General features: G+C 38.7%; 2 protein-coding genes across 4 annotated transcripts; both read left to right on the forward strand.

Moving 5' to 3' along the window:
- The first annotated feature begins 3,354 nt into the window (after positions 1–3,354).
- LOC135628404 (uncharacterized) lies at positions 3,355–8,794 on the forward strand. Its single transcript, XM_065135035.1, has 4 exons — positions 3,355–4,334; positions 4,416–4,559; positions 6,479–6,664; positions 8,465–8,794. The coding sequence occupies exons 1-4, from the start codon at positions 3,396–3,398 to the stop codon at positions 8,543–8,545; spliced, it is 1,350 nt and encodes a 449-aa protein (XP_064991107.1). The 5' UTR covers positions 3,355–3,395; the 3' UTR covers positions 8,546–8,794.
- A 790-nt stretch (positions 8,795–9,584) lies between these two features.
- LOC135580819 (protein PLASTID TRANSCRIPTIONALLY ACTIVE 14-like) lies at positions 9,585–47,297 on the forward strand. Of its 3 annotated transcripts, none has more exons than XM_065135415.1 (13): positions 9,585–9,719; positions 9,822–9,995; positions 10,074–10,211; positions 13,682–13,807; positions 15,062–15,190; positions 20,282–20,371; positions 20,441–20,591; positions 20,965–21,074; positions 44,007–44,078; positions 45,969–46,074; positions 46,186–46,386; positions 46,499–46,541; positions 46,634–47,297. In XM_065135415.1, the coding sequence occupies exons 1-13, from the start codon at positions 9,654–9,656 to the stop codon at positions 46,710–46,712; spliced, it is 1,485 nt and encodes a 494-aa protein (XP_064991487.1). In that variant the 5' UTR covers positions 9,585–9,653; the 3' UTR covers positions 46,713–47,297. The 3 variants fall into 3 exon arrangements, with proteins under 3 accessions (XP_064991487.1, XP_064991489.1, XP_064991488.1); XM_065135416.1 differs by having other exon boundaries at positions 9,623–9,719; positions 9,825–9,995; XM_065135417.1 differs by lacking the exon at positions 44,007–44,078.
- Positions 47,298–72,089: the final 24,792 nt, after the last annotated feature.

A 72,089-nucleotide genomic window follows, 5' to 3' on the forward strand; every position in this document is an offset into this window, starting at 1 on the left:
CACTCTTCCATCTTCTATGTGGTGTTTTGGGGTTTTGATTGATGATGCCATCTATTACTTGGTGTAGTTAACATAAATGTTAGTATAATCAACGTTTTCCGGTTCTTTATTGTTGTTTCATTATCCATGATATCAATATTACATTAATATATCTTATTATTGTCATCTAAACATAAATTGAATAGGTATCTTTTGAGCGACTTTTAATTTTATTTATTATTAAATATTATTTTTTAATTTCTAAATAAACCTAATCACGATTCCAAAATCATCGATTCTGATTTCACAATACTTGGAATTGGAACCAAACCTTCAAGGGTTAGTTCTCGTTCGATTGATTTTAGTTTTGGTTTGAATCATTAATTTTAAATATTTTTTTAAAATAAATATATAAAAAAATATATTATATTTTTAATTTTTAATTTTTTTTAAATAATGAACTCCTATAATGACTCAACGAGTATAAACATATAATGTCATAACTTAAAAAATTGACATAATATTAAGTAAAATAATTATCGGACGTTACGATGGTCCTTTCAGTAGACATATCAATGAATAGGATATTGTTGTCTTCTATACTTAAACTTCAACTAATTCAAGGGGCATGCTTGATTTGGTTTTATCTAGGATTTATCCTCTCACACAGAAGACTCGATACTAGAGTTATTAGTATCTGTCTCGTGATCTTTACTGACATTGAAAATATTGTTGTACATCATATCTACTATTCTAAAATAGAAAACTCTACACCTATAATGTTGTCCGCAAACTGAAAATAAGTTCGAGCTTAATAATCTCCTTGATATTTTTTATCTTTGTATTAATAGTTTTTCTCCCTTAAAAATTTTACTATTCCCACTAACTTGATCAAAGTTTTGAAGGTACCATGTTCTCGAACAAAGTTAGCACTATAATGATCAAACAAGTTATTGATCAATTTTTCAATATATATAATTTTATCATCAAGATCAACATCTACTCCTAAACTTTCAAAATAAATGGGTAAATAATCATCTAGGTCATCTTATGTAATGCGAGGATAAAAAATACATGCAACTAACTAAACGGATGAAATTTCAAGAAAATAATTTATTCAATTTTATTTTATAGCCATTATTATCATATTTAAATCATTATCATTTTGATATTCTTCTAATGCACCAACAATATTAATGCAAATAACAAAAAAATTATGTGCAGGATAATAAACATCATATAAGGTATATGTTGTATTATTAAAAACTTTTAAAAGTCTTTCATACACGTTTTAATGCTGTGAATATAAACAAAATTTGCCTAACATTATTTTTAATAAAAGTGTATAATAATTCTTTATATTCAAATGATTCTTTAAGCAATTTATATGTAGAATTCTATCAGGTAGAAATATCCCTATAAAATATTTTGGGCCTTTTATCATTTAACTTATAAAATCTTATCCATTCTTTTATTACTTGTGGATGACCCCAATGAAATAGTTTGCTTAATAGGAGAACAAAAAATTTAAGAGATCTAAGTCGTACATATAAATTCAAAACATGATAACAAATTGATAAATTGATATAATTTTGGAATAGAAGTAGTATTTATCGATGCGTTATCAAAATCAATAAAAAATTTTAAAAATAAAAATAACATTTTTATAATTATTTGTATCATTCTATAAATATTATTGGTTGTATGTAGTTCATTGAAAACTCTAAAAACAATAATACATTTTTGTATTTTCCATCCACTGTATGGCAGGTGGATTGTAGGAATATATTTGCTAGTGATCATTTCAAATATCAGCACAAATAGAAACATGATCGTCCAAAGCTTTAAAATTTTTTATATTCTTTTATTTTTTATAAAGATTATGTAAAGAATGAGTAAGAGTCGTACGAGAACTCGTTGTGCGATAAGATTTAAAATCTCTTGATAATAATCAATAAATGTAACTTTTTATCAAAACTAAAAGATAAATATTTAATGATAATTAATTTGACTAATGACTTATGAGTTTTTTAAAAAGAAAATTGATTCCTATCCATACGGACGTATTAGAAAGTTTCTTCTAATATTTCATATTCTCTTTTATATTTAAAAATTTAGCTATAGTAATTATATAAAATATAGAAAGAGCAATCGACATTACAAACTTTCTTGAAGTATAATTTGAAGATATCTAACTTTAGTTTGGCTGTCATATCAATATCCTCTGAAGTGTTGATATACTACTTTCTTAAATTATCATAATTAGATAGAGCTTAAGAACGAGAGATTTGAAGGGTATTTATAGGGTTTTCATATTGTTTTTCCTAAAAAATAACTATTATGTGATAGACAGAAGGGACAAATATTTTTTTAATTATATTTTTAATTTAAAAATAATTAAAAATAATTAAAAATATCCCTAAATGTAATTATTTATATAATTGTTGAGAGGGGCAAATGAGTCATTTACTCATCCATCGATCGTTTAAGCTCAACGATCTTCAACACCTTATTGATAGGGGATGCCTTTTTCTTTTTTCTTTAAACTGTCATATTGATATCGATGATTTCAATTATCAAAATTTATGAATCATAATCCAACAGTCACTCCGTGGTTCCAATTTGGTTCAATTCCGATTCGAACTATTTCTAACATCTAACATGTTTTAATTTTAATTAGAGTTAAGTTTGTATTATTCATACAACTAAACTCTAAATCATAACAAGCAAAGGCATAAAAAAATTATAAATAAAAGGGGAGAGGATTTGCACTAATAATTCTTCGAGCTCTCTAATTAAGCTACTATGTTCCATTGTAATGACGGAGATGAATGAACTAAGTGCCCTTTTAACTCTGGACTTGGCTGTAACATATGTATATCTAAGATATTACGTATACATGTCTCATTAATTATACTTTAAAAGTATAAAAGTGAGCAACTATTAACTCACTATTACTCCAGACTAAATTGTTTCATCCAAACCCTAAATTTTCTAAGCCTAAACCAATAAATTTGAGATTTTGGCTAATCGGATTTGACCGGATGAAAAAAATTTCTTAACTAAATTTCAAGATATGGGATATATATATATATATATATATAAACTTGGAATTAACCTATGTTTAGAGAATTAGGCTGAATTTGACACACACACATACACATACACATACACACATATATATATATATATATATATATATATATATATATATATATATATATATATATATATATATATAAAATTAATTAATGAGGCTTGGAATCGGTCCATATACCTACAAAGCCCATAAACTATTTAGAGAATTAGGTGAGGATTAGGCCCAATTCTACTACAGCCCACGTAGCCCTGTCAACCAAAAGCCTCTCTCTCTCTCTCTCTCGTGCTATCTCACCATCGACAATCCATCGAACACCATGCGGGGCTTCGGCAAGCTAGCCGCAGTCTCCGGCCGGCCCATGACCGTCCCCGCCTCCGCCGCGGCGGTCTCCTACTCCACCTTGACTGGTGGAGGCGGTGGAAGAGGAAGAGGCCGGGGTTCTGGGACCCCGTCCCGTATCCCGGACCAACCCGATTCCAACGCCGGTGATGACGACCTTTTCGCCCCTCCAGGCGTCGGCCGCGGGAGGGGACAACCCGTGCTTCCTTCGTCTCCCGTCCTTCCCTCCTTCTCGTCTTGGTTGTCTTCCGAGAAACCCGCCGTCGGGCGTGGCCGCGGTCGCTTAGCGCCGCCTCCGCCGGATTCCTCCGAAACCTCTTCTGATATGCTACCTAAAAAGCCCATATTTTTCAAGCGGGAGGATGTCGCCGTATCTCCGGTAGAGAAGCCTGAGTTTGCCGATGCGGATGAAGTCGAACCGCTTCCTCTCAGCCTGTCCTCTGGACTCGCTGGTGCCGGAAGGGGCAAGCCCACCCGATCGGCTGAACCCGACTCCAGGGCGCGCGAGGAGAACCGGCATCTCCGGCCAAGAGCGGCTCCAAGGTCGACACTGGGAACATCTGATCAGACGTCGAACCAGCCTAGAATGGGACGGGAGGAGGCCGTGAGGAAGGCGGTGGAGGTCCTGTCTCGCGGCGGCCCCGGCGGTGGGAGGGGTCCTGGTAGGGGAAGAGGAGGGAGAGCAATGATGCGAGGAAGAGGGAGAGGTGGGAGATTTAGGGGACGAGGAGCGGGGGAAGCTGATGAAGATATTGGCATTTACCTCGGAGACAATGCTGACGGGGAGAAGCTGAAGAAGAGGCTTGGAGAAGAGAAGATGAAACAGTTGTCTGAAGCGTTCGAGGAGATGAGCTGGACAGCTCTGCCTTCTCCATTAGAGGACGCATATTTGGATGCTGTACATACTAACAACATGGTTTGTCAGGCCACCTTTGTTGTATTGTGCAAGTTGTCTTCTCTGTTATCTTGCTCTAGCTTGATCTTTTTGTTTGTGCAGATCGAATATGAACCGGAATACTTGGTTGATTTTGATAATCCGGATATTGATGAGAAGCCTCCAATGTCCCTTCTTGAAGCACTGGAGAAAGCTAAGCCATTCTTGATGGCATATGAAGGGATACAGAGCCAAGAAGAATGGGAGGTGATTTGTTGTGCTGTTGGCTTGTTTTAGATAGAGAAGTCTATTCTTGTTAATAAGTTCTCGACCTTCTACATTATGAAAAGTAGTTGATGGTCCTCCACCGAAGGTGGTCATTCCCAATATATAACTTACGGGCTGGAATTGTTCCATGCAACTTTTATTTTTGTACATCTTTACACACAACAAAATTTGAAGTTCATAGAGCCAAATCTGACCATTATCTGCCTGCTAGAAGACTTAGATGCCAGCTGCACCTGTTGAGTGGTTGTTCCATTTTCAGATAGTTTTGATCCAGACATTATGGTAGCTTTTTGGGTTTTTTTTATCTCCAAGGTGTTATCTGTTATGCATACATGTGTAGATACAACTTGGAATCTGATTGGAATATAATAGGCTTCACTGATCTGACAAAAAATATTGGTACATTCTTCTATATAAGCTGCTTTAAGCATTAAGCTCTATACTGTTTTGTCTTTGCTTTACAATTTGCTCCTAGGATAAGAAATTAAAGATGTCAACAAGACCCGTATTGTTACATTGTTCATCAAAATGCTGTGCAAACCAATTTATCTTCAGATAATAACTGTCGAGATCAATATTTGTAGAAAAAAAAAAAACGTAGACTCAGAATCTCAAGAATCTAATGCATCATAGGACAATGGGTGAACTGGACTGATATAAAGTGATGATTGCTGGCTAAGATCACACAGAGTGCCAAAAGTTCAAAGGAGTAGTGACAAACTGATCTAACTTCAATGGTGAGCCTTGAGCAGATCTATAAAATTGGAAGTGAATGCATAAATTTGTGATTAATTCAAATTATTATTGAAAAAAGTTCTCTAAAGTTGACTTCAAGTAGTTGTTAAAAGAGTTTGAATTTTGTAGTTATGGTTTTACGTAATTCCTCTTCCAATTTCTGCTTTGCACCATAATAATTTGGTATCTATTTATCATATCAAGGCAATGAGTTCCGACATGGTATATCCTAAACTGTTTTGGAACCAATATGCAAGTGGAATTCTCAAATGGTTGTTGAAGTGCTTGTTCTTTTGTTTCAACTTCTATTACAAAAGAAAATTGTTTTTATTTAATCCCTGTACGAATTATTGTAGAGTTGAAGAGTGTAAACCGCTCCCAAGGCATGATTCGATAGCAGGTTTGATGCCTTTTTGGATTTTGTTAGCTTTTCAGATATTGCAGAAGCTACACTCTTTTCCAATTGACTATTAGTGGTGAAGACTATAGATGCTTGACTGTCTTTTGTAGTTTATAGCATTGCCTGCACCTTGGTACAAATGACTTGTTGATGACTTGTGACTTATAATTACTGCACCTTTATCATTTGGCTTTTTGCAAGTTCATTTATCTCTACTTTGTGCTGCATGTTAAATTGTCTCGGTAAGAGGAAAATATGATGTTGTTTTTATCTTAGTCCTTTTTTAGTTTAAAACTTGAGAAATCTATTTGGATGCTCTTTATTCAAGCAACTGTTAAACACACCACATCTTGATTATCATCACCTGTCTTGAAATATTGTGTGCACCTTGTTGGTAGCATCTTGTTTCTGTTGCAAGCTTTTTTTAATGGTTTTGGGACTTATATCCATGTGAAGATAGATATCATATTCTTCCTCTTTCTAGATTCTCTTGGAGCTGTGAATTTTTTCCCCTTAGCTGCACTGTATTTTTGTTGTTCAAACAGTGTATCATCATTCTAGTTCCTTCATTATTTCAAATATGACTGTTTCAATCACAAAATCAGTTTCTGTGGTAATATTGGGTCAAAACTATATCCTTTCTTTTGCGTTTTGTCTTTACATGAACTTAAAATTGTAAGTATTGATGTCTTAGTTGTGGCTACCAGTTAGAAATTTCATGTATTATTTCGTGAATTTTCTGATGTCCAATTTCCTAAACTAGGAAGCTGTGAAAGAAATTATGGAAAAGCTACCTTATATGAAAGAGCTTATGGATGTTTACTGTGGACCTGATAGAGTTACTGCTAAGCAACAACAGCAAGAGTTGGAAAGAGTGGCAAAAACTCTTCCAGAGAATGCAGCTTCTTCCGTGAAGAGGTTTACTGAGCGAGCACTTCTGTCTCTGCAGGTTGTCTTCATATTCATAAGTCTTTATGTTTCAATCTGGACCATGATTTTTACACGTATAAAGCCTTTTTTTTCAATAGAACAAGCAGTCAATGCATATATTTGCTTTAGATGTTTCAATACACTACATTTTGTTTCACTCTCTACTATTTAAAATTCTTGACTTTCATGTAGAACTATTTTTGTTTTCTTTTTAGGAAAATCCATGCAAAATTCTAATAATCAGTATTTTGATTCTGTAAAAGACTTAAGTAGCAACTCTGATGAAGACATCACATTAGTTTCTGACGAATTGAAGGACTCAGATGTTTTTTCTGATATTGTTAAGGAAAAAACCCATGTAAAAATGTTGCAATTCTTGGGATCAACTATCTTTCTTTGGCATGCACAACCCGTCTATACATCCAGCAAGACTCTGTAGTATCATTTACGGACACTTAATTGGATATTGTTGACTGTCAGAATGCAAATGGTCCAAGGGATGGGCCTATTATCTTAATTTAGAGGTTGCTTGGATCCTTATAGCTTGCATACCAGAATAATAGATTATTTATGGATCTAGTTATTTGACATCCATAAATTAAATCGTGGTTGTTTGGATCTTTGTTATCTTGTTTGGTTGTCTGCATTAGATACAAGTTAGTGCATTGGCAAATGCCTCATATGGAGTTAATGCAGGAACTGTACAGCCAGAACCTGCATCCATATAGCTGCATGCCTGTATGCAGGATCCAAAGAGCCCTAGTATATAAGACAGGGTGTCACTGCTTCTACTAAAAAGAAAAAGCAAGCAGATGCAAACAAGTTGAAAGTCATATTCTTTTTCTGAAGAGTGAATTCATCTATTTTATTGTCTAGAATATATCAGATTGACGCCTTGAGGAATAGATACTAACCCTTACCGCTGTTAAATTTGATGCTAGTCCCTTTCGGAAGGATTTTTATAGTTTATAGTTTATACTAAATACAATTAATCTTTTAACTCTCTACATTCCTCTTTAACAATGTGTCACAAATATACTTAATCATAGGTTGGTTTATTGAAATGTGTGCAGTTGTAGAATGTTTCTACTACACTGCATCTTAGTTATGCTTTAGGGTTTAAAAAAATCAAAACCCCAATTTCCCGGAACCTTAGCAATAGGCGAGGCTCTGGAGCGATGGTTCTCAATCCCATTAACAATAGCGAGAGGCAAGACTGGTGTCACAGACTGGAGTGGTCTGTCTCTGGTCTCTTTCTGCTGGTGAGAGATCATGTTAGCTGATGCTTGCCTAATCTCCCTCCATGCAGCCTTTTCCCCAAATTTGTCTTTTTTGGGAGTAAGGCTTAGAGTCGCTTCATGTTGCTTCGCTTGTGCAGCTCACAGATATTATTTAGTGTATTTTTTGACATTTAAAGCTGCTGGAGTTGAATCTATTTCTTGTTCATTGCTAGCTTGATTAGGCACCTTAAATTTCTGCTTGCTTGTTACCTAAGAAAAAAAATATGCTTGTACAATTTCATCTTTATCAAATTTAAATATCAGAATAGCCAATAAAGTCATTTTCAATGGGTTACTTACTTTTCTTGATTTATAATTTTATTCTGGGTTTGATATAGACAATGGAGAAGTAAAAATTCTTTGGTTTGGCGATTCATAATTTTCTAGGTTTGGTGATTGGACATTCATTGTTGGTTCCATTATGCAGTTCAATTAAAAACAGTTCAATTCCTTTTATTGCTTCATTAAATATCTTGATTTCAGTTGTAACTGGTGTGAGAGTCATTCCTGATTATTGATCTCTTGGCCATCTTTTGCAGAGCAACCCGGGCTGGGGTTTCAACAAGAAATACCAGTTCATGGACAAGCTTGTCTGGGAGGTATCACAGTATTACAAGTAGTGACTGGATACCTATGAGACATGGTCTCTGCTGAAGTGTCCTCTTTTTCTTTAGTAAATCAAAGAAGCTTATGTAGAAGCTGAGAGGAGTTGAGATTTCTGATCAACATACATGATGCATCTGATATGCCATGCTATTTAGCACCTTTTCTTTCAATCTTTTGAATAAATGTCTTCCTACTAGCTTGTGTGGACTAAAAAGTTCTGTTTAATTATCTGAAGACGACAAATAGGAGGTTTGCCGTTTTCCTGTGCTGATCTGACATTTTTAGTTTAAACAGGAGTTCATGCAATCACTGATGAGGGTGTTGTGGGTTTTTTTGTTGCATGATTAAAATGGTACGTGTGTGCTAGCTGGATGCAGAAGATTTCTTCACAATAGACCCATTCTAATTTTGTGAAGCAATTGCTACTCACTTTGAAGGAATCTGTGCAACATTTGCAGCATTACTTGTTGATGTTCTTGACAGCCTCACTTATCTGTGTCAAATCCTTATCACAATTGAGGACAGTCCTAATTATTTAGTGCCATTTATTGATTTTAATTACGTACACAGAGAAGGAAATAGGAGGGTCAATTTATTAGTTCTGCTAAGATCAAGTTAGGCTGTGAGCTCCCCCCCCCCCCCCCCCCCTTTTTTTTTGAGACTTCAATTTATGTTAACGTCTTTTTCAAAACTACTGGAAATCACTGAGGATCAAATAATTCATTAAAAATAATACATTTTATATTGTCCAAAATTCCAATAAAATTTTTAGTTCAAATGTGACCATGATTAGTAGTTAAAAATAATGAATTTTATATTTTTTTAAAGTTTCATTTATGAAGATATCTAGAGGGAAATTAAAAGAAAATCAAGGAATATATATGCATTATTAAATTAAGAAGGGGCAAGAATGATATTTTCAAGCTCTGTATTGATGGAAATGTAAAAGCATTTTTCTTTTTCATTTTAAGGGGGCTGGTCCACAAAGAAGCGATTCGGTTTAAATCGGCATCCGGTTTACCTCGACCGATTCGGCCGCAAGATAACGTTCTTTGAAACCCCCTCTCGGTTATCTGCTTCCCGTCTTCCTCACTCGAACATTTCCACACTCCCCGCTCCTCAATGTTTTCTTCCCCCATTCTCCCCCTTCCTCCCCTTCCCTCTCCTTCCTTCCTCTCCCATCGCTCTGTAAGTATCTTGCCTTTCTCCCTCTCTCACTCATCTCTCATCTTCTCCTTTTCTTGTGGGGTTTCCTGAAACCTCTTTCTCTTCTTATCTCATCAATCTCAGCAGCTTAAGAACGGAGACAATGCCTTCTTTGTCCCCCTTGGCAACAACAGCAGCACCAGCAGCAGAAAGGGAAGGAGGAGGGTTGTCACCGTCAGCAGAGCTTCCACCGCTCCCGTTCCCCCATTCAAGTTCTTCGAGCCGCCTAAGGCCGAGGAGAGTTCCCTGCTCTCTGAGGTGTGACTCCTCGTGCTGTCTCAAATTTTCTGGAGGTTTTGTTTGTTGTGGTTCAGTTTTGGTGCCTGGATCGTGCAGTTGGAGCCCGCCGACCCTGACTTCTATAAGATCGGGTATGTGAGGAGCATGCGTGCTTATGGCGTTGAGTTCTTGGAAGGACCTAATGGGTTCGGAGTGTACGCGTCCAAGGACGTCGAGCCGCTGCGACGAGCTAGGGTGAGTTGCGTTAGCCTCCTGAAAAGGTTTCCCTTTTCAGTGTTTGAGTGTCATTTTCTTGGTTTTTCATCTAATTGGTGGACATTGTCTGATAGATTGTTGTAAACACTGTTTGTTTCTTGATCTTTTTCTAACGCGTCAAGATTTCTTGATGCAATTTTTTGTTTATAATCTTTGTTTGTTCCTTGATTTATTTCTAATGCGTAAAGATTTTTTGATACAATTTTTTTGATTGTTGACAATTGTTTATATATTGTACAGAATCTGACAAATCAAGTGAAGGATTTACCAATTGATTAAGACAATATTCCTCTTAGGCTCTTACCAACTATTACAGATTTCTTAAATAGTGAGAAAATAATGTGAATACATCTTGTATACATTAGACAACACATTATCTAGAAATTATGCATGTGCCTGTTTATACTCATTGAAGAATCAATGAGAATGAACTATTCTTCCAACTCATCTCCACATAGTATTAGAGCATCCAAAGCAGTGCACAGTATACTCTTTTCTGCGTACTATTGCTATGCCACCTTCTTGGGCATTGTTCTTAAAGGATGTGACATGTGTTGAAGATACCTCATCCTCCCAGTCCTTGTCGTCTTAATGTGGATAGTCTTCACACTCCAATTATATTTGTGGACACTATCTGTCCATGCATTCCATGAAGCACCTTGCAGAACCAGTTCCTAAAATTTTGGATTGTTTCAATAAAGTTTGTGATGTTTATCCTTTGACCAAACAAATTAGACTTCTTTTGGATTAAGTTCAAATTCTACTACTGAACTGTTTGACATGGTTCATTATGATAGTTGGGGAGCTTTTCGATATTCTTTTTATTTAAATGCTCATTATTTTTGACCATCGTGGAAGATCTTTCTAGTAATGCATGGATATATCTCATGCATTTTTATTACAACTCCAAACCTTATTAGAATTTAAACTCAATTTGATCGAAAGGTTAGATAAACTCAAGTAGATAATAGAATTGAGTCTTATTTTATGGGAGATTTCTTCAGTGAACATGGAATTATTTATAAGCATAGTTGAGTTTTCACTCCCTAACAAATAGGGAGGCCTTAGAATGTAGATACTGTCTTGCTGTAGCCCAGGCCTTGAGATTTCAGTCAAAACTTCCATTACCTTTTGGAAAGTGAGTCTGCTCACTATATCTTACCTCATGAGCTCTTGTCGGCATTTCTTCTCCATAGAAAAATACCATATGAAGTTCTTCATAAACAGTCACCTACTTATAATCATTTGTGAGTGTTTGTTTATGTTTTGAAAGTGTACTTTTGTTGGATATCATTTGGATCAAATGGCTTATAAAGCCTATGATTTTGAGGCTAAATATATTTTCACAAGCCGAGATGCTATTTTCCATGAACATATTTCCTTTTTTGATGGTGAAATGAAACAATAACACTAGATTGTAAGTTTTGCCATTATCATTGTCTGACCAAGTTATCATTTGTGACTTACAAGCCTTTAAGGGGCATACCTATTCAAACATTTTAACTTGCATAAAGAATGATGGCAATTTTGTTGAGGAATCCATTCTATCTATCTCATCTCAGCTAAGTTCAAATCAGCCAACCTATGCTAAGATGATCAGGTTGCATTGGTCTACCATCAGTTTGGCTATGAGATTCCCATTGTTCCCATACCATGTTGTTATTCCCAAGCTCAACATCATCTTCAATGCTGACGTCTGGTAAGGGTACTTTTGATCCTTTAAATGTTTTATTTCTTATAAAAATCTTTCCCTTTCACCATTCCTTTGTTGTCAGCATCTCTATTTCTATTCAACCCAACACAATTTGCTTAGGCCGAGAAAATAAATCCAAGTGGCAATATTCCATGACTTAAAAACTTCAAGCATCGGAAGAAAAGGATGTTACTTGTTTGCCTGAAGGAAAAATGCTCATTGGTTGCAAATAGTCTATAAGATCAAGTATACATCTGATTGTTTCATTGAACGTTATAAGGTCATATGGATTGCCATGGTCTACACATAAGTTGAAGGATTGGATTACAATGGGACATTTGCACTAGCTGCCAAACTAGTTACCATTAATGCTTGTTTGCTATAGCTTCTGTAAGATGCTGGTCTCTTTATTAACTTAATGTTCAAAATGCTTTTCTTTATGGTGAAATCTCCGTTGCAATAAAGAAGACTTGCAGACTTGTTGGCCGACTTATTCATCTTACAATCACAAGGCCAAATATAACTTCTTCGATGCACCTCTTAGTAAATTTATGCACTGGATTCTTACACCACATTTTGTCATAGCTATTCGATTTTTGTGAACATTTTTGATGCACCTTCTTACTAAATTTATTCACCAACTTCGTATACCACATTTTATTCATCTTACAATCACAACCATATATAACTTCTTCGCTGCACCTTGTTAGTAAATTTATGTACTAGCTTCGCATACCACATTTTGTCATAGCGATTCGATTTTTGTGATATTTAAGTGTCTATTGTTTCCAACAAAGAATGACATAAATTTAACTGGGTATGATGATGCTGAGTGGGGAGGTTGCTTTGTTACAAGATCACTTTTCGGGTATTGTGTTTTCCTGGGACTTCATCATTTGGAAGATAAAGAAACAATTAAAAATTGTTTTGTTCTTTGACAGAAGTAGAATACATAACTATGCCAACGATTACTTATGAATTTATTTGGTTGGTACATCTTTTACAAGATTTATAAGTTAACATTTTGGGTCTTGCCAAGTTACACTGTCATGATCAGGTGGCATTACCTCTTGTAGCAAACCCTGTCTTTCATGTACACATGAAACATATTGAAACGTTGGCTTGAGAAAAAAACACAAAACTATCAGATTATACTACTTTTGTTGCTTTTAGTCCATCACACACTTAAATTGCAGATATTTTACTAAAGTACTCCGAAAGAGACTCTTTCATTCTTATATAATGTGAATATAATGTGAACACCATGTGAATTGGTACATGTGCTTATTTATACTCATTGAAAAAATTAATGAAAATGATCATACTCCCAAGTCATCTCTTTTTCCACAGTTTATTTATCTGAGTTGTTCTAATATTGGAGAATTCTTGTTGGTTTCTTGAATCTATGGGTAGGGACGTTTTCCTTCTCATGTGCTGTAAAATTTTGGAGATTTCTTCTAGCCAGTTTTTCCAGGTTCATGTTTCCTTTTCAATTTTGTAAATTAAAACAGGTGGGATTTCCACTTTTTCCTTCAAAAGGAAAATAAAAGTGTCACTAAGATTTTTGTTCAAGGAGGCAACCTATTCTGACAGAAAATAATTGGTAGATGAAATCATAATTCCAGTGCCCTTGGTTGCTGTAAATGGTGCTTGATATTAAGCATATTTGTTAGCTTTCCCTTCTTTATGTTTCCTAGAATTTTTTGGTAATAACAAATTGTTCCTTAATGATGTTAGATTCTATATTTATTTCCAGGTTATAATGGAAATACCGTTGGAACTGATGTTGACTATAAGCCAGAAGCTTCCATGGATGTTTTTCCCTGACATAATACCTGTTGGTCATCCAATATTTGATATTATCAACTCCACAAAACCTGAGGTAACTGAAATGACTTGACAGGTTCATGTATGTTCGCTCCAAAGAATGACTTCTAACTCTGTCTATATATTTAGTGTTGTATATCTCCAGTAAATATATAGCTATTGTGAAACAATGATGTCTTTCATCACTGGTAAAATAGTACCTTGCACCATTAACTTTTAAAATTTTAAAACATTATGCATTAAGTATATACAATGATTCTTTCAAAAAAAGAAGTATATACAATGATGATAAGCTCTACTTTCTGTCATGTTAGAGGCCAAACTTATATATTAGAAGTAAGGATTACAATTTCGAATAATACCATCCATACCAAGCGGTACGTACCGGTCCGTCAGCAGACCGATACACGGACCGCCTAGTACCAAGCGGTATATATATATATATATATATACCGAACGGTATACTGTTCGGTATATAGTTACCGAGTGAATGTCAAAATTCCGGTACGGTATGATATTTCAATCCTTGATTAGAAGTATTGCATAAGTATTTCAAAAATTTGATAGAGAGGCTAAAGATGTATTATGAACTATAGAAAAAGATAGGCTCTACTTTCTGTTGTTAAACTATGGAGATTAATCACAATAGTGGAATAGTTATTTTAAACAGTGCAATTAACCAAGACTATTTTCTCTTGTTACAACAGATTTGTAAGACATTTGAAGTCAGTTTCAGAGATTTCTACATGAACACTGCTATTCTCTTATTGTGAACATTTGCTGGTCTCCTAAAAGAAAATTCTCCATATATTCTAGAGTCCTAGACGACGAACAAAATTGAATAAGAATCATAATTTATCTATAAAAGCGATTGTGGGGTATATGAAAGACTGACAATTTTTTTTGGAGGTCTTTTGTCATGCTGGCTTATAATTTTACATGCTATATCTATTGCATTGTAATTAAATTTTGACACCAGTCAGAAGTGAGCAAAAATTAAATAAACCTAATTTTCTGATTGTTGATTCATCTCTCATCACTTAAGTGAGATTTTTAACCTAGTCCTGTAGATTAAAATTTCTGCAAGGAAAATTCACAATGATTCTCTTCATTTTGTTTTCAGAATCTGCTTTCCTTTAACTCCACATATTTAGTATTTTAGTTTATCGTATCTATTCCTTATTTTTGTTGATTCTCCAAAAATGTACTAATGATGAACACAATGTTCTTGTTTACTGTCGGTGATTTTGACATTAATGTTAGATTAGTATAAGATTTTTTTTCTTACTCTACTGTGCTTGATTTGCAGACAGATTGGGACCTAAGATTGGCCTGTCTTCTTCTATATTCATTTGATGTGGAGGGTAACTTTTGGCAGCTCTATGGTGACTTTTTACCAAGTCCAGAAGAATGTACAAGCTTGCTTTTGGCACATAAGGTATGTGTCACTGCAACTGATGGATTCTGGTATCAATGGATCATATATTCTGTACATTAGATTATTCTTCTTAAATTACTTTGTGTACATCCCTCAATATCTTGATTTTATATACATATCCTTGCAAATTTAAAAATTATAAATATGCTTCTGAGTTTAGTTACTGTCATTTGAAATTTTGATTGCTAGAAAACTTCTTTTAGTGATTAAATGAGAAAAAATAACCTTTCTCCAAAGTGCCTTTTGTGTGAAATGGTGTACACAATCAAATCAAGGAAAAATTCAGAGATTAAGGTGGGCTAGAGATTCGAGAGTGTTAGTGGTTATGGTGGATTCGAGTTAAGTTGGATCTGTCCTATTTTAAAAATGTCCTTGAGTCATGCCCTTAGGTCTGTCCTATTTCAAAAATATCCTTGCACTGTCAGTGATAGCCTAAGTAGAGGATTGGTGGTGGTAAAGGAGAAGATGGATGAATAAGAGTTAGGTTTACTTTGACGTAGGGATTATTTTCTTGTTCTCCTTTCTTTTCTTTGGGTTTTGAGAGATGTTGAGGTTTGGGGGGGTGTGAACAAGGATGAGATGAATGAAAGGGAGAGGGTAAGTAAAAGGTTATCTTAGATCCTTTGGTAGTTTGAAGATGGTGAAGGAGGATTCTGTGTAGGGCTTATGATGAAGGAGAAGGGTCACAGAAGAGGGGAGAAGGAAGAAGATTAGGGGTCCTTTGATGATCCTATAATTTTTTTGGATATGCATGTAAAAGTCAACTTTTCACGGGGTATGACTAATTGACTATCACTCCCTTGTAGATGGATATATATGAAAATATCCCCTTTGCTCCCAGATACAAATACAAAGAAAATGGCTGCTTGTTGTTCTTGTCATTGTTACTGTCATCTTGTAGATCCATATAACATGATCTGTATAGCTATCCACCCTTAACTTGAATTCGATATGCTTATTGGTGGTGGGAAGAGAGATAGAGTAAGACCCAAGAAGACTTCACTCAAAACGATAAAAAGAGATTTGAATGCTCTTGATTTTACTAGAAATATTACATTGTGCAGATTTCAATGGTGCAAAAAGATCCATGTGACCCCAAATAGTTGGGACATTACATTTTTGTTGTCATTGTTGTATCAGTTTTGATTTTGGATCTAGACGGCCATCTGAACTAGATCTAATGATTTGCTTGTGCATATGAAGAGGCTTACTGGCAGCCCAGTCAGATATGACTGAAGGCCTATTTTAGATGCTGAATCATAACCTTTGGCTGCAGCATATTTCAACTTGATCATACACAAAATGCAGGCTGGTGGTTAATTTGGTTTCACAAGATTTCACATATACTTATGAACTCCAGTAAATTGCTTGATTGTGGCTTTCCATCACATATCTTGATGACATTTATATAATTTTTTTTTTTGAGAAAAATTAGAAGCTTTCATTTATTGAAGATATATGCTAAGGGGATTAGGCGAAGAGCCTCTCTCCTCAGTCATACAAAAAGAAGAGAATCTGGTTGTTCTAGCAAAATTAGTTAGATCATGATATTTACAATTAGAGCTCCTAGACATGTGACTATGATGAACAACATTAAGCTTTTCAATCAAGAACTTAATATTTGCAATGATGGTATTGATATGCCAACGAACAGCAGCAGTAGAAGTGATGAAATTGATAGTATGTAAGGCATTCATGCGAATAAAAATATTTCTCCACTGATGGGATTCTGCTTGTTTGAGCGCTTTAAGAAGAGTTAGCGCTTCAGACATAACAAGATATGAAGCTTGGTAGGGATCAGCCGATAGCAACAAGTTTGTCTTGAGCATTGAAGAAGACATATCCCAAGCCTGCAGTGAGATTAGAAGAACAAAAAGAACCATCACATTCCAAAACATAATCAAAAGTAACCATAGTTATAGAAGATGACACAGGAGCAACAACATTAGTTCCTTCAGAAGTAGGATATATATAAAATAATAATTCATGAGTGCAAGTGCCTTGTTGATTAAGGAAATAGGTTTGGATTGATGATTACGAAATTTGACATTATTCTTATTTAAACAAAGACACCAAAGATAGTAAGAAATGAGACTTAGGATCCATTTAGAAGTGATTTTGTCGGTATCCTTACCCTTTTCTAACCAAGACCCAAGGTACCAATTGTCAAAATACTTAAAATTAAGGTTGGCTTTCTCTTGAAGAATAGAGCAAAAATATTAGAGAATGAACACTCAAAAGAAAATATGTTTAGGAGAATCAATGTAAAGATTACAATCAGGACAACATTCAACTTGGCTGTGCAAGATATGAGAAATTAGATTAGAAGTGGGGAGTATATTCCAACAAAGTTTCCACAAAAGAGTTTAATTTTAGGAGTTATAACAAGCTGCCAAATTTCCTTTCAATCGGGCCAAACTTCAACCTTAACTTCTAAGCCAAATTTCAAACTTTGGTAAGCACTACTCACAGAAGTACCCAATGGATTGTATGTCATAAGTGGGGACTCTAGGGATTTGAATCTTCTTAATACTTTCAACTAGTGAAGGATGAAAAAGGAAATAGAGTTTACAATCATCCCAACGATTACAGAGGATAAGATCAGAGACCATCTGAAAGTCATTCAGTGCAAACACATTAATCAAAGCGGGTCATCTATTTATGGTAATATTCCAATCCATAGATCAGACCAGATATCTGTAGATGTACCATCACCAATCAATTTCATAAATCCTTATTTAATTAAGTCAATAAGAGTGCAAATATTTCTTCTAGATCTAGAAATAGGAGGGATCATCCCAAGGATGTGACTGTATTTGGCATTTTGAATGCTAACCCAAAGCGAATTGGAATTATTCAAAAGAGGTAAAATTCGTTCAACACATATAGATTTTTTTGGTAGTGAGAAGATCTCTCAGTCCCAAGGCCCCATATTTCTTAGGTCTTGAGATGGTGTCCCGACTATGAGCTTCTTCTTCTTTTTGGCAAGATCTAAATTGCAAAAGAAATAACTGGAAAGCTTGGTCATATGATTCGGGATAGAATCATAAATAAAACAATTAAGAAGGAGATGAGTGGGCATAGAATTAAGAACAAAATTTGTTAGAACCATCGTCCTGGCTTGGGAGATAAGCCCTTTATACCAACATTGAATTCTAGATAGAGCCTTATCCACTAGGATGTTTTGGAAATTTTGAGGGAGGCGACCTTACGATAAGTAGGCACCGAGGTACTTTATAGGGCATGACCCCTCCTTAATACCTAGAGTACAACAAATAGAATGTCTGGTGGAGGGTGGACAATGTCTTGAAAAGTAGACGTTTGATTTGGAGAGATTGACTTTTAAATTAGTAAGTTGTTCATAAAGGTTAAGGACGTTGAAGATAATGTTGCAAGACTTGTTAGCACAAAAGGCCAAAAGCAGGTCGTCAACAAACATTAAGTGTGAAATCATAATGCCTTTTAGATTGAATGGGATAATATCCTTTTGGTTAACATGTTTGTTAAATAAAGAGGATAAAATCTGTTGATCTAGTATGAAGATATGTGGAGATAAGAGGGTCTCCTCGTCTAATGCTGGCTTCACATCTTTAAGAGAGACAACCACTAATGAGGCAGCCATTATAATTAGTTTTTAGATGAGTGTAAAGCTCTCAAAATATATGAAGGTTCATCCTTGTTAACTAAAAAAACTATGGTTTATACTTTATATTGTATACCATGATGCCATCATTACTGTGGGAACTTGTTGATCAAAGATGAACATTCTTCTTTTCTAAGTAAAAGCAAACAGCCAACTTCCCATATTAATATATCTTGAATGATCAAGGATCGTATAATAGTTTAAGTTGAAAGTGTTGAAGCTTCGAAGTTACTAATTTCAAGTTTCTTATTTGTCCCTTCCATTGGAAAGTTGTTTTTGTTGTTTCACCCCAAGGTTCGCAATTTCGGTCCATATCGGCATAACAAGCCTCGCTCGGTACAGTATGTACCGAGGTGTATCAATGGTACGTCAGGGCGTACTGAGCGGTATACCTAAAATAGCATAAAATCCTTCGAAAATACTTGAAAAATAGTAGTTTAGGATAGGGTATTTAAATTAGAAATAAATATACATTTAGTATAGTTTTAAAAAAACTAATGTAAATTAGGTAAGAATAGTATCATATATCTTTTTTCGGGCTTTGAGGAGTAGCCTTGTGTAAGGTTCGCAATTTCAGTCTGTTTCGGAATGTCTTTCCGTCGATATTGAATTAACATATGATCCAACCCTTAATATGCATGAAATATAAACATTTGACCTATTAAGTTTTTAATTTCAAATAAATAAATATTAAACACACTAATCATAACATTAAAGACTTTAATTACTCCCTAATTAATTCTATTCCACCATCAAAAGCATATCAAACAACATATTAGACATTAAGTCATATATCACATAGAATAGGCTTAATTATCTCATAAATCAATAAAAATATAAAAAGAGAATACATACCTCTTGATTAAAAAGTTTTTCCTCTTAATCCTCCCAAATTAACCTCCAAATTAGCTTCCTAAATTTGATTTAATCCACAAATCGTTATTTTGTTGAGTTTAGGAGAGTGAAAATATGAGAATAAGAGAGAGATTGTGAGTGAAAATGAGTTTGAGAGAGTGTGAGAGTAAAATGAATTGAAAGAGGGGAGAGGAAAGGGTATAAAAATCCTTTAGGTTGCCTCCAAGAGTAAATTGACCGTTTGAAACCTGATATAAGTTGGTAATGGTCGGTTTCAACCGTTACTGCTTGATACAGCCCTATATCACCTAATACAGGGTCAAAATTTTGGTACTGTTCGGTAGCAGGTGGTTCGTGTGCCGAGAGGCTTTCGGATCGACATGTACCACCCATACTGGGCGGTACACATCGAAATTAAAAACCTTGCTTCACCCTATAAGAGAACAGACTCTGACAGTCGTAGAATTGCAATTCAAGATTGTTATATTAGTTCTAGTGCAATCAAATTCTCATAAACTAGCTCTAACCCTGATCTGCTTGGGTAGCTTTTTTTTCCAGGTTGTAATAATTTCTTTTTAACATATTGCTTTTAGGATGACCTTTTGGAGCTGCAAGACACAGATCTGGCTTCTAAAATGGAAGAACAACAAAAACGAGCTATAGAATTTTGGGAAAAACACTGGGTAAGGTTTTATTCAGTTTTTTGTGAACCTTAGCTTCACCTAACGTCAGTCATGGTTGACATAAATTAGCACTCAGCGGCCCCTTTAAAGATAAAACGCCTTGCTTGTGATGCTGAAAGATTTCTTTGGGCATTGAGTATTGTTCAGTCACGTGCTGTTAACATGCAAATCAGGGTTGGAGCTCTTGTACAAGATGCAAACATGCTTGTTCCTTATGCTGGTAAGTGTAAAGCACCAAACCAGTAGTTCAGAGTTTCTGCAATCATGTAATATATTCGTGATATTTACATGTCATATTATTAGTATGTGGAGACTGCAGTCAGTAGGTCAGAAACTGTCAGTCCAGTCCCATTTTATTTGCCAATAAATCCAACAGGGTCAACAGCTCAGTTAGATTTGGTTGACAACTTAAAATCACAATCTCTTGCGTTGTTCACAAATATCATCCTTTTCACTTGAACATTCAATAAACCTCCAGTTCTGGAACTCTACTTTTTATCTATTGATTTCATTTCGGCCACAGTTTTCAGCTTTTGTTGATAGAAGTATTTCATTGGATGTCTAGGAGCATGTTAAGCATATTTATTATGCAGATATGTTGAACCATTCCTTTCAGCCCAACTGTTTTCTGCATTGGCGTTTCAAGGATCGCATGCTTGAAGTGATGATTAATGCTGGACAGCGCATTAAGAAGGGAGAGGAGGTAGGCTTAGCATTTGTAACATTTAGTAACTACTTGTAACTGTTAGCACAATGCTTATTTATCTGTGGTGAAATGCTTGAGTCTTTTCAAGGTAGCTATGTCCTTGAATAGTTGAATTATGTCAAATCCATGCATTAAAGGGCATTTTGTGTCTACCATGCAAGTATGTCCATTAGATATTTTCACACTTTCTTTAGCAACAAAACCAATGACCTTGTTACTTTAGTCACCTAATTGGTTTCTAAATAGGAGTGTTGGATGGATGCAAATTTTTCACAATGATAAGGTTGATCTTGGAGACAAGGTTTAGAGTCCTGAGGTGTCTCAAGCAAGGATTAAAATCTCAATTTGGTATTGATATCAGTATGCATCTGTATATCGATACTCGTTGAATAGATCGGTTCCGGTTGGACCAATTTTGGTCCAATTATTTGTCTACAAAAACTTTGTTTTTTCTTGAGTTTGAGTTAATAAGAGATCAAAATATGTCTGTACTATCTATTGCAAACCATATATGAAGAAGCATGCACAAAATTTTTTCAAGATATGATAGGCATTTAAATGTTCTACCTTATGAATGACCTACTATTACCAAAAGGATCACTTTGATTCAATGGAAAATTTCTGGTCCTCAATATTACTCATTTGCGATTAAGATTATAATTTTGAAGAACCGATGCGTGAAACTGCTTCCATCACATCTGATATCGATATTGTTTGTGCCACTAATAAAGCAATAGCAATAATAGTTGTAGCCTTATTGTCATTAATTATAACTGCGGAAGTAGGCAGCTGGGGCAAGTATGGCTATGGCAAATATGACTATATTGGCCATTGAGTTGTAAGACTGCAAGTGCCATTATTATAATGGCATTGTGAGCCATATGAAGTACACGCTTTGAGGAAAATGATTAATTATTGTTATATAATATTGGCCATGAGATTTGTGCTGTAAGAAAGATTGTGGCTGTAAGAATCTTTTATCTGATTTGTCGTAATATAAGTAGTCTCTCATCTTAAAATATCAATTGCTTTTCCTTTGTTCTTGTCTTTTTTGCTATATATAAATTGGGTGGATTGGCACACATCATGATTGTTATTTTAGCCTTTTAGGTGGCATGAGTGAGATATTGTTCCTTGCTTTACAAGCACTTCTTTGTATTTGCATAGTTGACATAGGTCTCCTAGCCCTGTTCGCCAGCGGTAGATGTAAAACTATCCACCTCATTATCATCTTCACGAACCTTACAAGAACATAAATTTGATGAAGATGTCTCATTATTTGAATCAATTTATTGCTCATTTATGGCATCCAATGGATCAACCGATTGCAATAGAGGATCTTTCTTCTTGACTTGCTGACTGGATGATTGAGACTGATGCCTTGTGCCACAACCCATGGGCAATAGATAACTAAGCAAACCAATTGATCTAGGATACATGAATATCAATGGCAAAGTTGGGATCCTGATTAACAGTCCTGATCCTTATCATGGATGGACAACTCAAATCCTTGCCCAGTGAAGTCTTTTCTCTGGGCTTTCTGCTGCAACTTTAGGGTCTTTGAGCATACAATTTGGCTGTCAAAGCTTGCTTGGTTTCTTGAATTACCTTAGTGCATTTGACTATGTTGGAAAGCCCACCTTATTAAATGCTACTTCAGTCAGATTATTGCTTCAACCCAATCAGTTTAGTCACAATACATGCATTGTTTCAGTCCAGATGGGTATGCTGCCACACTGGATGTATATTTTGCTACTTTGGTGTTATTTTCTTGCAAATATTAACAGATTGATTTAGATGCACAATTATCAAATTTATGCTTGATGTTGAAATACGGTCTGTTAGTTCTATGCATAAGCAATATTATTTCAATAAGTAGATTTGCCCTTCATTTGCATAAATCATGGTCAAATTCGTACAAATCTAGCTTAGATCAGTGGATATAGCCTAGATCATCTCAGTCGGGTTTGAATGGATCTCAGCTGGATACATCTTGGTCAAATTCATGCAAATCTTGATTGGACATGGCATATATTTACATAGACCCAGCTAGATTTGCATAGACCCAGTATCATTACAGCAAGAAATTAGGAGAGGGAAATGCATACATTTAAAAGTAAAGCAACAATCTAATCATGAAATCATGACATGAATATGGACATTTTGAGGTTGACCTTGGTTTGGAGATAATGTGGATGCTTTCTTAAGTTTAATTCTTGTTTTGCTAGAAAACAAACTCAGATATTAGGAAGATAGAGATTTGAAAGTGAGTTTGAGAAGAATTGATAGAGTGATAGTTTAGAGCGAAAAAGAGGAGTGATAGAGAGTTGGGATGGTGATGAAAAAGGGTGGTATCGGTCTGGTAACAGGGCAACATGCTTACTGCCTGATGAGCTTGTCTGTGCTGATTACTTATAGCCTGGTATGCATGGCATGGTAAGGGTTCTGGAAGTACAACCCATCAAGGATTGAAATATCGTACCGTACCGGAGTTTCGACCTTCTCTCGGTACAGTATGGTACTGTATACCGAACGATATACTATTCGGTATATATATATATATATATGTATATACATATATATATATATATACATATACCGCTCATACCTGACCGGTATACCACCCATACCGGACGATATCATTCGAAACTGTATACCTTGCAACCCATATCAAACTGGACTGAGCTATTTGTATCTACCTATTGATTGTCGGATTAGTAAATATTTGTATCAATAGGAATTGATATTTGAATCCTTATTCCAGGCATACTGCCTGAAACATCTCAAGCTGAGGTTGTTCTGTGTCGTGGTTAAAGGGCCTTAAACAGGTTGCAAGATAAACTTTAGTAAGCATATTAAGCCTAAATCAATGGATAGACCAGTTCGGGTACAGTTCTTTTAATCAGATCTAGTTCTACTATCATGATTAATAAAAATAAATTAAAACTAAAATAACACATCAAACTTGCATTCATTTAAAGTACCAAACTACATTGTCTATATCCAATAGCAAAAATGACAAAGTAAAACAAAATTAACATCAAAGATCATTAAAATCCAGTTCATCATTTTCAATCTTGTTACCATCTTCCTCTTCTTCCTCTGTAGATGATTTATATTCCTCTTCTTCCTCTTTTCCACCTCTTCTATAATAATCGACATTTTACTGATTCACTACAACAAAGAAGGCAGCTGCTGTTCTTGTAAAACCAAATGCTATTTCCTCTAAAAGCTTTCCACCTAATCAACAATAAGTAACAGACACTCATTGCATGCACTGTAGGTTCTTGTAAAACCAAATTCCAAACTGATTACCCCAAAACTCAAGCATAAAAACATCCAAAGAAACAATTCCAAAAATCTGCAAATTTGACACAGAGGGAAGAGCAAGGAACGTAGGATGGTAGGGGAGCAGCGGTGAACGGGGAAGCGGGGAAGAGGGGGAAGAGTGAAGAGGGAAGAGAGAGGAACGATTGGAGAAGAGGGGGGGAGACGGGGGGTTGCGGTGACACCATGCGAGGGCTGCAGGAAGGGGTGAAAAGGGAACATAGGAGGGCTAAAGAGGGAAGAGGGAAGAGGGAAGAGAGAGGATCAATTGGAGAAGAGGGGGGGAGACAGGTGGTTGCGGTGACACCATATTAGGGTTGCGACGGAGGGGAGAGGGGAGAGGGAAGAGGGAAGAGAAGGCTGCGGACTGTTGTCACAGACAACTGGAAGCAGGGTGTTCGATTCAGTTTTGTTCATGCTTTGCACAACACGTAGAGGGCTTGCGGTAGGTTTGGCAACCCCATTTTGGTTGGCTTTTGCGACTGGTTTAATCTTGTAAACGTAGGTTGTGTACAGTTGTTGCGCAGAGGTAAAACTGCTCGGAAACAAGCCATCCACGCAGCCATTTTGGTGTTTCTTTAACTCCGCAGAGTGGTGTTGAGTGTCAAGTAGTACAACACTCAGGAGCTACCCAGGTGGTACATGGTTGGATGGGCCTTTAAGATAGTGTTTTGGGTTGATTCGTTGTCTTGTTCAGTAGCAATGTCATGTGAGCACTTGTGGGGACTTTTGGTTGTAACCAAGGTTCGCCGTACCGATGCGTACTGCCCGGTACGGGCGGTACGTACCGGTCCGAGAGGCGACCGGTACGCGGACCGCCCTCTACCAGGCGGTACACCAAAAAAAGTCTGTATCGGGCGGTAACGGTCGATTTCGACCATTACCGCCCGATACCACTCGGTAACGGTCGAAATCGACCGTTACCACACTGTAGCAGTGCTACAGTGCTCCAAGCCTCCAACGGTCAAATTGACCGTTGGAGTCATTTCTCCTCCTATTTAAACTAATCCTCTCTCCCCTATTTCATTATACTCTCTTAAACTCTTTTTCAAACATTTCTTTTCTCTCATAAACTCTATAAAACAACGATTTGTGAATTCAATCGAGGTAAATTTGGGAAGATTAAGAGGAAGAACTTTCTAATCAAGAGGTATGTATTCGTTTTCTTTAATTAGAGAGTAATTAAGATATTTAAGATTATGATTAGTGTCTTTTATACATAGTAAGTATTGAATAATATTTATCATAGTAAAATAAGTTTAATTAAATTTTATTAAAGTTATTTAATGCTGCGATTAGTTATTTTAATGATGATTTAATCGAAATTTGTTTGATTTTATATCAATTTAATGTCTTTAATACCTATTAGGGTATTTGTCATGTTTATAGTGGTGAAAGAGATGTAATTAGTAACATGGACAGCAACACGGACACGACGAGACACCTTCACAATCACATTCTCTTTCTCGCTCGGTCCTGAGACATGACAGCAACACGGACAGCAGTGCCTCAACAGATGATGGCGGTGATACCGGACAGTCGTTGGTCTCGTCTGCACAACTTGAGGGTGGTGAATGGACTGAGGAGCAATATTTTACACATGCCACTCAAGATTCAGATCATGGAACTCGACAAGGTACTGGTCAAGTTTATGCGCGGAAGGGGAAGGAGAAGAGGAAGGGGAAGGCAGTGGATGAATATGAACAAATGCGACAGAGCATACATGATATAGACATAGAAAGAGACTCATCGTATTCACAGCCATCGTATAATGAAGAATCATATGGGCAACAACAGTATGGTGATAGTTGGTCATCCTTCTCTGAGCAACAGCATGATACATAACAACACCAATATATGCCTCAAGAGCTGCCTCGGACAAATATGATTTATGACGATCAATCTACGATCAGCACCACATTGATGCATCAATGGCATACGGTGTATCAATACACTATGTCATGGGATCAATTTCATGATTGGGTCCAACAAACGTATCATATTGATATGTATCGGATCGAGGACCCCGATCCACCACCCGTGGAGGCCCGTCGTTCGTTTTGGTGGTAGAATTAACAATCAGGTATATCTAGATATATGATTATTTAATTCATTTGAATTTTAGAGTTTATATTGTAACAAAATAGTCTAACAATTCAATTGATTTTTCTATAGATATTTCAATCTATAACGAGTTGAAATACGAACCTCAAACAAGACTACCTCAAAGCCCGAAAAAGATATGTGATGCTATTTTTACCTAATTTACATTGATTTTGCTAAACTTATACTATTACTATATTTATTTGTAACTTGAAAACTCTATCCTAACTTTTTTTTTAATTTTCAGGTATTTTCGGAGGGATAAATCGATGAAATCAGGTGTACCGAGCGGTACACCTCGGTATACCGCTCGGTACGCCGTACCGTACCGTACCGAGCCAGCGTCGAAACGCCGGTACGGTACGGTACGGCGAACCTTGGTTGTAACAGACCACCTTAGACCCTTTGTTGTACGATCGTTCAGAGCTTGTAAAGTCTATGTTTGTAATTTGTATTGTCTATTTAGTGTTTGTTGAAATGACTGCTTATGGGATCCTGAGTTAAACGCTTCCTCTAACTCGTCTTCTTTTTTGCAGGCCCTTAAGGGACCATAAGAGGTTTTGAGGAGGCTAACCCTTTGCAGATGGACATGCAAGCGTGTCGCACGACATACGTAAAACTAGCTAAGTCTGTGACAAATGATATCCATGTAGGACAAGCACACTTAGAAACACTTGATATGCAATCGTGGGAGACCTAGCAAGGCTGCATTGGGGGCAGCCAACACCAACGATCGTTTGAGGGAAACGAGCGTTGAGACATAGGGAAAGGAGTCACTCAGAAGAGTGGGCATCCGAGATTGACATTCAAAGTAATGATCGACTCTTTACGCGAGAGGCACCATGAGGACAAGCGAGTTGGGAAGAATGTGTAATACACAAAGGTTGGGATGGCTGAGTTCGAATTACAGCTCAACGTTGGCAACCAAACTTGATGGTGCTCAGGGTAAGCGGGGCGCTTGGTAAAGGATGAGACTGTGCAAGGAGGGATGGGTTGCTCGGCGACCGAAAGAGTTGTGCAAAGCTCATAGTGGTGAGAGGAATTATTAACTCGAAGGATTCGATACTCATGCAAGGGCTTGTATGTGGATGATGAACTGTTTATGGCTATCCCAAGGTGATCGAAACGCGGTGCCATGGAGCATTAAAACTTTTTCTTCGATAAGGGAAGGATACGTTTGTATGAAGCTGAAGTGTGCAACAAGTTCAGCATGTTGTTAGGTTTTGAGGGGTGCAAGGGGGATTATATTAGCGAAGAGTTGCAATTTAGTAAGTGCGTTGTTAGGACTCTAGCTAGGAGAGTCCTAATTAAGAGGGACATTCATGTAAAACCTACCTAAGCTGACGCCTATTAAAGAGGTGAAGAGGCCGGCTAAGGTTAGGAGGTTGTTTTCTTAGAGAAGAATTAGGAGTTGTAAAGAAATATGAGTCTTGAGTAGGAGTCATATTTGGAGTTGGTTAAAAGTAGGAGTCTTATTAGGAGTTAGGGTTTAGAAGCCCTATAAATAACCATGTATTCCTCCTCTTTTCATAAGCAATAGATGAATCTTTTCTGCAGCCTTTGAGCAGCAACTTGGAGGGAGGAACCCCTATAGAGTTCCAATGAGGCTGATCTCCTAAAGAGATCAACCCCAGGTTTAGAATCTACAAGGGTTCTAACACTTGGTATCAGAGCAGCGTTCTTGGCGTCTCGCTGCCCTTCCACAGCCATCATCTCCACCCACCGCAGATCATCCTACAATTCCCACAATTGCTTAAAAGATCGTTGCCAAATTCCACTGTCATCTCCACCACCGTAGATCATCCTTTGATCTCCCCGTGAATTGCAACAAGTTTTGGATTCTTACCTTACTGCTACTGCAATTTAGTTATCATTATTCGAAAATCCAAAAAAAAATAATTGTTCCAATATTGCTGCATAAACTTTTCGTCGCAAAATTTTCATCTCTACGACGAAAGATACATTGCAGAATTCCAGCCGCATAGCACAGTTTGTTTGATCTTGCTACTGTGTTTTTTCTATCCAAATCTCTACGAAATTTTTATGATAGCTTTGACACTTCCTAACAACAGATTTCCCTTTGGTTTTGTCAAAAAATTCTCAATATAAACCATTGATCTTTTACGTCTAAACTGCTATACTTGAAAATCTGCACTGTAAAATTCCAACCGCATAGCACAGATTGTTTGATCTTGCTACTACGTTTTTTCTATCCAAACCTCTACCAAATTTTTATGACAACTTTGACATTTCCTAACAGTAGATTTTCTTTTGGTTTTGTCAAAAAATTCTCAATATAAACCATTAATCTTTTACGTCTAATCTGCTATACTTAAAAATTTGCACTGTAAAATTCCAGCCGCATAGCACAGTTTATTTGATCTTGTTACTATGTTTTTTCTGTCCAAATCCCTATGAAATTTTTATGATAGCTTTAACACTTCGTAACAGTGGATTTTCCTTTGGTTTCGTTGAAAAATTCTTAATATAAACCATTGATCTTTTATGTCTAATCTACTACACTTGAAAATCTGTGATGCAGAAAATTTCAACCGCATATTGTTGCCTTAACCTATCTATTTGCAATCTTTTTGAATGAAATTTATTATACACTTCATAGATCATCTTGGTTTCCATTTAAGATTGATCTATTGAGGAATTCACCTTTAAAAACGATTTTGTGTTGTTGCAAATTTTCGTCGCAAACTGCTGAAATTTTTCGACGAGAATTTTGCTATCGCAACTTGCACCAATTTCCTTGTTGTTATACTACCGAAATTTTCTTGATTAAATTGGACATCCTTGCTGTCATATAAACTAAGATTTTGCTGTCAATTCCCTCCTTAAATTTCTTAAGTTTTTGGTAGAAATTTCATCGAGAAATCGTTGTTTCTTCGACGACAATTCTGCTCTTCCAAGACAGCACATACCTGCAGCAACTTCCATTGATTTCTATCAAACCTTTGTTGCCATCTACCACAAATCTAAAACTTTTATCCACAGTCCTAAAACTCCACCAAACCACACCCTCAAATTGCACCCAAAACAGCCACAAAACAAGCCTAAACCTAGCCTACATCCACCGATCCACCAACCCTTTCGACCATCACTTCTCTTAACCTATACATGCCTTTAACCCGACAACAAAAGAGAGATCTTAACATCATATATTTGGAGGCATATACTATGGCATTTGAGGAGGCAATCAATGCTAAATTCGAAGCCTTCGAAGTGCGAATGGAGGATAAGATCCAGACGCTCTTTACCGAACTCAGATTGAGCCGACCACTAAGCCCGAAGAAATCACATCAAGGAGAGAGCTTTGCCCAATCGCACTAAGCCCGAAGAGATGACTTCTAAGGGAGGGGAGGCTCTATGACCGACCCGAACTATCCACGCATGAGGGTGGACTTCCCTAGATGGGAAGAAGGAGACCCGATTGGTTGGATCTCGCACGCGAAGCTATATTTTCGGTACCACAAAACCGCGGAAGCATCTATGGTGAAAATTACGGCTATACATCTTGCAGGGGATGCCATACAATGATTTGACTGGTTTGAACACACTCATGGAATCCTCTCATGGCGACAATTCAAAGAAGGACTACTGCTCCGCTTCGGACCAACCGATTACGAGAACATTGACGGACAACTAGCAAAGATCCGATAAACCTCCACCATTCAGGAGTACCAAACCAAGTTTGAAAGGTTATTTAATCAAACTCGTAATTGGTCTAAAAAACAGTTATTGGGGACCTTCATTGAGGGCTTGAAGCCGGAGATCCGGGGAGAAGTTAAAGCGCGACAATCGTACACGCTTATGGCAGCCATCTCTTTCGCACGACATCAAGAGGAGCGATTGAACCATGAATCTCGGAGGACTAGGGTCGCTCCTCGACCAGCAATACTGAAGCCCTCAGCTCCCCTACTGTCGATCGAGTCCCTGCACCTAAGAGGTTGACAAGAGAAGAGCTTCGGGAATGATATGCGAAGGGGTTATGTTGGCATTGCGACGAGCCGTGGAGTCGTGAGCATTGCTGTAGTAAAGGGAGACTTCTTATTATTGAACCAATAGAAGAAGCGGTCATTGAACATCCAAAAGAGAGCCTTAAACATGAAGAAGAAGATGCAGAAGAAGAGCCACAACCGACCGAAGTTACGGTACATACACTAGCCGGCTACTCAAACCTACAAACGATGAAAGTTGGAGGCCTTATCAAACAACAACCGATCACTATTCTCATCGACACAGGCAACACTAATAACTTCCTAAACAGTAAGGTTTCTATCCGGATGGCCTTACCTATCGAGAATTACAGCAGGTTTGATGTTAAGGACACTGACGGACGGATTTTGTAGTGTGATCATAGGTGCCCGCAAGTGAAACTGTTGCTGCAGAACCAAGAGATAATTGCATATTTCTTCCTCCCTCTTGATGATCATGAGGCCATACTTAGAATTGAATGATTGACGACATTAGGTGATGTTTCTTGGAATTTTATGAAACTAATTATGAAATTTTATAGTAAGGGGAAACAAGTGATACTGAACGGGAAATGTGGGGGCGACGTAACGACGATTTGCACACAACAAATGAATAAGGTTTTGCATAAAGCATGCAACGACTTTTTGGTACAACTTGAGCAGCAAACTAAGGGAGAGCTAATATAATTTAAAGATCCAAACCTACTTCCTTTGCTTGCTGAATTTTCAGATATGGACGAAACATGACAATTGTGCGTTGATTACCGAGCTCTCAACGGCATAACCGTCAAGGACAAATACCCTATTCCAATAGTAGATGAATTGCTGGATGAAAGGGAACACAAATCTTCACAAAGCTGGACTTTTGATCCGGGTATCATCAAATATGAGTGTGCGAAGAAGACATACCGAAAATCACCTTTTGAACACATAATGACCACTACAAAATTTTGCTTTCTTCAACAGAAGGTGGAATATCTTGGGCATATCATATCAGAGGAAGGTGTGGCAATGGACCCCTCCAAAATTGAAACAATGCAGAACTGGCCGACCCCAAGGAACATAAAATTGCTACGTGGCTTTCTCGATTTAATAGGCTACTACCGTAAGTTTGTGAAAAACTATGGAAAGATCGGTGCACCCCTTGCTACCTTGCTGAAAAAAGATGTTTTCCAATAGTCGGACAAAGCCACCACCGCCTTCGACGAACTTAAGGCCGCAATGACGACAACGCTCGTACTAACGCTTCCCGACTTCGACAAGACTTTTGTTATTGAAGCCGATACCTCCGAAGTTGGAATCGGTGCTGTACTAATGCAAGATGGCCGCCCCCTCGCTTATATCAATAAGGCATTATCTCCTTCCCATCTTAAGATGACTATTTACGATAAGGAGATGCTCGCGATTGTGCATGCGATGGCCAAATGGAGATCGTACTTGATCGGGCGACACTTTCAAATCAAGATCGACCATAAAAGCCTAAAATATTTCTTGGAGCAGAAGATATCTTCCCTCGAGCAGCAAAAATAGGTAACAAAGCTTCTTGGATATGATTATGAAATAACTTATAAAAAGGGGAAAGAGAATGTTGTTGCAGATGCGCTTTCACGGCTACCCAAGCAAGCTGAATTTTCGGCCATTGCATTTTCGACTAGCAACTTCCCTGAGGATATTAAGAGGGAATGGCAGGAAGATTCGAAGACCAATAAGATCATAAAAAAATTGGAGGTAGCACCAAGCTCCATAGCTTATTACAATTGGGACTCAAAAGAATTACACTATAAGGGACGCATTGTGCTTGTGACAAATTCTACTTGCATCTTCACGAGCAGATTTTGGACAAAGTTATTCCATATTCAAGGTACTAAATTGAAAAGGAGTACGACATATCACCCATAAAGCAACGGCCAGACGAAAGTTGTAAATAGGTGCTTGGAGACAGCCCAAAGCTGCCCACCAAATATGACTACCCAAGGAGAACTCCAGACCCAGGCAAGTGCCATTATTGATCGACGGATCATAACTCGATGACGACGACCCACTACTGAAGTGCTAATATAGTGGGTGGACTTACCAACAGAAGATGCCACTTGGGAGAACTATGACGACTTGAAGATCAAATTCCCAGAATTCATGAATCGTCAGCCTCGAGGACAAGGCTGATTTGAAGAGGGCGGGTCTGTTAGGACTCTAGCTAGGAGAGTCCTAATTGAGAGGGACATTCATGTAAAACCTACCTGAGCCGACCCCTATTAAAGAGGTGAAGAGGCCGACTAGGGTTAGGAGGTTGTTTTTTAGAGAAAAATTAAAAGTTTTTAAGGAATAAGAGTTTTGAGTAGAAATCCTATTAGGAGTTGGTTAGAAGTAGGAATCTTGAGTAGGAGTCCTATTAGAAGTTATGGTTTAGAAGTCTTATAAATAACCATGTATTCCTCCTTTTTTCATAAGCAATAGATGAATCTTTTCTGTAGCCTTTGAGTAGCAACTTGGAGGGAGGAACTCCTATAGAGTTCCAAGGAGGCCGATCCCCAAAAGAGATCAACCCAAAGTTTAGAATCTGCAAGGGTTCTAACATGCGCTCGCGGGGGTGGAACAATGCACAGTTTGTTCAGCAAGATGGAGTAGTCCAGAGGGGTGGTGGTCTCCGAAACTTCCAGAGGGAAGATGCGAAGATGAAAGTTGCTCCAACTGAACAAATATCAAGGAGGGATAAGTCTCGGTTCTTTAGAGGGAGAATCATGTGCAACAAACCGTACATGTTAAGAAGGGTTACCTCGAGACAATAGCTCCACAAAGCTTAATGGACCAAGCGAGCGACGAGGAGTCATTGCATGATCTCACACGAGGTAATGTGTTGGTGGATGCATTACGAGATCAAGTGGGGAAGCGACCCAAGGCAACACTAAACAAAGGCAAACTTAGAGTTGATGTGAAGATTGGACTCGACGGAGGGTTGACTCGTGGAATGATAGGCGTGAGGGCTACCATCAACCCAACGCAAACCGAGGGCGAAGCAACTTGGGTGGAACTTAATGAAGTGCCCAAGCCACATGAAGGGAGTCGACATAGAAGACAGAACATGGAGCGGAGGCACAAAGCTTTCCTTGGATATAGGTCAAGGACACGAACTCTTGCAGAGGCAAGAGCGAGATCATGTCGTTCCATAGGTCCCTTATTCTAGAGCGGACATATCGTACATAGTGTCAAAGTCGAATAGAGCTTCGAGGCACATGCACCTTATCTTGGTGAAACATTTGATAGAAGAACTAAGGCGACTTAACTTGCAGGGGTGAAGTTGGGGTCAAAGGCCTTGACACGGGACAAGAGGATGTAGAGGCAGGTACTTTTGAAGAATATGTCGTAGTATTGTCATTCGAGTTGTTGCAAAGGAAGCTATGCACAACGGAGATTATGTTGGGGCAAGGGCCCAAGATCCAGACAATGGTACCTTAATTTCATTAAGGTCAGTGGATTTTGAGAGCTGTTAGGCGACGAATTGTCTTGGAGCTACGCTTCGTCTAGGTATGACCCGAGAATGGGTGGATGAAGGCCGATTGCCAAAGGAGCGAACATAATCGAAGGTGGTGAAGGCCTTGTGATGTGTTGGTAGATGCCACACATGGAGAGATCATAGTTTGAGTTTATTCCACAAAGATTAGAATGGAATGGAGATGCCATCAAGAGGTGACATGATGTAGCGGATCGTGGTAGAACAGTTCTAGGCAATGTAACACACACAAGATAAGTGCTGCGAGGAACTTAATTATACGAAGATATGATTGGGAGCTACTAGGAGCTCCACTTCAGTGAACAACATGATGGGAAAAAGGGCTATGGATTCAAGGAGTGAATGCCATGGTACCGTAGAGGTGTTTCTTCCGTGTGTGCATCGAATTTTGTTGGATGAAGGCTTTGGTTATCAACATGGCTATGCATCATCGAGAGGGAACCTCATCATATAAATGTATGATTGGAGCGGTTGGAGAGTTGGACTGCTCCAGAGTTCATTTTCACTTAAGGGGGCCCGACAAGTCAGAGGACAAGACTGAGTAAGCGAACGTTGCTACCAAGGACGCAAAGGAGAACAAAATCGGTGCGAGCCCTACAACATGATAACGGAGACTATGCATGGGAGTTGTAGTCTGTCTTTCCATCAACCAAGGGGAATTACTCAAAGAACATAGAGGTGTTAAAACAAGTAGTCGAAAGGGGGTAGGAAGCGATGACAAGTCTAGAGGGACTTAGCTACCCAAAACCAAGTGTTAATTAGAATAAAGGTGGACTCGGAGGAGTGCCACAGTGTTGCAGAGTTGTATCTACCGATCGTGGAGAAAGGGATGCAGATGCGATACGACGGATAGTAGAGCCATTGTTATGGCAACACCATGGTACTGTAGATGTGGGACTTTCGTGGAGCCATCGATCCCTTACTCTCATGGAGGAAGAGTGCTTGATCGTGAAAGGGGTCGAGAAGGTTGAGAATGTAGAGGTAAACTCCAAGTACCAAGACAAGGTTGAAGGGTAGAGGCTCAGGGAATTTCGTAAGACCAGAATCAACGAACTTCTCATCAAAATAGTCGAAAGTGGGGGACTTCGGGTCGATGCAGGAGTGTTCGACCAAGGAACGAAGTAGACAGTACGTGATGTTGTACCTTTTCTACTTAGAGGAGTGAGCAACAGAAATGATGGAGAAGACAGTACAATCCTAGAGGTGACCAAAACTATTGAAGACTTGCTCAAGTCGGGACGAAATTTTGCTCTTTACAGACAAAACTTCTTGTATTCTAGAAGTTCGATGGCAATGAGAAGGCGAATCATAGTGGCTAACTCAATGCAAATTATGCAAACACTTTGGGTGCTTCAGAAGTATGAGCAAAGAACAAACGAAGGCTAGCAACCAGCTTGATGCGTAGAGTACAACCCTCGAGGAGGCGAGCGAAGTTGAGTAACACATTTTCCTTCTTAACTCCTAAGAGAATGGGTGAAATCGAGTACCCCAGTTCTTTTATTTATCTAGTAAAGGAGTTTTGCACATGTTTAAAGACCATTCGAAGAAACTTAGTGGAAAACTTGGTTGGCTTTTGTGGTCATTTCAGGCTTATAAACGTAGGTTGTGTGCAGCCATCATGTGGAGGCAAAACTGCCCAAAAATAGGCCATCCAAGTAGCCAATTTGGGGACTTTCTAGCTCTGTAGAGTGGTGCGGAGTGTTAACTAGAACAGTACCCAACAGCTACCCGGGTGGCACATGGCTTGATGGGCCTTTAGGATAGTGTCTAAGGCTGGTTTGCTGTCTTGTTCACAACAATGTCATGTGGGCACTTGTGGGGACTTTTGGCCATGACGGATCATCTTGGACCCTTTGTCACGTGATCGTTCAGAGCTTGTGAAGTCTATGTTTATAATTTGTATTGCCTATAAAGTGTTTGTTAAAATGATTACTTGTGAGATCCCGAGTTAAACGCTTCCTCTAATTCGTTTTCTCTTTTGTAGGTCCTTAGGGGACCATATGACGTTTCAGGATGGTTGACCATTTGCGGATGGACACGTAAAGGTTGTCGCACGATTTAGGCAAAACCAGCTACGTTCATGACATTGTGGCGGGGGGCTATGGTGAACATAGGAGGGCTAAAGAGGGAAGAGAGAAGTGCAATTAAGGAAGAGGGGGACGAGGGGTTGCGGTGACACCATACGAGGGTTGCGGAGTGCTGTAGTGAATATGGAGGGTTGTGGTGAACCTAGGAGGGTTCCAACGAACGGGGTAGAGGTAGGAGGGAGGAGGGAGGAGAAAGAGAGATATCCTTAAGAGGGAGGGGAAGAAGCCACCGCCATTGCTGTTGGAGGAAGACCTGCTAGTGTTGCTGTTGCTGGAGGAAGACATCGTCGTTGCTGCCCGTTATTTGTTGATGGGAGGAACTCTATCGCTGTGAGAAACATAGTGGGGAAAGGACTTCTGCGTTAGGGCTCTCGTGGGTGGGTTTCTACAATAAATACGTGGTTCGCTTGAACCATATGAGTATTTTGGTTCGACTCAGGCCTAGGCCAGGCGAGCGCCTGGGTCGTGCCTGAGTCAAGTCACCTGCCTAGCCCAATAGGCAGGTGCTCGAGCCTTGCCTCTCTTGGGCTCCTAGGTGTGCGCTTGAACACCTAGTGATCGCTGAGTCTATTAGTAAAATAGGTAACTATATAATTATTAATTTCCTTGTTCATGCTATGTCATGCCCTAATTCTCTAACGTTAGCTGCATCACCATGTCCATTTCTTGTTGCAGCCATGTTCCATGTTCGTGTCTGTCTCCATATCTGGCTGCTAGCTAGGTCATCTTAGTTATGCACAAAGTTCGCAATTTCAATCCGTACCGACGGTATGCCAGGGCATATCGAGTGGTACGCCTGAAATAGCTGAAAACATGTGTTTTCAACTATTTTAGCTAAAATAGCTAAAAGGTCGGTAACGGTCGATTCCGACCGTTACCGCTTGGTACAAGTCGATAATGGTCGAAATCGATCAGTACTGCCCAGTACAAGTTGATAATGGTCGAAATTTCAACTGTTACCGCTTGATACAGCCCCGTATTGCCCGTTACGGGGCCAAAAATTTGGTACTGCCCGGTGGCAGGTGGTCCACGTGCTGAGAGGCTCTCGGACTGGTACATGCCACCCGTATCGGGCGGTACACATCGAAATTAAAAACCATGGTTATGCATTTGACACTCAAATCATTAGATTGCTTTTAACTGCTCTAGATGTTGATATATTTAAGTATAATGAGGCTGAGAAGAATGAAGGGTGAAATAATGACAACTGTTAGTACCAAACAAAGTTCAAGGTGATGGTAGTATCTAGGTGATTCTGTTCTTTTAAGAAAAAGCTATTTCTGAGGTTTCCGTTGTGTGTCTGGTTGCTTATGGGTTCAGCAGATCCATGTGGCAAATCCTTATCAAACCTGTTTTATCAGGTACATTCTGGTTGCAAAATGTCAAAATTGATCCCTAAACCATCTCACCACCCGTACCGGGCAGTACATATCGAAATTAAAAACCATGATTATGCATTTGACACTCAAATCATTAGATTACTTTTAACTGCTCCAGATGTTGATATATTTAAGTATAATGAGGCTGAGAAGAATGAAGGGTGAAATAATGACAACTGTTAGTACCAAAGTTCAAGGTGATGGTAGTATCTAGGTGATTCTGTTCTTGAAAAAGCTATTTCTGAGGTTTCCATTATGTGTTTGGTTGCTTATGGGTCCAGTAGATCCATGTGGCAAATCCTTATCAAACCTGTTTAATCAGGTACATTCTGGTTGCAAAATGTCAAAATTGATCCCTAAACCATTTCACCACCCGTACCGGGCGGTACACGTCGAAATTAAAAACCATGGTTATGCATTTGACACTCAAATCATTAGATTGTTTTTAACTGCTCCAGATGTTGATATATTTAAGTATAATGAGGCTGAGAAGAATGAAGGGTGAAATAATGACAACTGTTAGTACCAAAGTTCAAGGTGATGGTAGTATCTAGGTGATTCTGTTCTTTTAAGAAAAAGCTATTTCTGAGGTTTCCATTGTGTGTGTCTGGTTGCTTATGGGTCCAGCAGATCCATGTGGCAAATCCTTATCAAACCTGTTTAATCAGGTACATTCTGGTTGCAAAAAGTCAAAATTGATCTCTAAATCATCTCACCACTCGTACCAGGCAGTACACATCGAAATTAAAAACCATGATTATGCATTTGACACTCAAATCATTAGATTGCTTTTAACTGCTCCAGATGCTGATATATTCAAGTATAATGAGGTTGAGAAGAATGAAGGGTGAAATAATGACAACTGTTAGTACCAAAGTTCAAGGTGATGGTAGTATCTAGGTGATTCTGTTCTTTTAAGAAAAAGCTATTTTTGAGGTTTCCATTGTGTGTGTCTGGTTGCTTATGGGTTCAGCAGATCCATGTTGTCACGAACTTAGCTAGTTTTGCCTAAGTCGTGTGGCAATCTTACGTGTCCGTCCGTAAGGGTCAACCTCTCCGAAGCCTCCCATAGTCCCTTAGGACCTACAAACGAGAAAACAGGTTAGAGAAAATGCCTCACTCGGGATCTACAAGCAAACATTTCCGAAAACACTTCATAGATAATGCAAATTACAAACAGACTTTACAAGCTCTGAACAGTTGCACAACAAATGGTTAAAATGGTCCATTACAGATCGAAAATCTCTCACAAGTGTTCACATGACACAACCTTTATTTACAAACCTAAAGTGGCCATCAAACCCAACTAAAATGAGACTATTAAACCTTCGGTCGTCCCTCTACATGCTGTGCAAAGCATGAACAAACAGAAAGACACGGACATACACAAGTATTACATCAAACATCCTGTTTAGAACTTTGTCCGTGACATTCTCCCCCACTTGTTCCTTCGACGTCCTCGTCAAAGCCTTTGCTGACACTGCAATTGCTTGCCTTTGTCGAGTCTTCAATTTTCTGCTCCAGCTGTAATGCGCCTCTTGGCTCCCAACTGCTCTCCGCTGTTGTTTTTGAGTAGTCGAACTTTTGATCCGCTATACTGCTTCAACTCGCCAATGACTCCAACTCTAGTGTGGGGTTGGTTGAGTTGTGTTGATCCTTGTTGGTTCTTGCGGATCCTCCAGATGAACGAAAAGACCATACTTACTATGCGCCAGCCTTTTAAATGCCTCATGCTGCTTGAACTGGGGGGATGCTTGTTGGAGCTTTAACGAGCATCGCCTCATAAACTTTTGAAGTTTTGGGTCCTTCCTCCACAAAATTTGCCCATTGACTCTTCTTTCACTTAGTTGTCACTTCCAAGTAGGTTCGCATCACTTCCGCTTTCGATTGACATTTCGTTGGGAAATGAAGCGGACAATCCACTCTCAGTAGCACTGATCATCGTTGGTGAGGATTTGACAACTATTGTCTTCTATTATCTTCAAAGGGTCTTTGAACCTGTGTAGAGCTCTTCTACTAGATAGATAAGAGAATTGGGGTACTCGGTTTTGCCCTTTCTCTTAAGAGTTAGAAGGCAAAGGTTATGTGATTTCGTCCGTCTCCTCGAGGTTGTACTCCATGCATCGAGCTGGTTACTGGCCTTCGCCTGCTCTTTGCTCACACTTCTGAAGTACTTGAAGTGTTTGCACTCCTTGCGTTGAGTTAGTTACTGTGATTCACCTTCTCAATGCCATCGAACTTTTGGAATGCAGGAAGTTTTCACCCTAATTTGGAGTAAGTCTCTCTAGTAGTTTTGGTCGCCTTTGGGATTGTATCGTCTTCTCCATCAACCCGACCGCCTACGCCATTGAGTAGCAAAGGTACAACACCGCGTACTGCTTGCTTCGTTCCTTGGTCGTGAACTCTTGCATGACCCGAAGTCCTTCACTTTCGGCTATCTTGATGAGAAGCTCGTTGACACTGGTCTTACGAAGTTCCTTGGCCTCTGCCCTTCTGCCTTATCTCGGTACTTGGAGTTTGCCTCTGCATGCTCCACCTCCTCAGCCCCTTTCACAACCAAGCGCTCTCCCTCCATGAGAGCAATGGATTAATGACTTTCACGGAAGTCCCGCCTTTGCGGTACCATGGCGCTGCCATACCCATGACCCTACTATTCGTCGCCTTGCAACTGCATCCCGTTTCTTCATGATCAGTGGATATGTCTCTGTGGCACTCCTCCGAGTCCACCTCCATTCTAACTGATGCTTGATTTTGGGTAGCTAAGTCCCTCTGGACTCGTTATCGCTTCCTCGCCCCTTTCGACCCCCTGCTTCAACACCTCTGTGTTCTCCAAGCAGCTCCCTTTGGTCGATGGAAAGACAGAAATGCAACTCCCATGTATGGCCTCTGCCATCACATTGTAGGATTTGCACCGATTCTGTTCTCCTTAGCTTCCTTGGTAGCTACGTTCGCTTGCTCGACCTTGTCCTCTAACTTGTTGGGCTCCCTTAAGCGAATATGGGCTCTGGAGCAGTCCAACTCTCCAATTGCTTCGATCATACCTCTACATGATCAAGTCCCTCCCATGGGACTCACTGGTACTTGCATTCGAACTTTTCCCTTAATGGAATACGACCCCCATATGCTGATGACCAAGGCTTTCATCCGATGCAAAATTCGATGCACGCACGGAAGACTCACCTCTGCGGTACCATGTCCTTCACTCTTTGAATCCATAGCCCTTTCTTGTCGTCATGTTGTTCACCGAAGTGGAGCTTCCAGTAGCTCCCGATCATACCTCCGTATGATATAGTCCCTCACGGGATTATGTCGTGTGTATCGCATTGCCACAAACTGTTCCACCACGATCCGCTGCACCATGTCGCCTCCTGGTGACATCTCCATTGCATTCTGATTCTAGTGGGATAAACTCGAATTGTGATCTCTTTAACGGCCTCTGCCAATACATCGCAGGGTCTCTTCCACCTTCGATTTTGTTCGCTCCTTTGGCAATCGATCTTCATCCACCTACTCTTGGGTCACACCTAGATGAAGCACCGCTCTAGGACAGTCCGTTGCCTAGTAGCTCCCGAAGTCTATTGACTTCGCTGCAATTAGTACACCATTGTCTGGATCCTGGGCCTCTGCCCCTACCAGCACAATCTCCACTGCGCACCGCTACCTGCCTGGCAACTTGACTGGCAACACTGTGACATATTCTTCAAGAGTACCCGCCTTCGCATCCTCTTGCCCCGTGCCAAGGTCTTTTGAACCCAACTTCGCCTCCGCAAGTTGAGTCGCCTTAGTTCCTCCGTCAAATGCTTCTCCGAGATAAGGTGCATGTGCCCAGAAGCTCCCTTCGTCTTTGGCATCATGTAAGATGAGTCCATTCCGTCAGAATAAAGGATCCATGGAACAACATGATCCTGCTCTTGCCTCTGCAAGAGTTCATGTCCTTGACCTATGTCCAAGGAAAGCACTGTGCCTCTGCTCCAGGTTCCATCTTCTATGCTGGCTCCCTTCATACGACTTGGGTACTTCGCCAAGTTACACCCAAGTTGCTCCGCTCCTCGTTTTTGCATTGAGTTGATGGTGACTCTCGCGCCCACCATTCCACGGGTCAACCCTTGCTTGAGTCTGATCTCCATATAGACTCCAAGTGTGCCTTCATTTGTGTTGCTTTGGGTCGCTCCCCCACTTGATCTCGCAATGCATCCACCAATGCATTCTCTCAAGTGAGATCATGCGACGACTCCTCGTCGCTCGCTCGGTCCATTGAGCTTCATGGAGTTGTTGTTTTTGAGGTACTCCTCAACATGTGCGATATGTTGAACATGATTTTCCCTCTAGAGACCACCATCCTCTTGGACTACTCCGATTTGTTGAACAAACTGCGCATTGTTATGCTTTCTGCAAACGCACTTGCTAGATTGCGACTCCACGTCAATACAGCCCCCACTACACCACTCAAGTCCAAGCAACATGCTGAACTCGCTACACACTTCAGCCTCCTACGGACGTATCCTTCACGTGTTGAAGAGAAAGTTTCAATGCTCCATGGCGCCGAGTTTCGGTCGCATTAGGATGGACGCGAACATTCCATCGTCCGCATACAAGCCCATGCATGAGTACTGAATTCTTCGAGTTAGCAATTTCCCTCACCTCTGTGAACTTTGCGCAACTCTTTCGATCGCTGAGCAACTCATTCCACCTTGCATGGTCTTATCTTTTACCAAGCGCCTCGCTTGCCTTGACCACCATCAAGTATAGTTGTCAACGTTGAGCCGTAGCTCAAACTCAGCCATCTCAACCTTTGTGCGCTTCGCATTCTTCCAAGCTTGCTTGTTCTCGTGGTGCCTCTTGCGCGAAGGGTTAGCCATTCCTCTGAATGCCAATCTCAGATGCTCGCTCTTCCGAGCGACTCCTTTTCCCTACATCTCCATGCCCGTTTTCCCCCAAACGGCCGCGCGTGTGCTAACTGGCCTCAACGCAGCCCCGCTAGGTCCCCCCACATTTGCATGCCAAGTGTTTCTATGAGTGCTTGTCCCGCTCTGATACTATGTTGTTACGAACTTAGCTGGTTTTGCCTAAGTCGTACGGCAACCTTGCGTGTCCGTCCGCAAGGATCAGCCTCCCCGAAGCCTCCCATGGTCCCTTAGGACCTACAAACGAGAAAACGGGTTTGAGAAAACGCCTCACTCGGGATCTACAAACAAACATTTCCGAAAACACTTCATAGATAATGCAAATTACAAACAGACTTTACAAGCTCTGAACAGTTACACAACAAAGGGTCAAAATGATCCATTACAGACCGAAAATCTCTCACAAGTGCCCACATGACACAACCTTTATTTACAAGCCTAAAGCGGCCACCAAACCCAACTAAAATGAGACTATTAAACCTTCGGCTATCCCTCTACATGCTGTGCAAAGCATGAACAAACAGGAAGACACGGACATACACAAGTATTACATCAAACATCATGTTTAGAACTTTGTCCGTGACAATGTGGCAAATCTTTATCAAACCTGTTTAATCATATACATTCTGGTTGTAAAATGTCAAAATTGATCCCTAAACCATCTCACCAAAATTAAACCACTTGAGAAGCCCCTCATCCATAATCCTTTAACTTGTGAGGTTTGGGTAGATTAAAGGTCTAGGTTTGGTGTACACATCCTAGTGGTTTATGTGTATTTCTATTACATGAATATGTCTTCTTTTAATTTATTAGTTATTTTATTTTGAGAGAATGATGTGGTTATTATCCCATCAATTTATCGAGACTTCAAGAGTTACAAAGAATAAGGCTGGTTAAAAGTGAAAGACAGGTGATAAAGAGCAGGCTGATATCCTGTTTTTCCACCATTTTAGATTTGCATAAGCCTCATCCTGTTTTAAGATAAAAGCCTATATTTAAAAAATTGCCAGATTATAAGCCTCATCTATGAATTTGCTTGTAGTAATCCATCTAGAAATAAACTGGAGGTGCCTTGCAGATTTGCAAAATAGTTCCAGTCTTCCCTTCAAATGCTTTCCTGTTATGTTCCTTCCAATTTGTTAAACATTCTGAATGTTGAAGCCTGGGTTTTTCAATCTACCAATTATAATTATATAATAACATCTTAGTTTTAGGGAGTTTTATATTTCCTTAGACCCATTTAAAAACACAAAGAAATTACTTATTGAGGTCATATTGTAGTATATTAGTCTACAGAACATGAGAGTTCACGAAGTAACTATAAACAGTTTTAGGAAATAATTTAAGTAACGGTGTCCACTCCTATGATGCTTTTGTTATAATCTATCTAGAAAATTGATGAGATGATGATATCAATTAAATCTGCATCCTCATGTTTCTGCATAGATAAATTTGATGCTGGATTCTATGGGTGTGTATTCATTTGTCAGTTCATGACAGGAAAAAATTAGCTTTTCTTGTTTCCTATCATATAGAGACATTTAATTGGTTATGACATTTAATGGAATACCAAAACTGTATACTTCTGTTGTAATTCGGATTGCTGATTACTTCGTTAATTATCTCATGTATCGACAGATGACTATCAATTATATGAGTGGACAGAAGAATAACATCTACATGGAAAGATATGGCTTTTCATCACCAACGGTACTAGTTATATTATTTTACATTGACTATTGCTATTTGAGCTTAGTGGTGTTAGGCAATGTTGAAGTGCTTTTAGCTGATTGATGTTAGGTAGATGCTAAACAGGATCTAATCTTCAACAAATTAAGAGATGTTCTGTTGGAAAGAGTTAGATCAAGGCTTATAAACACTTTTATTTGCATTATTTGTTCATCAAGAAAGTAAGAAAATATGGAACCTGCAGTTAGCAAGCTAGCCAAAAATTCTATAGTACACATATGTACAGTTGCAATCATGGTTTTAATATTTTTACTGGACTGTCTACTAGTCGCTGTTCAGACTGGTATCAACCTAGTATATACTAGCATACCAGCGTATGATACACCAATTGCAATGAGGAGGGAGGAGGAAGAGAAGGAAAGGAAGAGGAATGAGGAGGAAAGAGAGGAGAAATACTAGGCAAGTCGGTCAGCCAGTGGTGTGTAGCAGGTAGTGCCTTACGTGAGGTGAGGTAGATGGCTAGAGTGGTCTTTCTCGGGTGTGTGTGTGTGTGAGTGTGTATATATATATATAGGGAGAGAGAGTAAAAGAGCCAGTTTGGGTTAAAATCCCTGGTTCATGTTCTAATTCATGCCCGAACCAGTAAACATTGCCCCATACATACAGGTGCGGCCGAAATATTACACCTTACAATTAAACTAGATGAGCAACCTGCAAAAAATTAAATAAGCAAGCAACCATCTAGAAAGCTCATGCATGCATATACCACAATAGAATTATCATAATCAGATGAGGTCATAATGATTAGCAAAGGATATATGTAATTGTAGAATGATGTGGAATATGCAGGAATCAGGATCTTGCACTAACACGTGCAGCACAAGTTACCATGGTGTTGTGCATGCTGTGATTAGTAATCAAGATTAACTGTATCAAAGTAGCTGATAACCATCCATCTTAACTATGTATTTTTAGCCTTTCCCTTCCAACTCTTTTTGTGGTTATGTAGAAGCCAGCCAAAGATCTCACGGATTGCTAATGTCAAAATTATCTAAACACAAGTGTGATTTACTTCCTTGAGCAAGTAATTTGGCAAATATCTGGCAGGAGATAGTAATCTTTAAGCATATTTAGAGTTGAATGTATAAGATCATAGTGCCTCTTGATGATATGAACTGCATGTCATGATCAATAAACATTGATTTGTAACGAAACATGACAAGCTCTACCTTATCCAACTTCGAGAAAACTTGTCATATAGCTGGTCACTTAATTGGTCTAAGAAATGCTGCCTCAGGCTTTTCATGCTAAGCTAGATTGGTATGTTCTAGGTGAATGCAAGAGTCTTAACTTCCTGATTTGTTAACATGTTGAGTTTGTTATGATCAATATTGATTATGAAATGATACTTATTACTAGAAGACATTACATACACCAGATACAAAGAAATTTTTTGTGACACTGTGAGTATTAAGAACAGAATAAGGATGTCTAAACTTGAAATGAAATGTGTTGTGATGCATATATCATCTGGAGGTGTATGCCATATGTTGGTTTTCTTCCCGATTTAAGCAAGGCTCTCAACTTTAAATAGGCTGCAATTATAGTCATGTATTCTGACATTCACTGGAAAAAAAGATCCATGTTAGACTTGTGACCTGCAAATCTATATAGGTCAGCTAATATGAACTGAAACAGATGTTAATATAGGTTCTTCCTCGAACCAATTAAAAAGCTGTTTTATATAGTTCAAAGTTGTCTTTTTATGGTTCTTGATGTGTTTAAATATTTGCATAAATATGTAAGGTAATTTATTTGTTCTTGTACATGTTTCCTTGTTTGAAGATGTTCTAAGTTTCCCTGGGGTAGTTCCATCTCGAGTTTTCTCTGATTTCCTTGAAAGTTCTACAGAATCCTTGGGATGTCATAAATTTTTCAAGCAATGCGAAAATTCACTTGGATTCTTACTTGTCAGTCTTCAACATCTCAGGATTGCCAGAAGAATTCTATCACAACAGTGAGGACCAAAAAATCCCCGAAATCTCTTTGATGATTTGAGTTTATCACTTTCTGGATGTTCTAGTAGCCTCCTAATCTTTTTGTTGTCATATACTGCTCTTGTTTGTAGGCCTCTTATCTAGTGAAGAAGACAATAAGTTTGTTGATGGAGCAGTCATTGCAGCTGCACGGACATTGCCTACATGGTCTGATGGAGATGTACCTCCAGTCCCAAGCACAGAAAGGAGATCTGCACGGGAACTGCAAGAAGACTGCTATCGATTGTTATTGGAATTTCCAACTACATTAGAACAGGATTGGCAAATATTGGGTAAGTTTTCAGTTTCCTTGTAGTGCACCATTTGTGTCTTCTTTTGATCACATGAAACATACGGTGCTGAATTCTATCTTTTCCTCTCTTATTCCACCTTCGGACTTTTCAGATTCGAACCCTGATGCTAGTAGAACATGTGAAGCTGCCATAAAGTACATTCCTCAACCAGCCAATCTTTTTGTGGTTGATACCAGCTTTTGGAGATCTTCAAGTAAAATTAACACACTTTGTCTTATTCTTGCAGGTATCGGTTGCATCGAAAGCTATTCCTCAAAAAGGTCATCCAGGCATTGGAACTATATCAGGAAAGGATATTGTTTTGACTTGTACAAATTGTATCATGCTGTATGAGATTTATCAGCGAGGTTGTGAGTTCCAGCTCTGTTAAGCACATGTTCCTGGAGCCGCGAGCTTATCTTGATTTATGGTGCACAGTTCACTGCCATTAAAGCTTTGAAACTCCATTAAGTGCATAATATGCCCAAGTTAGCAGTAATTTGGAAGATCAGACGGTTAAATGTGAGGAGTAGATGGAAGCAGAAGATTGGACAGAGCATATATTATTCCAGTTCACCAACGTATCATGTCCCTGATAGAAAATTGCTAGTGAATATACCATGCAGTTTGGACTTATAAATATTTGATTTTCATCTTTCTTTATCCTGTGGGCTATGAAATTTGTTGAATGGAGGCTGAAGAACATAATGCGCTAACAAAGCAAGGTCTCCAGTACCAGTTGATAATGTATGTACCAACGATATGATTTGCTATCTATCTTCTTCTGTTTCCACTGGTATCGGGTCGATAAATTGGCCAGTATATTGGTATCTGGTATTGTATCGGTCTGATAGGTTACCGAAGCTGTATTTTATCAATATCTAAAATCTTACCAGTAAATACTAGTTTCATTGTCTTCTCTTCTAAGCAGGTCCAATCGTTTAAATTGTTTAGTAATTGATAGTGTTATTTTGTGGTCGTCAGACTTCATATGCAATTTGTGAATCAGAAAAACTTCTGATGTTAGTGGAAGGAGCTAGATTTAATTTGTGAATCAGTAGACTCAGTTGTTGCATTAGATACATGCAAATATCTTCCCACTTTGCAGATAAACTTCTGATGTTAGTGGAAGGGGTAAAAGCAAAACTTTATCTCCTGTTTCCTTCCTGCTTTAGAATTTAGAAGGATCAAATCATCTTGTTTTCTAGTAAATTGAAACAAGGTCATCTTTTTTTCTAAAGAAAATCCTCTTTATGCGTCTTTTTTTGGATGATATCAAAAAAAAAAAACCTTGGTTTAAATCGAGTGTTTTTACCCCCATGTATCATTAGCCTTACTTCTGTCAATCGATGGTTTCATTTATATCTTTATTCCTTCGTTTATTTGAGCAATCAAAAGGGAAAACTAAATAAAAAAGAGGGGGTCATAAGATTTTTCTGGATAAATCTTGTTGTGTTTTTTATTTACTTAAATTAAATAAATGAATTGTTTTTTTATGATAAGTACTTGACCTGAACTCAGGAACGTTTAAGCTGCTTTCATGATCCGATAAGAGTCTGTATTTGATTGACCCGAAGTGAACTTGAGCTAACCCGAGTTCTGTGTGACACCAACCGCGCAACTGGCCTCCCCATGTAGGAGCGCTTTTAAGATTCGTAAAAGCACGTGCCCGCGGTAGATCACGATCAAAGGGGGTGCGAGTTTTCTCCAACAGAAGCCCTGCGAAAACCCTACATCAGCCCCCTTTCTCGTGTCTGCACGTCGAGTCGTCTCTATCACACGCCCGCTTGCCCCGTCCTTTCGAAGAAAAACCCCCCTTTCTCGCGTTCTCGATCGATGTCTACGATGTGAGTGGCTTGCTCCTCCACTCTTTCCCTAGTTCTTTGCCTCTCTCCTTGCTCTGATTAGTTCGCTTCCAATTCGTCTGCGGGTCTCGGCTCTGTGTCAAGAATTTTCCCTAGTACGTCAACGAGGACCGCTTTCGTGAATTCTTCTCTCAGAAGGGGGAGGTCACCGATCCCAAGCTTATGCGCACTTTGTAAGTAAAAATTTATGCGGAAACGAAATAGCGTACCTCCAGCCATTGTCGTCAAGAATTTCTGCAGAGGTTTCTTCTTGAATTTTGGTTCTTCTCAGCTCAGAACTCTTGCTTTAGATGGTGTAGGAAAGCCTTTCGCTTCAAAGAGATGACTGAGCCAAGGGACCAAAATCCTCATGTATATATAGATGTTCTCCCATCAAGAACATTTATCATCACTAACTCATAACGTTCAAGAATTAATTCAAATTTGTAACGTTTGGACCATAATGAAGAACTTAATGATATTAAATATTTAATTTAATAATAACGGTTTCATGCATAAAAAATAAGAAACTAAAATCATTTAAACCATAATAAATAAAGAAATTCATGATAATGAATTATGAATCTTAATAAGAACAGTTACGTTATTATTAAATAAGATATTTAATAATAACCGTTACATTCTCCCACTTGGTCCATATGTTTATCTTAATAATTTGAATTAATCTTTCTCGAACAACTTTCTTAAGAAATAAATACATGAATCATAGCGATAAGTCCTCTAAGAGCGAGTATTATCATCCATGTATCACGATGTATTTAGTTTCTTAATCTTAATGTGGTAATATTACTTTATGAATAAACCTTATGTTTATTCTTGGTCTAACAACAATATATTTTCTCAAAATAATGTGCACATAAATGAGAAAATTTCACAATATATAAGAGTTTCAATATTATTACAAAGTGGAACCAAGTCCCATTTTCTTTACATGATCCTTGAATTTTAGAGGTGGCATGCCTTTAGTCAAAGGATCAGCAATCATCAATTCAGTGCTAATGTGCTCAATGACCACTTTCTTTTCTTTTACACGTTCTCTTATAGCTAAATACTTAATGTCGATGTGTTTACTTCGACTTTCACTTTTATTGTTTTTAGCCATAAAGATAGCAGCTGAATTGTCATAGAAAATTCTTAATGGCCTAGAAATAGAATCCATGATTCTAAGCCCAGAAATGAAACTCTTAAGCCATACACCATGTGAAGTAGCCTCAAAACAGGAGACAAACTCAGCTTCCATGGTAGAAGTAGCAGTCAAGGTCTGCTTAGCGCTTCTCCAAGAAATAGCTCCACCGGCCATCATAAAAATATATCCTGATGTTGATTTACGAGAATCAACACAACCGACGAAGTCTGAATCTGAGTAACCAATCACATCCAGATTGTCTGTATGTCTATACATAAGCATGTAATCTTTGGTTCCTTGTAGATACCTCATCACTTTCTTTGCAGCTCTCCAGTGGTCCATACCTGGATTACTCTAATATCGACCTAGCATCCCCACAATAAATACAATATCAGGTCTTGTACAGACCTGAGCATACATAAGGCTTCCTACGACAGAAGCATATGGGATGTTTTTCATTGATTCCCTTTCAAAATTGTTCTTTGGGCATTGGTTCAAATTGAACCTATCACCTTTCACAATGGGAGCAACACTTGGTGAACAATCCTTCATCCGAAATCTTTCTAAAAGTTTATCAATATAGGTTTCTTGTGATAGACCTAAAATGCCTTGAGGTCTATCTCTATAGATCTTAATGCCAATGACATAAGATGCTTCACCCATATCCTTCATGTCAAAATTTTTAGAAAGAAATTGTTTCACCTCATGCAGCAAATCCTTATCATTGGTTGCAAGCAAAATATCATCTACGTATAAAACAAGGAAACATATTTTACTCCCACTAACCTTCTGGTATATGCATTGATCCATGGGATTTTCAACAAATCCGAATGAAGAAATTACTTCATGGAATTTAAAATACCATTGGCGGGAGGCTTGTTTTAAACCGTATATAGACTTCCTAAGCTTGCAAACCAAGTGTTCACCAACACTAGAGGAGAAACCTTCAGGTTGTTTCATATAAACCTCTTCCTCTATATCTCCATTAAGAAATGCTGTTTTCACATCCATTTGTTGCAACTCAAGGTCAAAATGAGCAACTAATGCTAAAATAATACGTAGAGAATCTTTCTTAGATACAGGAGAAAACGTCTCCGTATAATCGATTCCCTCTTTTTGAGTAAATCCCTTTGCAACAAGTCTTGCCTTGTATCTCTCAATGTTGCCTAATGAATCTTTCTTAGTTTTAAAGACCCATTTGCAACCAATGGCCTTTGCTTCATTAGGCAACTCTACAAGATCCCAGACTCCATTGCTCATCATGGAATTCATCTCTTCTTTCATAGCATCATGCCACAAATTTGACTTTTTGCAACTCATGGCTTGTGAAAATGTTTCAGGATCATTTTTGACTCCAATATTATAATTAGATTCTTGTAGATATACAACATAATCACTAGGAATTGCTGATCTTTTATTTCTAGTAGATCTTCTTAATGTTGTACCAATGGTTCCTTGAGGAACTTGTGGTTCAACTAGTTGTTCAGGAGCTTGTTGTAATTCCTGAACTGCTTGATCTATTAGAATACTATCAACAACTTGTGGAATTTCAATGATTGGTTGTTCAGCACTAGTTTGTACTTGAGGAGTGCTATGAACTATAACCAATCTATCATTTGATGTGGAAGGTTGAGATTCTATATGATCATGTGCGGAAACTATGTTCCTGAAATGATCGCTCCCACTAATCACATCATCCTCAAGAAATTTAGCGTTTCTTGATTCCACAATCCTAGTTGTGTGAGATGGACAATAGAACCTGTAACCTTTGGACTTTTCGGCATATCCAATGAAATACCCACTAACAGTCCTCGGGTCCAGTTTCTTCTCTTGTGGATTATATATCCTGACTTCAGACGGACATCCCCAAATGCGCATATGTCGCAAACTCGGTTTCCAACCTTTCCATAGTTCAAATGGTGTCTTTTGGACAGCCTTGGTTGGAACTCGGTTTAATATATACACAGCCGTTTTTAATGCTTCAATCCACAAGAACTTAGGAAGACTGGAGTTGCTAAGCATACTCCGCACCATGTCCAATAATGTTCGGTTTCTTCTTTCTGCAACACCATTCTGGTCTGGAGAACCAGGCATAGTGTATTGGGCAATAATCCCATGTTCTTGAAGAAACTTAGCAAAAGGACCAGGTGCTTGTCCATTTTCAGTATATCTACCATAATATTCTCCACCCCTATCTGATCTCACAATTTTAATTTGCTTACCACATTGGTTCTCAACTTCAGCCTTAAAGACTTTGAAGGCATCCAATGCTTCATTTTTATTATTAAGCAAATATATATACATATATCGTGAGTAATCATCTATAAAGGAGATGAAGTATTTCTGACCATGTATGTCCATGTCTGGACAACATATATCAGTATGAATTATTTCTAATGAGTCTGAACTCCTATTAGCACCCCTTTTGGACTTATTGGTCTGTTTTCCTTTAATACAATCCACACAAGTCTTAAAATTAGTAAAATCAAGAGTACTAAGTACTCCATCTTTAACTAATCTTTTAATTCTCTCTATGGAGATATGTCCTAATCTCCGATGCCATAATATAGAGGAGTCCTCATTAATATTACACCTCTTAATGCCAGCGTGAACATGCATTGAACCTTGAGTATTATCATTTTGTAATAAAATACGGTAAAGACCGTCAGACAAAATACCATTCCCAACACAATCAGATTTATGTAATAAATGAAATAATGTGTCTTTAAAATTAAAGGAATACCCAAATGGTACGAGTCTGGAAACAGAAATTAAGTTTCGTGAGAAACTTGGTACATAAAAGGTTCTTTCCAATTTTAAAACAAAACCACTACTTAAAGTTAAAATGCATGTTCCAATTGCTTCCACATGTGAGCCCATCTTATTTCCTGATAAGATGCTTTGCTCACTTTCCACTGGCTTCCTTAGGTTTTGCATACCCTACAAAGAGTTTGCAATATGGATTGTTGATCCAAAGTCAATCCACCAGGTGTTAATATTAACATTGATCATATTAAATTCATAACATACATATGAGGTTGGTTTACCTTTCTTTTCAAGCCATTGTTGGAATTTCGTACATTCCTTCTTCATGTGTCCCTTTCTTTTACAAAAGAAACACCTTGCTTCTTTCTTGATATCAGCTTGGGGTGGTATTTTACCTTTTCCCTGCTGATGAGCTTTCTGATTGGCTTGATGTTTGTCAGTTTTGTTTTTCCCTCGAGTGGTTACTATCAATGCACTCTCACCCAATTCCATTACTAGCCTCTCTTCTTCTTGAACACACATGGTCATTAATTCATTGATTGACTATTTATCCTTATGTGTATTGTATGAAATTTTAAAAGGGCTATATTGAGGTGGAAGGGTGTTCAGAATATAGTGCACCAGGAAGGATTCTGACATATTAACCTCAAGTTTCTTAAGTTGAGCCGCAATATCTCGCATTTGCATTATGTGCTCACGCACACCCTTTATGTTGGTGAGTCTAAGGGATGAAAATTTCATTATAAGGGTGCTTGCTAGTGCCTTATCCGAAGTGATGAATTGTTCATCGATAGCCTTTAGCAAGTCTCGGACATTTTCATGCTGGTCAACAGAACCACGTATGCCAGCAGTTATCTTAGTTTTGATAAACATCACGCTGAGCCGATTGGATCGCTCCTATCGCTCATATAACGCGATCTCAGTTAGAGTGCTGGTATCAGTGACTATAGGTGGTTCGTCTTTTCTAATAGCATAATCAATATCCATCCACCCTAAATGGAGGAGAACCCTCTCCTTCCATATCTTATAGTTATCACCACTAAGTTCGGGAATATCACATCGAATATCAGAGAAATTAACAGTTTGAGAAACTGCATAAAATCAAACATGCTTATGTCAAAATTTGAAGCTTAATAGACTAAATTACATGTTTTACCAATGTGAAACATGCCAAAAATTGAATCTCATGACATAAAAATTGCCTATGGGCTAAATTCTTAATTCAAATAGATTCATATGGTCTTTATGATAAAACTATCAAATTATATTCCAATTCATAATCCCTGTGGGTAAATTATGAAAATAATTTGATATTTTATCTTGATTAATTATATTAAATATAATAAAAGATCCTGTGGGATAACAATTATTATACGAAATATAATCAATCACAATATGATGTCTAATTACTTATGTGATCCTTATTTTAACTTTATATATAATTTTAATTAATTAAGGATGCTGTGGCTAATTCTTAATTAATTAAGATTATATGGATCACTAGACATTTTAAACATAAAAAATTTGCTCATAAACATAATTTAATATAACTAAATATGCATACATAATATGAGCATTTTACCGACAGAAAATGTTGTAAATGATATTTCCTCATGATTTTCAACAAAATATATCAACAAGTTTCCAAGAAGAAACCAAAATCAAATCATTTTCATGGCATAAAAATGAAAATTTTTTTCATATCAAGGTAGAGGTCATTCGGCTCTGATACCAAATGTAAGAAATTTTGATAAAGCTAACTTGTGTTTCTAAATCATTGTAATAGAAACACAATAAAAATTTATGCGGAAACGAAATAGCGTACCTCCAGCCATTGTCGTCAAGAATTTCTGCAGAGGTTTCTTCTTGAACTTTGGTTCTTCTCGGCTCAGAACTCTCGCTTTAGATGGTGTAGGAAAGCCTTTCGCTTCAAAGAGATGGTTGAGCCAAGGGATCAAAATCCTCATGTATATATAGATGTTCTCCCATCAAGAACATTTATCATCACCAACTCATAACGTTCAAGAATTAATTCAAATTTGTAACGTTTGGACCATAATGAAGAACTTAATGATATTAAATATTTAATTTAATAATAACGGTTTCATGCATAAAGAATAAGAAACTGAAATCATTTAAACCATAATAAATAAAGAAATTCATGATAATGAATTATGAATCTTAATAAGAACAGTTACGTTATTATTAAATAAGATATTTAATAATAACCGTTACACACTTAAGTAAGAGATTGAATGAATTGCTCTGTTGCCCTATGAAGCACTCTATATTGGTAGTTGCGTCGTTTATGTATGCTTCCTTGGAAATATTTCTGTTCACTGAGCTTTGATAAGCTCCAACTATATATTCGAGGAGTAGCGAATTTGTGCCGTTGTAAAGGTCCCATCTTTTCTTCACGGGATCAACGCATTTTTCTTTCTTAGCTAGAATTACCTACTCATTAGGCAAGTTTAATAAGTGGGAAAATATTTTCTCACCCTAGATAGTTTCCTTCATTCAGTGCGTGCTTATCAAACACTATATTGGTAGGGTTTAGTTTTTCTAATTTGAATGTTCTTCTCCGGCTTTCATTCAGTATTGGGAGATTAGTCATTTTGTTCTGGCCTTCATTCATTAATTTAAATATCTCATCATTTTACTGAGTGGATCAAGAACCTAATTCGATTCACTTGTTTGTTTATTTGTCACTTAATGATTTGCCTGGTGGCCAGTTTAAAACCAAGAAACAGAAAAAATATATATCATTTTCTTCTAAGATGACATTTTTTATTTGTATAGTAATTTTTATGCCTTTGGGATCTATATGTTAAACTTGTTTCTGTTAGAGATGGAAAGAGAAGGCAATTCACATTTATTGGGTTCCGAACTGAGAGGGAAGCTGAAGACGCCTCAGCTACTATAACAATTCTTACATGGATACATGCAAATAATTTTTTTTGAAAAAGGAAAACATAAATTCATTTAAAATTCAAACTGCTCAGTGAGCAAAGGCAACGGTATTGTTCGCGGATCAAAATTGCTTTCCCAGAAGACTCCACAGTTAACCACCCTTCCCCAGTTAGCTAGTCTATGGGTCGAGCCTTTATAGGCTCAACGTATGTGTTGAAAGTCAATCACATTGAGTTCCCTGGCCAAGTTCACTTATCACTAAGGAGACTGTAAAGGTGCCAAGGCACCCTCCTGCAGTTCCCTACAAAATTGATCCATTCATTGGAATCTGTACAAAAATTATATTCTTCCATCCTTGCATTTGGGCTCTCTCCAGAGCCTTCAAAATAGCTCAGCCCTCAGTTTGTTTGGGGTCTTGCACCTTGCATCCCTCAAATCCAGCTGCTAGAAGTCTGCCGCCCTTGGTTTTGATGATGAATCCCAAACCTGTATTATAGGAAGAAAAAGAGCCATCACAAAGTATCACAAATTCATGTGTCCCCTCAATGGAAATATCTGAACATTCCTCGCTGGATAGGTTTCAGGAAGTCAATAGTGGCAGCCACTATATTCCATTATTCCTGTACATAGCTATGTAATCTGAGGAAGGCAGTCTATTCCATAAGAAAATTTTTATTTTGGGATAAACATGTAAATATGCCAAAGTGCTGTCTGACCAGACCAAGATGCATCCATGGATGGGGCTCCCTCTCTCAACAAACTGTCAGCACTATTAACCAAAGCTTCACTACTTGGAGTAAGAGCCCATACTCAGCGGTCAATGAGAAGGGGCTGCTAGAAATATCAATACAAAGAATTCTATCGATCAAGAGGGGATGAAAACAGTTTTCCAAGTCTTTATTTTTTACTTTTGTTCTTGTTATCTAGTCACGATCACTATTTTTCAAGAACCTGAATTTCCAGGCAATTGATGACTCTTTGAAGAAACATTTTAGTGATAAAATGAAGGATAGGACAATAAAAAGCGTAAAGGAACATTCCTGATTGGATTGTGAGTTTTCTTCTCTTTATTCTTCTTTTCAAATGTTCTTACTGTTGTTTTAGGTAAAAAAGCACCAAAAAATGGAAAGGATGTTTCCATTGGTTTTGGATTTGTTGAATTCGATTCTGTGGAAACAGCAACCAGTGTGCGTAAGGATTTACAGGTAAAATACCAGCTGCTATTTGGGCATGCTCAACAGAGAAACTTACACAGATTGAATTACTTCTCTTGTTGAACTGTAGTCTAAGAATAGCTCTTTATACTTTACACTGCAGGGAACTGTTCTGGATGGTCATTCTCTTATAACGCAACTTTGTCCTTCCAAGAAAGCCAGACAGGTTCCTAAAAAAGACAAGAAGATTAAGAGCTCAACAACATTGATCGTAAAAAAATGTTAAATAATTGATAAGAAAAAACACTGATTCCTAGCATTTAATTTAACCTTTAAATAATTATGAAATGCGAGCCACGTGGTTCGATTCCCTGGGTTGGGTTATTGATGTTGTAATCATTATACCACTTTAATGGAGATATCTTTTTAATTATATTAGTCTTGGTTAAAGAGTTTTAATTTTACAATCAATTTTCTAATATATTTTTCTTATTAAACACATATTTAAGTAATACAATACGAGGGTGTACCTCATATGGTAGAGCACTCGCTGTGCATGCGAGAGGCACTGGGTTTGATTTGTTGTACCTCCATGTATGTTAATTTGATCTAGTCATATAATATTTTATGTTTAAAAATATTTTAAATCTTATATAATATTTATAATGTTATTGATATTCTAATCATTTAATCTTAATGTTATATTTTCACAATCAAGTTTTTAATATTTTATTTTTAGATAAATAGAAGATGATGTTTTTAATATTTTATTTTTAGATAAATAGAATATTTTATTTTTTTGATCTTAATGTTATATTTTTAGATATTAAAATATTTTAATATTTTTATTTTTAGATAAATAAAAGATGATGTCACGCATAAATGATACCATTGGGGTGTAGCTTATATGGTAGAGTACTCGTTTCGCATGCAAGCACGGGGTTTGATTCCCCATGTTAATTTGTTCTAAGCATACAATATTTTAAGTTTAAAAATATTTTAAATCCTATATAATATATACAATTTTAAATCTTATATAATCTCAATGTTATATTTTTCATAATTATTTTTTTATTATTTTATTTTTAGATAAATAGAAGATGATGTCATATATAGAAGACAACATGGGGGTAGAGCGCTCGATATTATACTTTCCCAAGAAATTTATCTATATTTTATTTTTAAATAAATAGAAGATAATGTCATACATGAATGATTGTATGGTGGTGTAGCATATATGGTACAGTGTTTACTTTGCATGCAAGAGTTACGGGGTTCAATTTCTTGCACCTCTACGTATATTAATTTGATCGAATTATATAATTTTTTAAGTTTAAAAATATTTTAAATCCTATATAATATCTACAATGTTATTGATATTCTAATCATTTGATCTTACATTCATAATAAATTTTTTAATATTTTATTTTTAGATAAATAGAAAATGATATCATATATAGAAGATAGCATGGGGGTAGAGCGCTCGCTTTGCATGCCAAAGTAAAGATACCTTTTTAATTATATTAATCTCAGTTAGAGGCTCTATGTTTTACTTTCATAATTAATTTTTTAATATTTTATTCTTAGATAAATAGAAAATGATATCATATATAGAGAACAGCATGAGGGTAGAGCGCTGTTATACTTTCCCAATAAATTTTTTTATATTTTATTTTTAGATAAATGAAAGATGATGTCACACATAAATAATAAAATGAGGGTGTAACTCATATTGTAGAGCACTCATGCGAGAGGCACGGGGGTAGAGCGCTCGCTTTGCATGCTAAAGTGAAGATACCTTTTTAATTATATTAATCTCAGTTAGAGGTTTTATGTTGTACTTTCATAATTAATTTTTTAATATTTTATTTTTAGATAAATAGAAGATGATATCATATATAGAGAACAGCATCGGGGTAGAGTGCTGTTGTACTTTTTCAATAAATTTTTTTATATTTTACTTTTAGATAAATGAAAGATAATGTCACACATGAATAATCAAATGGGGGTGTAGCTCATATTGTAGAGCATTTGCTTTGCATGTACGGGTTCGATTCCCTACACCTCCATATATATGTTTTAATTTGTTCTAATCATACAATATTTTAAGTTTAAAAATATTTTAAATCCTATATAATATCTAAAATGTTACTGATATTTAATCATTTGATCTCAATATTATATTTTCATAATTAATTTTTTAATATTTTATTTTTAGATAAACAGAAGATGATGTCATATATAGAGGACAACATGGGGGTAGAGCACTCGTACTTTCCCAATAAATTTTTTTATATTTTATTTTTAGATAAATAAAAGATAATGTCACAAATAAATGATACCATGTGGGTGTAGCTCTGGTGGAGCGCTCGATTCCCCGCACCTCCATGTATATGTGTTAATTTGTTTTAATCATATAATATTTTAAGTTTAAAAATATTTTAAATATTATATAATATATATAATTTTACTGATATTCTAATCATTTGATATCAATGTTGTATTTTCATAATAAATTTTTTAATATTTTATTTTTAGATAAATAGAAGATGATTTTATTTTTAGATAAATGAAAAATGATGTCATACATAAATAATAACATAGGGGTGTAGTTCATATGGTAGAGCGCTCGCTTTTGCATGAGAGAGGTATAGTGTTCGATTTCTTACATCTCCACTTATGTTAATTTGATCTAATCATACAATTTTTTAAGTTTAAAAATATTTTAAATCCTATACAATATCTACAATGTTATTGATATTCTAATCATTTGATCTCTTTTATAATCAATTTTTTAATATTTTATTTTTAGATAAATAGAAGATGCTTTCATATATAGAGGACATATAGCATGGGGGTAGAGCGCTCGCTTTGCATGCCAAAGTGAAGATATTGTTGAATTTCATATTTTGATGATGAAATAAATTGTCATTTCTTATCTAATCCATATGTTGAGATAAGTGTGCAGGATTAACTACGATGAAAGTAAGACATGCAGCAAGAGTTGTGCTGGAGTCAAGACCATGATCACGTTGGTGGTTTGAGAGTTCGACGAAAGTCCGGACGGTCATCGGAGCTTCTTTGGCAAGTCCAGGAGCTTGCCAAAGAAGCTCGTCGGAACTCGCCAAGTGGATTGTTGCAAGTCTAGGAGTTTGCCGGAAGTCCGCCGGAGCATCGCCAAGGGTTCGTCGGATGTTCGCCGGAAGTTCATCGGAAGCTCGCCGAAAGAAGCGATTGATGCTAGTCATAGGTGCCCAGCAAGCCAATCACGTGAGTGATGGCACGTGTGACTTGATACAGAATCTTTTTGCTTATTATATTTGGCATATATCACTTTATAACTATTGCATAAATGCATACATATATTGTGCAATGGGAATCGGATCGTGATGAGATCACGATAATGAGATCGATTCACCTTTAAACACATATCCTAAATAATCCCGGTCATAGGTTACTCGAGAGGGACATCGTGATAACCGGATAGACTGGTGTGCTGTATACCCGTTCATATGATGGATGCAGCTGGTCTCATAGCTGCTCGTGTAGGGACACTAGGGATACAGTACAGGTGCTCATTGGAGAATGAGTTCACTGATTGATCCGCTTACGGAATGCTGGATGGTTGATGATGCCTTATTGTCAGACAGTGATTCTGTAGTCCTAGTGGTGTATCTGGTCCTTAGACTTGAGACACCAAGGATGTCCTGTATGAGTGCTCCACTTTTTGATACTAGACTTATAGGTTTGGCTGTCCCCAGATCTAGTACAGCTGGTCATTGGGAGTGGTAGTCGACCTTACAAGGGCTATTGAGTGTCGATAGAGGATCATCCACTCTCGGCGTCATGAGAGGAATATCCTATGTGTTCTTGCTCAGACAAATCCCTGGCCAGGGTCATTCGGGTTGAGAGAGAAAGAGTTCTCCGGGAGAATCCGATTAGAGCGAGACTCGAGTAGAAACCGTATGGGTCTGACAACACCATGCTCGATATACGGTCTTTGGGATATTAGATTGATGAGGGACTATAGGTACATGGTAACTGAGGACAGACAGGTCCAATGGATTGGATTCCCTTGTATCGTCTGGGGACTACGGCGTAGTGGCCTAGTACGTCCGTAGTCGATGAGTCGAGTGAATTATTACAGAGATAATAATTCACTGAGTTAGAAGGAGTTTTGACAGGTATGACTCACGGCCAGCTCAATATTGGGCCTAGAGGGTCACACACATATGGTAGGCATTACGATGAGTAGAGGTTCGGATATGAGATATCCGACGGAGCCCTTGTCTTATTGGATGCAGATCCAATACCCACTAGGGAAGGACCCATTAGGGTTTGACACGGGATCTCTATAAATAGGAGGGATTCACAGCCTCATAGGCTAGAGTCTTTGCTTGCCTTTCCTATTCTCCTCTCCCTCTCCACCTCAGAGTAGGCCTGGAGTTTTGAGGAGCGTCGTCGCAACCCTACTGTGTGGATCACCGCTAGAGAGGAGGACGCTTGACCTCCTTCACCCTCTCCTAAGGATCTGCAAGGAAACAGGGATATACGATCTCCCTAGGTAACATAATCAATATACGCAGTTTTATGTTTCGTGGATTTTTCGCACCAATCTTCGCACGACGACGTACATCTTTTTGGGAATCGGGGATTTTGTTTTCTTGTTCTTCCGCTGCGCATGTGATGTCGCCCCCATTGATTTCCCAACAGTGGTATCAAAGCCAGGTTGTTCGTGCGAATGATTGGTTTTGAACTGCGTGTGTTGTGTTTAGGAAGAATTTTGACGTTAAAATCGTTGACGCAAAAGCGAGGAAGGGCAGCAACTGTTGCTGCCCTCGATCTGCATTCCTGCAGCCAGCCGCAGCCGCAGCCAGGCAGCACAGCGCCGGCGCATGCGCAAGCGCTGTGCCTGCAGCAGCCGACCGGCGGTCTGCTTGCAGCAGGCTTGCGACCGGCGGGGCTGGCAGCCCGCGCGGTAGAAGCGCCTGCGGCCGCTGAGCCCGCGGGCAGAGGCGCCGCGGGGCAGTAGTGCGGGCTGAGGCACCGCAGGGCAGCGGCGCTTGTGGCCGCTGCTCCCACGGGCAAAAACCCCACAGGGGCGGCCGCCAGCGAGGCAGCACCACCTGCGGGCGCTAACTCGCGGGCAGAACCGCCCGCGGAGGCGGCGGCGCCCGCGGGGGCGCCCGCGGTGCCCTCGCCCTCGCCGCACAGGCCGCCGCCAGCTGGGTGGCGGCGGCGGCGGCAGCGCAGCAGCAAGGGGGAGAAGGGCATTAGGGTTTTCTGGGCAAAAAGATAGTTTTGCCCCTCGGAATTTGAGAAATTCCAGTTTCTGTCTTTTGTCCAAATTACGAAAATACCCTTATGAATTCAGAAATTCCCTATATGTCCTTGATTTCAGAAAATATTAATTAATTAAAAGGTTTAGTTGATTATTATTTTTTATTATCTAGTAGTCCTACATGATGATGATTATTTATACATGTGATGTATGATGTGTGGACGGATGATCATGGACCGTGTGATGTGTGTACTTGTGATTATTATTATTGAGGTCTGCGAACCTTCATTATATTTCTCGTTTATTGTCGGCCTTGCGTGCCTATGATTAAGTTGTAATCACATGAGGAGGCGCAGCGGGAGCGTGGATGCTATAGCGGGACCCACGAGACGGACGATCGTGATGCATGGAGATGCATCAAGATGTCGACGGAACCGACGAGGACGAGATGGACGATCACAGGGCATGGAGATGCACCGTTGCACACATAGATCTTGATGTGAGTGATTAGGCCTACTGGCTCGGGCCTAATCATATTAGGTTGTGGTCCATGATCATCTGATGTGATTGCTTATACACATACTAGATATGTATATATATTTGCATGCGATGTAGATATATATTAAATATGTATATGTGTGACATGTCATATTAGGAGACCAAATTATAGAAACATCTCTCGATAATATTAAGTCGGTAAACGTGAGGCAATTAGATTGACCCACGTGGCCTTCCATCGTTATGAGTAGGAACCGATTCCCGGTGTAGGTTGAGTTGGTCGAGTCCCTCGAGACTCACCTATATCGCGATTCGCTATCTTGCTTACGACATAGAGATGTCACCGGTGACCTGAGGGCATGGTATGCTTGGTCGAGTCCCTCGAGGGTATATCATCAAATCAGACTCATCTTGTAACGAAGGTGTTGACTTAACCGAGCATCATGGTTGGTCGAGTCCCTCAAGGCCATGGTGATTCGGAGGCCGAACAGGACGGGAATCACAAGGAGTTGTGATCGGCAAGAGTTGCCTACCTTTTAGGCTTAGTGTGATTGGTCGAGTCCCTCGAGGTTACACTAAGACGCTGATTGGATCCTGATCCCCACTAGAAGTCTGCCGGAGACTTCCGTTTTACGTGCTGAGGGTGTCGCGTGACTCGATAGTAAAATAGTGGGAGCATATTAAGATAGAAGTTCATATCTTGATAGTTTATTTCTTGCAAAATCTGCATGTTATTCATTTCTGCTACATCTTTATTTTCAGAAAATGTCGCTTTCAAATCCCTTACGTGGCATACTTGATGTCAACCGCCTCACTGGTCCAAATTATACGGATTGGCTCCGTAACTTGAGAATTGTTCTCACAGCGGAGAAAATCGTGTACGTCCTTTATACAGTGATGCTTACGCCCGAAGAAGGGGCAAACGAGGATGAGATCGCTCGCTACGTGAAGTACATTGATGACTCCACTCTTGCTCAGTGCTATATGTTAGGCTCTATGACTCCTGGGTTACAGAGACAACATGAAAAGATGGATGCCAGATCCATTCTTCTACATGTTCGCAAATTGTTTGAGGAACAGGGAAGGACTCAACGATATTAGATATCCAAGAGCCTTTTCTGCGCTAGGATGACTGAGGGGACACCGGTTCAGAACCATGTCCTAAAGATGATTGAGTGGATAGAGAAACTCACAGGTCTAGGAATGGTCCTAGAGGATAACTTGTGTGTGGACATTGTGCTTCAGTCCCTACCAGATTCCTTTTCACAGTTCATAATGAATTTTAATATGAACAAGCTTGAAGTGACTCTCCCAGAGCTTCTCAATATGTTGAGGGAGGCAGAGAGTACTATCAAGAAAGAGAAGCCAGTTCTCTACACTGGTGAGACCAAAATGAAAAGGAAAGCAGAAAGGTCCCTTAAGAAGGGAAAGGGCAATGGCAAACCAGGTAAAGCAAAGGTTGCTAAGAAAAACCCAGCAAAGGACAAAGGCCAGTGCTTCCACTGTGGTAAAGATGGGCACTGGAAGAGGAACTGCAAAGAGTACCTTGCAAAAAGGGCGAAATAGAAGCTTGGAGAAGCTTCAGGTACATTCATGATCAATCTCCAATTGGCAGATTTTTGTGATAGTGCATTGGTATTGGATACTAGTATTGCTTATTACTTCTATAATTTTTTGTAAATTCTAGCAAAGCCGATAGGAGATTGATGAGAGGAATATTGTATAAAGGTTTGTTTATGCAAGACACTACTCCACATATCATGAATGTAAGTGTCTAAGAGGAAACGAGATGAAGTGAACAGTGCATACCTGTGGCATTGTAGGCTAGGTCACATCCATGAAAGAAGGATTCAAAAGTTACTAAATGATGGATATCTAGATCCATTCGACTACATGTCATATGCAACTTGTGAACCTTGCATTCGTGGAAAATTGACCAACTCTCCATTTAGTGGAATTGGAGAGAGAGCCACTGAGTTGTTGGAACTCATACATAGTGATGTATGTGGACCCATGTCAACTCATGCCATTGGAGGTTACTCCTACTTCATTACATTTACTGATGATTTCTCAAGGTATGGATATGTGTACTTAATGAAGTACAAGTTCGAGGCCTTTGAGAAATTCAGAGAGTATAAGAATGAGGTGGAGAACCAGACTGGAAAGAGTATCAAAACTCTTCGATCAAATCGAGGAGGTGAGTACTTAAGTATAGAGTTTACTCAGTTCCTCAAGGACCATGGGATATTATCCCAATGGACACCTCCTTATACACCTTAGCTCAATGGTGTCTCTGAAAGGAGAAATCGTACATTATTAGATATGGTACGGTCCATGATGAGTTTCGCTGACCTACCCATCTCATTCTAGGGATATGCCCTAGAAACCGCAGCTTACCTTCTGAACAGAGTTCCAACTAAGTCGGTAGTGTCTACACCATATGAGATATAGAAAGGGAAGAAGCCTGATCTTAAGGTTGTTAAGATTTGGGGCTGCCCAGCCCACGTTAAAAGACACAACCCCGATAAGTTAGAATCAAGGACAGAGCGATGCAAATTTGTGGGATACCCCAAGGAAACTTGTGGGTATTATTTCTATCATCTCGAGGACCAAAAGGTCTTTGTAGCTAAGAGAGTAGTGTTCCTTGAGAAGGAACACATTCTTGGCGGAGACAGTGGGAGAATGATAGAGTTGAGCGAGGTTGGAGAACCAAGCTCAAGCACCACTCTACAGCCCGAGTCTGTTCAGGTATCTAATACACAAGTATCAACTTTACGCAGGTCTGATAGAGTATCCCATCCTCCTGAGAGATATGTGGGACATATTAGAGGAGAGGATGTAGAGGATATTGATCCTCAGACCTACGAGGAGGCTATTATGAGTATAGACTCCGGGAAGTGGCAAGAAGCCATGAATTCTGAGATGGATTCTATGTACTCCAATAAGGTTTGGAACTTAGTTCATGCGCCCGAAGGTATTGTACCCATCGGTTGTAAGTGGATCTTTAAGAAAAAGATCGGAGTAGATGGAAAGGTAGAGACCTATAAAGCAAGGCTAGTGGCTAAGGGGTATCGTCAAAGGCAAGGTGTTGACTACGACGAAACCTTCTCACCCGTAGCAATGCTAAAATCCATCAGAATTCTATTGGCTATTGCAGCACACTATGATTATGAGATCTGGCAGATGGATGTGAAAACCGCATTCCTCAATGGGAACCTCGAGGAGGAGGTGTATATGATGCAACCTGAGGGATTCGTGTCCAAGAACTGCCCAGATAAGGTGTGTTGGTTGCTTAGATCCATTTATGGACTAAAACAAGCTTCCCGAAGTTGGAACATAAGATTTGATGAGGCAATCAGATCTTATGACTTCGTTAAGAACGAAGATGAGCCTTGTGTATACAGAAAGGTAAGTGGGAGCGCTATCACCTTTTTGGTGTTATATGTGGATGACATCCTCATCATTGGGAATGATGTAAGAATGCTATCCATAGTAAAGGCATGGTTATCCAAAAGGATGCTTGGCTTGTCCCAGTCCCGGGACATAGAAACCATTGTCAAAAGGTTTGGCATGGAAAATTCCAAGAGATGTCTCATACCGATGAGACATGGGATATCGCTTTCTACGAGTATGTCCCCAAAGACTCCAGAAGAAAGGGCAAACATGAATATGATACCTTATGCCTCAGCAATAGGGTCTATCATGTATGCCATGCTATGTACTAGGCCTGATATAGCGCATGCTCTGAGTGTCACGAGCAGGTATCAGGCGGATCCAAGCTTGGAGCACTGGAAAGCAGTAAAGTGTATCCTTAAGTACTTGAGAAGGACTACGGATCTTTTACTAGTATATGGAGGTAATAGCGTTAAGATTGAAGGCTACACTGACTCAAGTTTTCAGTTTGATGTCGATGATAGCAAGTCAAATTCAGGGTATGTGTACACCTTGAATGGAGGAGCAGTGTGCTGGAAGAGTTCCAAGCAAGATACCACTGCTGACTCGACCATAGAGGCGGAGTACATTGCCGCATTAGATGTAGCAAAGGAGGGAGTTTGGGAGTCGATACAGATAGCGACAAGTCGACTTCCTTATATTGCGACAACTATGGGGTGATTACTCAAATAAGGGAACCTGGGTCTCATCAGAAGTGTTCTGAGGAGGTTCCAGCTTATAAGAGAGATCGTAACCCGAGGAGATGTAGCAGTGGAAAGAGTTCCATCCGAAGATAACATTGCAGATCCACTGACAAAGCCGTTGTCTCAGATTGTCTTTGAGCATCACAGGGGTCTGATGGGGATCAGACACATAGGTGATTGGCTTTAGGTCAAGTGGGAGATTACTAGTCATAGGTGCCCAGCAAGCCAATCACGTGAGTGATGGCACGTGTGACTTGATAAAGAATCTTTTTGCTTATTATATTTGGCATATATCACTTTATAACTATTGCATAAATGCATACATATATTGTGATGTCCTTGGATTTGTGCAATGGGAATCGGATCGTGATAAGATCACGATAATGAGATCGATTCACCTTTAAACACATATCATAAATAATCCCGGTCATAGGTTACTCGAGAGGGACATCGTGATAACCGGATAGACTGGTGTGCTGTATACCCGTTCATATGATGGATGCAGCTGGTCTCATAGCTGCTCGTGTAGGGACACTAGGGATACAGTACAAGTGCTCATTGGAGAATGAGTTCACTGATTGATCCGCTTACGGAATGCTGGATGGTTGATGATGCCTTATTGTCAGACAGTGATTCCGTAGTCCTAGTGGTGTATCTGGTCCTTAGACTTGAGACACCAAGGATGTCCTGTATGAGTGCTCCACTCTTTGATACCAGACTTATAGGTTTGGCTGTCCCCAGATCTAGTACAACTGGTCATTGGGAGTGGTAGTCGACCTTATGAGGGCTATTGAGTGTCGATAGAGGATCATCCACTCTCGGCGTCATGAGAGGAATATCCTATGTGTTCTTGCTTAGACAAATCCCTGGCCAGGGTCATTCGGGTTGAGAGAGAAAGGGTTCTTCGGGAGATTCCGATTAGAGCGAGACTCGAGTAGAAACCGTATGGGTCTGACAACACCATGCTCGATATACGGTCTCTGGGATATTAGATGGATGAGGGACTATAGGTACATGGTAACTGAGGACAGACAGGTCCAATGGATTGGATTCCCTTGTATCGTCTGGGGACTACGGCGTAGTGGCCTAGTACGTCCGTAGTCGATGAGTCGAGTGAATTATTACAAAGATAATAATTCACTGAGTTAGAAGGAGTTCTGACAGGTATGACTCACGGCCAGCTCGATATTGGGCCTAGAGGGTCACACACATATGGTAGGCATTGCGATGAGTAGAGGTTCGGATATGAGATATCCGATGGAGCCCTTGTCTTATTGGATGCAGATCCAATACCCACTAGGGAAGGACCCATTAGGGTTTGACACGGGATCTCTATAAATAAGAGGGATTCACAGCCTCATAGGCTAGAGTCTTTGCTTGCCTTTCCTATTCTCCTCTCCCTCTCCACCTCAGAGTAGGCTTGGAGTTTTGAGGAGCGTCGTCGCAACCCTGCTGTGTGGATCACCGCTAAAGAGGAGGACGCTTGACCTCCTTCACCCTCTCCTAAGGATCTGCAAGGAAACAGGGATATACGATCTCCCTAGGTAACACAATCAATATACATAGTTTTATGTTTCGCGGATTTTTCGCACCAATCTTCGCACGACGACGAACATCTTTTTGGGAATCGGGGATTTTGTTTTCTTGTTCTTCCGCTGCGCATGTGATGTCGCCCCCATTGATTTCCCAACATTGATGCACCAGAGCAAGTTACAGTATTAATGTCTTAAATATCGTAGTTAGCATGTAGATTAAGTTAGGAATGGGAGGTGATCCCATTAACTTAATCTGGGGGGCAATTGGGCCCTTAACAGACCCAAATTGGGCCGAATGGATCAACCCATTCGGACTAGAATTCCTACCAAGCGATGGCACCGCCAGGGCCGACGGTGGCACCGCCCAGGAGCTTAGTCTCTGAGTGAGACTGGGCAGTGGAACCGCCCCAGTCAGGTGGTGGCACCGCTAGAGTTCGGTCTCCGAGCTTTGTCAGGCGGTCGTATCGCCCAGCCTAGCGGTAGTACCGCCAGGTCCCCGGAAATCCGGGATATGACATTTTTGAGCTCCAAATTCAAACCAGTTTGGGGCCTATATAAACCCCACCCTTTCCTGCATGAAAGGGCACCGAAAATCCAATCTTACTCTATGATTTTTAGAGCTCAAAAGTGTTGTAGAGGCTAGAAGTTCTCCTCCCTCTTTTCTTCCAAGTTTTGATCTTTCAAGAGAGGAGAGAAAATTCTGTAAGGGTTGTCTCCTAAGCCCGTCAAAAGGAGTGAAACTGTAAAAGGGTGGTTGGCCTTCGCCTATTAAAGGAAGGCCTCTAGTAGACGCCGGTGACCTCGTCGGAGGAGGAAGCCAAAAGTGGATGTAGGTCACATTTGACCGAACCACTCTAAAATCTGGTTTGCATTTCCTTTGTGCTATTTATTTTAATTACAAGCCGCTTTCCTTACTTTACTTCAAATATGTTTCCGTAGGTTGTCAAAGTTATTATCTTCACGAAATGACTTTTACGTCGGAATCAGATTTCAACGTACAAACGCAGTTTTAATCGTCGAAAGTTTTCCGCTGCACTAATTCACCCCCCCCCCCCTCTTAATACTCTTGATCCTAACAATTGGTATCAGAGTTGGGTTAACTCTCAAACGAATTAAAACCCAAGAGAGATGACATACGTCAGAAACCAAGAGGGCCACTCTATTACACGTCCACCCATGTTCAATGGGACGGACTACACCTATTGGAAGACCCGAATGAGGATCTTCCTTATTTCAATAGATTTTGAACTTTGGAATCTTATCGAAAATGGATTTTCGAAGTCTTCTCTTCCAATGATCGATTGGAATGAATTGGAGAAGAAGACTTTCGCTCTTAATGCAAAGGCTATGAATGCCTTATTTTGTGCGCTTAATAAAAATGAGTTCAATTGTGTTTCGATTTATGAAACTGCGTTTGATATTTGGCATACACTCGAAGTGACTCACGAAGGCACAAGTAGAGTGAAAGAGTCAAAAATCAATCTTTTGATACATTCTTTTGAACTTTTCCGAATGAATCAAGCGAGACTATTGGCGACATGTACACCCGTTTCACGGATGTCGTCAATGGTCTAAAAGGACTCGGTAAAGGTCTTTTGGATTTTGAGCTCATAAATAAGATTCTAAGATCCCTTCCTAAGAGTTGGGACCCTAATGTCATTGCTATTCAAGAGGCTAAAGATTTAAATAACTTTCCTCTTGAAGAATAAATCGGGTCATTAATGACCTATGAAATGACTTGCAAGGTCATGAAGAGCAAGAAGACATCCTTCCAAAGAATAAGAAGGATATGTCACTTAGAACATTAGATACCACTTGAGAGAAAACTCAAGTGATGAGGACTGTGACGATGACTTGGCACTTCTAACAAGGAAATTCAAATAATTCATTAAGAGAAACAAATTTCAAAATGACACAAAAAATAAATTTGAACCAAAAAAGGACCAAGTTATTTGCTACGAGTGCAAAAAGCCAGGACACTACAGAAGTGATTGTCCCTAAGCCAAGAAGAGAACATCAAAGAAGAAGGCGCTCAAAGCAACGTGGGATGACTCAAGTGCGTCCGAAGAAGAGGAGTCCAACACCGAGCAAGTTGCTCATTATACCCTAATGGCCATCGGAGAGGAGGTAACAAATTTAATTGATGTAGATTTATCATTTAATGAATTATTAAATGTCTTCCATGACTTATTTTATGAATGCAAAACAATTAGTAGAAAATATAAATTATTAAAAGAGGAGCATGATAGTCTTATTAATAATTTTGATAAATTAAAAACTGAATATCATGATAGTTTAGCTCTATGTATAAAATGTCATGATATAGAAATTCTCCAAAAGGAGAACTTGCTACTTAAGGATGCTTTGAAGAAATTCGAGGTTGGTAGCAAGTCTTTGAACATGATCCTTACAAATAAGAGTTACGTTCCTAAAAGAAGTGGAATCGGATTTGTGAGAAGTCCTCATCAAAATCCAACCACCTTCATAAAAGGCCCTATCTTAAATATTCGACATCAAAGCAAATGCAACTTTTGTTACAAATATGGACATAAAACGTATCATTGTCCATTCAAGAAAATTAGTTCGAACAAACTGATTTGGGTTCCCAAAGGAATCATGATAAACTCTATGTAATATGATAAACAATATATATCAGTTTTTGAGGCACCCAAAAGCAAATAGATACCTAAAAATCACCCATTCTTGTAGAAACGTACACCATCAAAAGTTAGGAGCAAGAGATAATATCCTGCTTTTTGGGTACTCGATATTCATGACTCGAGATCCAAAAGAACACGTAATGTTCTCTAGCCTAAATAGTAAAAAGAGGATTAGAAAATTAATATTACAGAGTGATACTAATACAATCCTATTTGATCCATCATATTTTGAAACTCATAATTCTCCCTTCACATACCCTCCAGATTTCTGAACTTATCGAATTGATTTCTTCTTTACCTTTGGATCCAACTATATCATGAACTTACGTCTTGCAAGCAAAGTTTGTTATAAACTTGCAAAGCTTACCAACTTGGATAATAAATCATGAACATGTCTAAAATTGTTTATGACATTTAAAGTAGAGTATGCGCGTCACAAGATCTATCTTGAACATACGAAATTTCTCATCTTGAAATGGAAACTCTTATGTAATTACGAAAGTAAAGTTGATTGCTCCACAAATGAAAACTCTCCTCAAGTCGAAAACATCCAAGTAAGCCTATACAAGCCCCAAACAAGTGCTCACCGCCTGTAGGCGGTGGCACCACCCAGCTAGCGGTAGCATCGCTGGCTGTCACGGGTTGCAAGCGGTGCCACCGCCCGCAACTTTGCCCCCTTTTAAACCGAGCTAGGGTCGGCGATGGAACCAACCCCAACTCACTCCCCTCTCCTTCTAGCAGCTCCAACACTTCTCCACCTCCATTTCTTCCCTTTAGTTGCCCAAATATTGCCCATTTCAAAGCAAAGATCAACAATCTCTCATTCTCTTGAAGATCTCACTTAAGGTATTCTCTAAGAAGCTTTTGATTTCTGTTTACTCTTGCTCATTACTATCTTCTTAAATAGCAGTAGTTATGGGCTCTAGAAGATCCTCTAGGGACAAAGGGAAGTGGAGATTAGAAGAAGACTTTGATTCCACCCTTTTCTATTGAAAACCTTATGCCCAAAAATTTGCTTCCTTAGCGTTTAGAAATATCCATAAGGGAAAGTATGTTGATTTAAATGAACTAAGTAATTTAGAGACAATTCAATGGTTTGGAAATTTAGATCTACTCCCAATACTACAAATTAGTGAACCCTTCTACCCAACATTTGTTAGGTTGTTTTACAACAATCTACTAGTAGATGAAGAAAAAAGAGTGTCTACCTATCTCTTCGGACAACACATTTCCATTACTGATAGATTCATTTGCGACATGATAGGTATTCCCTAAAAGATAGAGGTCTTTATTTTAGAGGATTGCGGGATGATGAAACAGTTGGGACAACCTACGTCGAAGCCTTAGGAACAATTTTCGGTAATCCCAACTTAGTAATAGTTCCTAAAAGCTGTGAGCATCTACTACCACTAAACACAAAAATACTTCATTATATCCTAACTAGTATCATTCTCCCTAAACAATACCATCATGATGAAGTGAGTCAAATGAAATTAGGAACCATGTATTAGATCATTAAAGGAGAGAACATTTGTTTTGGTTACCTTATCCAACAGAACATGATAGAAATATCTAAGAAAGATATGATGCTTCTATATGGTGGTATAATCACTAGAATACTTAAAGCCTACGATATTCCACTACCACCCGACGAAGAGATAATAAAAGTAGATAGGTTTAGCATAATAAATAAAAATTTACTTCATCGATTGAGATGTCTTTATAAAAACGGTAATTGGGTTAGAATGCCTAGTAGAACCAATCTCCCTCAA

Source organism: Musa acuminata, chromosome BXJ3-1 (assembly GCF_036884655.1).
Source record: "Musa acuminata AAA Group cultivar baxijiao chromosome BXJ3-1, Cavendish_Baxijiao_AAA, whole genome shotgun sequence".
NCBI lineage: Eukaryota > Viridiplantae > Streptophyta > Magnoliopsida > Zingiberales > Musaceae > Musa > Musa acuminata.

Coding starts and splice junctions, on each gene's coding strand:
- LOC135628404 (XM_065135035.1), top strand. CDS start 3,396: ATGCGGGGCTTCGGCAAGCTAGCCGCAGTCTCCGGCCGGCCCATGACC. Junction 4,335..4,415: donor CTGTACATACTAACAACATG/GTTTGTCAGGCC, acceptor TTGTTTGTGCAG/ATCGAATATGAACCGGAATA. Junction 6,665..8,464: donor GAGCACTTCTGTCTCTGCAG/GTTGTCTTCATA, acceptor CATCTTTTGCAG/AGCAACCCGGGCTGGGGTTT.
- LOC135580819 (XM_065135415.1), top strand. CDS start 9,654: ATGTTTTCTTCCCCCATTCTCCCCCTTCCTCCCCTTCCCTCTCCTTCC. Junction 9,720..9,821: donor CCTTCCTCTCCCATCGCTCT/GTAAGTATCTTG, acceptor CATCAATCTCAG/CAGCTTAAGAACGGAGACAA. Junction 15,191..20,281: donor GCTTGCTTTTGGCACATAAG/GTATGTGTCACT, acceptor TATTGCTTTTAG/GATGACCTTTTGGAGCTGCA.